Source organism: Phyllobates terribilis, unplaced genomic scaffold, assembly GCF_046119375.1.
Source record: "Phyllobates terribilis strain yellow unplaced genomic scaffold, ASM4611937v1 Scaffold_2__4_contigs__length_985480577, whole genome shotgun sequence".
In the NCBI taxonomy this organism is placed as follows: Eukaryota; Metazoa; Chordata; class Amphibia; order Anura; family Dendrobatidae; genus Phyllobates; species Phyllobates terribilis.
In genome coordinates this window covers 731678540-731750628 of record NW_027362762.1, presented here as the reverse complement: position 1 = coordinate 731750628, position 72089 = coordinate 731678540, and positions in this window count along the sequence as shown.

The following is a 72089-nucleotide window of genomic DNA, read 5'->3' as shown; positions in this document are numbered from 1 at the left end:
TAGTGTCTCCCTGATTGTTCAGACACAAATATATCTGTTTGAAAGATTCTGGTGTAGGCCAGAAAAATATAACTGTGGTTTTGCAGTTCCACGAGTCAAATCTCTGTATTATCCAGCTTTTGGTATTTTTTCCATAAAGAAAAACAATAATAGTGTCTCCCTGATTGTCCACACACAAATATATCTGTTTGAAAGATTCTGGTGTAGGCCAGAAAAATATAACTGTGGTTTTGCAGTTCCATGGTTCAAATCTCTGTATTAACCAGCTTTTGGTATTTTTTCCGTAAAGAAAAACAGTAATAGTGTCTCCCTGATTGTTCAGACACAAATATATCTGTTTGAAAGATTCTGGTGTAGGCCATAAAACTATAACTGTGGTTTTGCAGTTACACTGGTCAAATCTCTGTATTATCCAGCTTTTGGTATTTTTTCCGTAAAGAAAAACAGTAATAGTGTCTCCCTGATTGTTCAGACACAAATATATCTGTTTGAAAGATTCTGGTGTAGGCCAGAAAAATATAACTGTGGTTTGGCAGTTCCACGGGTCAAATCTCTGTATTTTCCAAGGTTTTGGTATTTTTTCCATAAAGAAAAACAGTAATAGTGTCTCCCTGATTGTTCAGACACAAATATATCTGTTTAAAAGAGTCTGGTGTAGGCCAGAAAAATATAACTGTGGCTTTGCAATGCCACGGGTGAAATCTCTGTATTATCCTTTTTTTGTCATTTTTTAGCTGTAAAAAAAAGCGAATAGTGTCTCCCTGATTGTTCAGACACAAATATATCTGTTTGAAAGATTCTGGTGTAGGCCAGAAAAATGTAACTGTGGTTTTGCAGTTCCACGAGTCAAATCTCTGTATTATCCAGCTTTTGGTATTTTTTCCATAAAGAAAAACAATAATAGTGTCTCCCTGATTGTCCACACACAAATATATCTGTTTGAAAGATTCTGGTGTAGGCCAGAAAAATATAACTGTGGTTTTGCAGTTCCATGGTTCAAATCTCTGTATTAACCAGCTTTTGGTATTTTTTCCATAAAGAAAAACAGTAATAGTGTCTCTCTGATTGTTCATACACAAATATATATGTTTGTGAAATATTCTGGTGTAGGCCAGATAAATATAACTGTACCGTCCCAATTTAGGGTCACCTTGCCGCTGGTGGGACGGCTTGTATACTTTTTTTGATCAAAAATAGTTCACTAAGTACCCTATATTTATTATGCAACTTTGCTTTACATTTATATATAATGATGGTACGGTATGAGATATATTTTTGTCTTTTGTCTTTTGTAGGTTTTGCTTCTTTTTGCTAGTGTGAACATGCTCCTATTTCTTGCATGTCTACCATCTTAGACCTCAGTTCACATTGCTTGGTTTTTTGTCTTGTTTGCATTCTGTGCAATTTAAGGGTGTGGCATCCCCTTTGTTGAGCTGACTGGTATATATGTAGCTTACCACGGGCCTGGGTGGTCTGGAGTTGGGACCCGGTCCTATTTGTCTACCCTTTTATATGCATTACTTCAACTTTGATATACAGTAAGGTTTTTAATATAGGCAGTATAGGTACCGTCCCAATTTAGGGTCACCTTGCCGCTCGTGGGACGGCTTGTATACTTTTTTTGATCAAAAATAGTTCACTAAGTACCCTATATTTATTATGCAACTTTGCTTTACATTTATATATAATGATGGTAGGGTATGAGATATATTTTTGTCTTTTGTCTTTTGTGGGTTTTGCTTCTTTTTGCTAATGTGAACATGCTCCTATTTCTTGCATGTCTACCATCTTAGACCTCAGTTCACATTGCTTGGTTTTTTGTCTTGTTTGCATTCTGTGCAATTTAAGGGTGTGGCATCCCCTTTGTTGAGCTGACTGGTATATATGTAGCTTACCACGGCCCTGGGTGGTCTGGAGTTGGGACCCGGTCCTATTTGTCTACCCTTTTATATGCATTACTTCAACTTTGATATACAGTAAGGTTTTTAATATAGGCAGTATAGGTACCGTCCCAATTTAGGGTCACCTTGCCGCTGGTGGGACGGCTTATATACTTTTTTTGATCAAAAATAGTTCACTAAGTACCCTATATTTATTATGCAACTTTGCTTTACATTTATATATAATGATGGTAGGGTATGAGATATATTTTTGTCTTTTGTCTTTTGTAGGTTTTGCTTCTTTTTGCTAGTGTGAACATGCTCCTATTTCTTGCATGTCTACCATCTTAGACCTCAGTTCACATTGCTTGGTTTTTTGTCTTGTTTGCATTCTGTGCAATTTAAGGGTGTGGCATCCCCTTTGTTGAGCTGACTGGTATATATGTAGCTTACCACGGCCCTGGGTGGTCTGGAGTTGGGACCCGGTCCTATTTGTCTACCCTTTTATATGCATTACTTCAACTTTGATATACAGTAAGGTTTTTAATATAGGCAGTATAGGTACCGTCCCAATTTAGGGTCACCTTGCAGCTGGGGGGACGGCTTGTATACTTTTTTTGATCAAAAATAGTTCACTAAGTACCCTATATTTATTATGCAACTTTGCTTTACATTTATATATAATGATGGTAGGGTATGAGATATATTTTTGTCTTTTGTCTTTTGTAGGTTTTGCTTCTTTTTGCTAGTGTGAACATGCTCCTATTTCTTGCATGTCTACCATCTTAGACCTCAGTTCACATTGCTTGGTTTTTTGTCTTGTTTGCATTCTGTGCAATTTAAGGGTGTGGCATCCCCTTTGTTGAGCTGACTGGTATATATGTAGCTTACCACGGGCCTGGGTGGTCTGGAGTTGGGACCCGGTCCTATTTGTCTACCCTTTTATATGCATTACTTCAACTTTGATATACAGTAAGGTTTTTAATATAGGCAGTATAGGTACCGTCCCAATTTAGGGTCACCTTGCCGCTGGTGGGACGGCTTGTATACTTTTTTTGATCAAAAATAGTTCACTAAGTACCCTATATTTATTATGCAACTTTGCTTTACATTTATATATAATGATGGTAGGGTATGAGATATATTTTTGTCTTTTATCTTTTGTAGGTTTTGCTTCTTTTTGCTAGTGTGAACTTGCTCCTATTTCTTGCATGTCTACCATCTTAGACCTCAGTTCACATTGCTTGGTTTTTTGTCTTGTTTGCATTCTGTGCAATTTAAGGGTGTGGCATCCCCTTTGTTGAGCTGACTGGTATATATGTAGCTTACCACGGGCCTGGGTGGTCTGGAGTTGGGACCCGGTCCTATTTGTCTACCCTTTTATATGCATTACTTCAACTTTGATATAGAGTAAGGTTTTTAATATAGGCAGTATAGGTACCGTCCCAATTTAGGGTCACCTTGCCGCTGGTGGGATGGCTTGTATACTTTTTTTGATCAAAAATAGTTCACTAAGTACCCTATATTTATTATGCAACTTTGCTTTACATTTATATATAATGATGGTAGGGTATGAGATATATTTTTGTCTTTTGTCTTTTGTAGGTTTTGCTTCTTTTTGCTAGTGTGAACATGCTCCTATTTCTTGCATGTCTACCATCTTAGACCTCAGTTCACATTGCTTGGTTTTTTGTCTTGTTTGCATTCTGTGCAATTTAAGGGTGTGGCATCCCCTTTGTTGAGCTGACTGGTATATATGTAGCTTACCACGGGCCTGGGTGGTCTGGAGTTGGGACCCGGTCCTATTTGTCTACCCTTTTATATGCATTACTTCAACTTTGATATACAGTAAGGTTTTTAATATAGGCAGTATAGGTACCGTCCCAATTTAGGGTCACCTTGCCGCTGGTGGGACGGCTTGTATGCTTTTTTTGATCAAAAATAGTTCACTAAGTACCCTATATTTATTATGCAACTTTGCTTTACATTTATATATAATGATGGTAGGGTATGAGATATATTTTTGTCTTTTGTCTTTTGTAGGTTTTGCTTCTTTTTGCTAGTGTGAACATGCTCCTATTTCTTGCATGTCTACCATCTTAGACCTCAGTTCACATTGCTTGGTTTTTTGTCTTGTTTGCATTCTGTGCAATTTAAGGGTGTGGCATCCCCTTTGTTTAGCTGACTGGTATATATGTAGCTTACCACGGGCCTGGGTGGTCTGGAGTTGGGACCCGGTCCTATTTGTCTACCCTTTTATATGCATTACTTCAACTTTGATATACAGTAAGGTTTTTAATATAGGCAGTATAGGTACCGTCCCAATTTAGGGTCACCTTGCCGCTGGTGGGACGGCTTGTATACTTTTTTTGATCAAAAATAGTTCACTAAGTACCCTATATTTATTATGCAACTTTGCTTTACATTTATATATAATGATGGTAGGGTATGAGATATATTTTTGTCTTTTGTCTTTTGTAGGTTTTGCTTCTTTTTGCTAGTGTGAACATGCTCCTATTTCTTGCATGTCTACCATCTTAGACCTCAGTTCACATTGCTTGGTTTTTTGTCTTGTTTGCATTCTGTGCATTTTAAGGGTGTGGCATCCCCTTTGTTGAGCTGACTGGTATATATGTAGCTTACCACGGGCCTGGGTGGTCTGGAGTTGGGACCCGGTCCTATTTGTCTACCCTTTTATATGCATTACTTCAACTTTGATATACAGTAAGGTTTTTAATATAGGCAGTATAGGTACCGTCCCAATTTAGGGTCACCTTGCCGCTGGTGGGACGGCTTGTATACTTTTTTTGATCAAAAATAGTTCACTAAGTACCCTATATTTATTATGCAACTTTGCTTTACATTTATATATAATGATGGTAGGGTATGAGATATATTTTTGTCTTTTGTCTTTTGTAGGTTTTGCTTCTTTTTGCTAGTGTGAACATGCTCCTATTTCTTGCATGTCTACCATCTTAGACCTCAGTTCACATTGCTTGGTTTTTTGTCTTGTTTGCATTCTGTGCAATTTAAGGGTGTGGCATCCCCTTTGTTGAGCTGACTGGTATATATATAGCTTACCACGGGCCTGGGTGGTCTGGAGTTGGGACTCGGTCCTATTTGTCTACCCTTTTATATGCATTACTTCAACTTTGATATACAGTAAGGTTTTTAATATAGGCAGTATAGGTACCGTCCCAATTTAGGGTCACCTTGCCGCTGGTGGGACGGCTTGTATACTTTTTTTGATCAAAAATAGTTCACTAAGTACCCTATATTTATTATGCAACTTTGCTTTACATTTATATATAATGATGGTAGGGTATGAGATATATTTTTGTCTTTTGTCTTTTGTAGGTTTTGCTTCTTTTTGCTAGTGTGAACATGCTCCTATTTCTTGCATGTCTACCATCTTAGACCTCAGTTCACATTGCTTGGTTTTTTGTCTTGTTTGCATTCTGTGCAATTTAAGGGTGTGGCATCCCCTTTGTTGAGCTGACTGGTATATATGTAGCTTACCACGGGCCTGGGTGGTCTGGAGTTGGGACCCGGTCCTATTTGTCTACCCTTTTATATGCATTACTTCAACTTTGATATAGAGTAAGGTTTTTAATATAGGCAGTATAGGTACCGTCCCAATTTAGGGTCACCTTGCCGCTGGTGGGATGGCTTGTATACTTTTTTTGATCAAAAATAGTTCACTAAGTACCCTATATTTATTATGCAACTTTGCTTTACATTTATATATAATGATGGTAGGGTATGAGATATATTTTTGTCTTTTGTCTTTTGTAGGTTTTGCTTCTTTTTGCTAGTGTGAACATGCTCCTATTTCTTGCATGTCTACCATCTTAGACCTCAGTTCACATTGCTTGGTTTTTTGTCTTGTTTGCATTCTGTGCAATTTAAGGGTGTGGCATCCCCTTTGTTGAGCTGACTGGTATATATGTAGCTTACCACGGGCCTGGGTGGTCTGGAGTTGGGACCCGGTCCTATTTGTCTACCCTTTTATATGCATTACTTCAACTTTGATATACAGTAAGGTTTTTAATATAGGCAGTATAGGTACCGTCCCAATTTAGGGTCACCTTGCCGCTGGTGGGACGGCTTGTATGCTTTTTTTGATCAAAAATAGTTCACTAAGTACCCTATATTTATTATGCAACTTTGCTTTACATTTATATATAATGATGGTAGGGTATGAGATATATTTTTGTCTTTTGTCTTTTGTAGGTTTTGCTTCTTTTTGCTAGTGTGAACATGCTCCTATTTCTTGCATGTCTACCATCTTAGACCTCAGTTCACATTGCTTGGTTTTTTGTCTTGTTTGCATTCTGTGCAATTTAAGGGTGTGGCATCCCCTTTGTTGAGCTGACTGGTATATATGTAGCTTACCACGGGCCTGGGTGGTCTGGAGTTGGGACCCGGTCCTATTTGTCTACCCTTTTATATGCATTACTTCAACTTTGATATACAGTAAGGTTTTTAATATAGGCAGTATAGGTACCGTCCCAATTTAGGGTCACCTTGCCGCTGGTGGGACGGCTTGTATACTTTTTTTGATCAAAAATAGTTCACTAAGTACCCTATATTTATTATGCAACTTTGCTTTACATTTATATATAATGATGGTAGGGTATGAGATATATTTTTGTCTTTTGTCTTTTGTAGGTTTTGCTTCTTTTTGCTAGTGTGAACATGCTCCTATTTCTTGCATGTCTACCATCTTAGACCTCAGTTCACATTGCTTGGTTTTTTGTCTTGTTTGCATTCTGTGCAATTTAAGGGTGTGGCATCCCCTTTGTTGAGCTGACTGGTATATATGTAGCTTACCACGGGCCTGGGTGGTCTGGAGTTGGGACCCGGTCCTATTTGTCTACCCTTTTATATGCATTACTTCAACTTTGATATACAGTAAGGTTTTTAATATAGGCAGTATAGGTACCGTCCCAATTTAGGGTCACCTTGCCGCTGGTGGGACGGCTTGTATACTTTTTTTGATCAAAAATAGTTCACTAAGTACCCTATATTTATTATGCAACTTTGCTTTACATTTATATATAATGATGGTAGGGTATGAGATATATTTTTGTCTTTTGTCTTTTGTAGGTTTTGCTTCTTTTTGCTAGTGTGAACATGCTCCTATTTCTTGCATGTCTACCATCTTAGACCTCAGTTCACATTGCTTGGTTTTTTGTCTTGTTTGCATTCTGTGCAATTTAAGGGTGTGGCATCCCCTTTGTTGAGCTGACTGGTATATATATAGCTTACCACGGGCCTGGGTGGTCTGGAGTTGGGACTCGGTCCTATTTGTCTACCCTTTTATATGCATTACTTCAACTTTGATATACAGTAAGGTTTTTAATATAGGCAGTATAGGTACCGTCCCAATTTAGGGTCACCTTGCCGCTGGTGGGACGGCTTGTATACTTTTTTTGATCAAAAATAGTTCACTAAGTACCCTATATTTATTATGCAACTTTGCTTTACATTTATATATAATGATGGTAGGGTATGAGATATATTTTTGTCTTTTGTCTTTTGTAGGTTTTGCTTCTTTTTGCTAGTGTGAACATGCTCCTATTTCTTGCATGTCTACCATCTTAGACCTCAGTTCACATTGCTTGGTTTTTTGTCTTGTTTGCATTCTGTGCAATTTAAGGGTGTGGCATCCCCTTTGTTGAGCTGACTGGTATATATGTAGCTTACCACGGGCCTGGGTGGTCTGGAGTTGGGACCCGGTCCTATTTGTCTACCCTTTTATATGCATTACTTCAACTTTGATATACAGTAAGGTTTTTAATATAGGCAGTATAGGTACCGTCCCAATTTAGGGTCACCTTGCCGCTGGTGGGACGGCTTGTATACTTTTTTTGATCAAAAATAGTTCACTAAGTACCCTATATTTATTATGCAACTTTGCTTTACATTTATATATAATGATGGTAGGGTATGAGATATATTTTTGTCTTTTGTCTTTTGTAGGTTTTGCTTCTTTTTGCTAGTGTGAACATGCTCCTATTTCTTGCATGTCTACCATCTTAGACCTCAGTTCACATTGCTTGGTTTTTTGTCTTGTTTGCATTCTGTGCAATTTAAGGGTGTGGCATCCCCTTTGTTGAGCTGACTGGTATATATGTAGCTTACCACGGGCCTGGGTGGTCTGGAGTTGGGACCCGGTCCTATTTGTCTACCCTTTTATATGCATTACTTCAACTTTGATATACAGTAAGGTTTTTAATATAGGCAGTATAGGTACCGTCCCAATTTAGGGTCACCTTGCCGCTGGTGGGACGGCTTGTATACTTTTTTTGATCAAAAATAGTTCACTAAGTACCCTATATTTATTATGCAACTTTGCTTTACATTTATATATAATGATGGTAGGGTATGAGATATATTTTTGTCTTTTGTCTTTTGTAGGTTTTGCTTCTTTTTGCTAGTGTGAACATGCTCGTATTTCTTGCATGTCTACCATCTTAGACCTCAGTTCACATTGCTTGGTTTTTTGTCTTGTTTGCATTCTGTGCAATTTAAGGGTGTGGCATCCCCTTTGTTGAGCTGACTGGTATATATGTAGCTTACCACGGGCCTGGGTGGTCTGGAGTTGGGACCCGGTCCTTTTTGTCTACCCTTTTATATGCATTACTTCAACTTTGATATACAGTAAGGTTTTTAATATAGGCAGTATAGGTATCGTCCCAATTTAGGGTCACCTTGCCGCTGGTGGGACGGCTTGTATCCTTTTTTTGATCAAAAATAGTTCACTAAGTACCCTATATTTATTATGCAACTTTGCTTTACATTTATATATAATGATGGTAGGGTATGAGATATATTTTTGTCTTTTGTCTTTTGTAGGTTTTGCTTCTTTTTGCTAGTGTGAACATGCTCCTATTTCTTGCATGTCTACCATCTTAGACCTCAGTTCACATTGCTTGGTTTTTTGTCTTGTTTGCATTCTGTGCAATTTAAGGGTGTGGCATCCCCTTTGTTGAGCTGACTGGTATATATGTAGCTTACCACGGGCCTGGGTGGTCTGGAGTTGGGACCCGGTCCTATTTGTCTACCCTTTTATATGCATTACTTCAACTTTGATATACAGTAAGGTTTTTAATATAGGCAGTATAGGTACCGTCCCAATTTATGGTCACCTTGCCGCTGGTGGGACGGCTTGTATACTTTTTTTGATCAAAAATAGTTCACTAAGTACCCTATATTTATTATGCAACTTTGCTTTACATTTATATATAATGATGGTAGGGTATGAGATATATTTTTGTCTTTTGTCTTTTGTAGGTTTTGCTTCTTTTTGCTAGTGTGAACATGCTCCTATTTCTTGCATGTCTACCATCTTAGACCTCAGTTCACATTGCTTGGTTTTTTGTCTTGTTTGCATTCTGTGCAATTTAAGGGTGTGGCATCCCCTTTGTTGAGCTGACTGGTATATATGTAGCTTACCACGGGCCTGGGTGGTCTGGAGTTGGGACCCGGTCCTATTTGTCTACCCTTTTATATGCATTACTTCAACTTTGATATACAGTAAGGTTTTTAATATAGGCAGTATAGGTACCGTCCCAATTTAGGGTCACCTTGCCGCTGGTGGGACGGCTTGTATACTTTTTTTGATCAAAAATAGTTCACTAAGTTCCCTATATTTATTATGCAACTTTGCTTTACATTTATATATAATGATGGTAGGGTATGAGATATATTTTTGTCTTTTGTCTTTTGTAGGTTTTGCTTCTTTTTGCTAGTGTGAACATGCTCCTATTTCTTGCATGTCTACCATCTTAGACCTCAGTTCACATTGCTTGGTTTTTTGTCTTGTTTGCATTCTGTGCAATTTAAGGGTGTGGCATCCCCTTTGTTGAGCTGACTGGTATATATGTAGCTTACCACGGGCCTGGGTGGTCTGGAGTTGGGACCCGGTCCTTTTTGTCTACCCTTTTATATGCATTACTTCAACTTTGATATACAGTAAGGTTTTTAATATAGGCAGTATAGGTATCGTCCCAATTTAGGGTCACCTTGCCGCTGGTGGGACGGCTTGTATCCTTTTTTTGATCAAAAATAGTTCACTAAGTACCCTATATTTATTATGCAACTTTGCTTTACATTTATATATAATGATGGTAGGGTATGAGATATATTTTTGTCTTTTGTCTTTTGTAGGTTTTGCTTCTTTTTGCTAGTGTGAACATGCTCCTATTTCTTGCATGTCTACCATCTTAGACCTCAGTTCACATTGCTTGGTTTTTTGTCTTGTTTGCATTCTGTGCAATTTAAGGGTGTGGCATCCCCTTTGTTGAGCTGACTGGTATATATGTAGCTTACCACGGGCCTGGGTGGTCTGGAGTTGGGACCCGGTCCTATTTGTCTACCCTTTTATATGCATTACTTCAACTTTGATATACAGTAAGGTTTTTAATATAGGCAGTATAGGTACCGTCCCAATTTATGGTCACCTTGCCGCTGGTGGGACGGCTTGTATACTTTTTTTGATCAAAAATAGTTCACTAAGTACCCTATATTTATTATGCAACTTTGCTTTACATTTACATATAATGATGGTAGGGTATGAGATATATTTTTGTCTTTTGTCTTTTGTAGGTTTTGCTTCTTTTTGCTAGTGTGAACATGCTCCTATTTCTTGCATGTCTACCATCTTAGACCTCAGTTCACATTGCTTGGTTTTTTGTCTTGTTTGCATTCTGTGCAATTTAAGGGTGTGGCATCCCCTTTGTTGAGCTGACTGGTATATATGTAGCTTACCACGGGCCTGGGTGGTCTGGAGTTGGGACCCGGTCCTATTTGTCTACCCTTTTATATGCATTACTTCAACTTTGATATACAGTAAGGTTTTTAATATAGGCAGTATAGGTACCGTCCCAATTTAGGGTCACCTTGCCGCTGGTGGGACGGCTTGTATACTTTTTTTGATCAAAAATAGTTCACTAAGTACCCTATATTTATTATGCAACTTTGCTTTACATTTATATATAATGATGGTAGGGTATGAGATATATTTTTGTCTTTTGTCTTTTGTAGGTTTTGCTTCTTTTTGCTAGTGTGAACATGCTCCTATTTCTTGCATGTCTACCATCTTAGACCTCAGTTCACATTGCTTGGTTTTTTGTCTTGTTTGCATTCTGTGCAATTTAAGGGTGTGGCATCCCCTTTGTTGAGCTGACTGGTATATATGTAGCTTACCACGGGCCTGGGTGGTCTGGAGTTGGGACCCGGTCCTATTTGTCTACCCTTTTATATGCATTACTTCAACTTTGATATACAGTAAGGTTTTTAATATAGGCAGTATAGGTACCGTCCCAATTTAGGGTCACCTTGCCGCTGGTGGGACGGCTTGTATACTTTTTTTGATCAAAAATAGTTCACTAAGTACCCTATATTTATTATGCAACTTTGCTTTACATTTATATATAATGATGGTAGGGTATGAGATATATTTTTGTCTTTTGTCTTTTGTAGGTTTTGCTTCTTTTTGCTAGTGTGAACATGCTCCTATTTCTTGCATGTCTACCATCTTAGACCTCAGTTCACATTGCTTGGTTTTTTGTCTTGTTTGCATTCTGTGCAATTTAAGGGTGTGGCATCCCCTTTGTTGAGCTGACTGGTATATATGTAGCTTACCACGGGCCTGGGTGGTCTGGAGTTGGGACCCGGTCCTATTTGTCTACCCTTTTATATGCATTACTTCAACTTTGATATACAGTAAGGTTTTTAATATAGGCAGTATAGGTACCGTCCCAATTTAGGGTCACCTTGCCGCTGGTGGGACGGCTTGTATACTTTTTTTGATCAAAAATAGTTCACTAAGTACCCTATATTTATTATGCAACTTTGCTTTACATTTATATATAATGATGGTAGGGTATGAGATATATTTTTGTCTTTTGTCTTTTGTAGGTTTTGCTTCTTTTTGCTAGTGTGAACATGCTCCTATTTCTTGCATGTCTACCATCTTAGACCTCAGTTCACATTGCTTGGTTTTTTGTCTTGTTTGCATTCTGTGCAATTTAAGGGTGTGGCATCCCCTTTGTTGAGCTGACTGGTATATATGTAGCTTACCACGGGCCTGGGTGGTCTGGAGTTGGGACCCGGTCCTATTTGTCTACCCTTTTATATGCATTACTTCAACTTTGATATACAGTAAGGTTTTTAATATAGGCAGTATAGGTACCGTCCCAATTTAGGGTCACCTTGCCGCTGGTGGGACGGCTTGTATACTTTTTTTGATCAAAAATAGTTCACTAAGTACCCTATATTTATTATGCAACTTTGCTTTACATTTATATATAATGATGGTAGGGTATGAGATATATTTTTGTCTTTTGTCTTTTGTAGGTTTTGCTTCTTTTTGCTAGTGTGAACATGCTCCTATTTCTTGCATGTCTACCATCTTAGACCTCAGTTCACATTGCTTGGTTTTTTGTCTTGTTTGCATTCTGTGCAATTTAAGGGTGTGGCATCCCCTTTGTTGAGCTGACTGGTATATATGTAGCTTACCACGGGCCTGGGTGGTCTGGAGTTGGGACCCGGTCCTATTTGTCTACCCTTTTATATGCATTACTTCAACTTTGATATACAGTAAGGTTTTTAATATAGGCAGTATAGGTACCGTCCCAATTTAGGGTCACCTTGCCGCTGGTGGGACGGCTTGTATACTTTTTTTGATCAAAAATAGTTCACTAAGTACCCTATATTTATTATGCAACTTTGCTTTACATTTATATATAATGATGGTAGGGTATGAGATATATTTTTGTCTTTTGTCTTTTGTAGGTTTTGCTTCTTTTTGCTAGTGTGAACAAGCTCGTATTTCTTGCATGTCTACCATCTTAGACCTCAGTTCACATTGCTTGGTTTTTTGTCTTGTTTGCATTCTGTGCAATTTAAGGGTGTGGCATCCCCTTTGTTGAGCTGACTGGTATATATGTAGCTTACCACGGGCCTGGGTGGTCTGGAGTTGGGACCCGGTCCTTTTTGTCTACCCTTTTATATGCATTACTTCAACTTTGATATACAGTAAGGTTTTTAATATAGGCAGTATAGGTATCGTCCCAATTTAGGGTCACCTTGCCGCTGGTGGGACGGCTTGTATACTTTTTTTGATCAAAAATAGTTCACTAAGTACCCTATATTTATTATGCAACTTTGCTTTACATTTATATATAATGATGGTAGGGTATGAGATATATTTTTGTCTTTTGTAGGTTTTGCTTCTTTTTGCTAGTGTGAACATGCTCCTATTTCTTGCATGTCTACCATCTTAGACCTCAGTTCACATTGCTTGGTTTTTTGTCTTGTTTGCATTCTGTGCAATTTAAGGGTGTGGCATCCCCTTTGTTGAGCTGACTGGTATATATGTAGCTTACCACGGGCCTGGGTGGTCTGGAGTTGGGACCCGGTCCTATTTGTCTACCCTTTTATATGCATTACTTCAACTTTGATATACAGTAAGGTTTTTAATATAGGCAGTATAGGTACCGTCCCAATTTATGGTCACCTTGCCGCTGGTGGGACGGCTTGTATACTTTTTTTGATCAAAAATAGTTCACTAAGTACCCTATATTTATTATGCAACTTTGCTTTACATTTATATATAATGATGGTAGGGTATGAGATATATTTTTGTCTTTTGTCTTTTGTAGGTTTTGCTTCTTTTTGCTAGTGTGAACATGCTCCTATTTCTTGCATGTCTACCATCTTAGACCTCAGTTCACATTGCTTGGTTTTTTGTCTTGTTTGCATTCTGTGCAATTTAAGGGTGTGGCATCCCCTTTGTTGAGCTGACTGGTATATATGTAGCTTACCACGGGCCTGGGTGGTCTGGAGTTGGGACCCGGTCCTATTTGTCTACCCTTTTATATGCATTACTTCAACTTTGATATACAGTAAGGTTTTTAATATAGGCAGTATAGGTACCGTCCCAATTTAGGGTCACCTTGCCGCTGGTGGGACGGCTTGTATACTTTTTTTGATCAAAAATAGTTCACTAAGTACCCTATATTTATTATGCAACTTTGCTTTACATTTATATATAATGATGGTAGGGTATGAGATATATTTTTGTCTTTTGTCTTTTGTAGGTTTTGCTTCTTTTTGCTAGTGTGAACATGCTCCTATTTCTTGCATGTCTACCATCTTAGACCTCAGTTCACATTGCTTGGTTTTTTGTCTTGTTTGCATTCTGTGCAATTTAAGGGTGTGGCATCCCCTTTGTTGAGCTGACTGGTATATATGTAGCTTACCACGGGCCTGGGTGGTCTGGAGTTGGGACCCGGTCCTATTTGTCTACCCTTTTATATGCATTACTTCAACTTTGATATAGAGTAAGGTTTTTAATATAGGCAGTATAGGTACCGTCCCAATTTAGGGTCACCTTGCCGCTGGTGGGATGGCTTGTATACTTTTTTTGATAAAAAATAGTTCACTAAGTACACTATATTTATTATGCAACTTTGCTTTACATTTATATATAATGATGGTAGGGTATGAGATATATTTTTGTCTTTTGTCTTTTGTAGGTTTTGCTTCTTTTTGCTAGTGTGAACATGCTCCTATTTCTTGCATGTCTACCATCTTAGACCTCAGTTCACATTGCTTGGTTTTTTGTCTTGTTTGCATTCTGTGCAATTTAAGGGTGTGGCATCCCCTTTGTTGAGCTGACTGGTATATATGTAGCTTACCACGGGCCTGGGTGGTCTGGAGTTGGGACCCGGTCCTATTTGTCTACCCTTTTATATGCATTACTTCAACTTTGATATACAGTAAGGTTTTTAATATAGGCAGTATAGGTACCGTCCCAATTTAGGGTCACCTTGCCGCTGGTGGGACGGCTTGTATACTTTTTTTGATCAAAAATAGTTCACTAAGTACCCTATATTTATTATGCAACTTTGCTTTACATTTATATATAATGATGGTAGGGTATGAGATATATTTTTGTCTTTTGTCTTTTGTAGGTTTTGCTTCTTTTTGCTAGTGTGAACATGCTCCTATTTCTTGCATGTCTACCATCTTAGACCTCAGTTCACATTGCTTGGTTTTTTGTCTTGTTTGCATTCTGTGCAATTTAAGGGTGTGGCATCCCCTTTGTTGAGCTGACTGGTATATATGTAGCTTACCACGGGCCTGGGTGGTCTGGAGTTGGGACCCGGTCCTATTTGTCTACCCTTTTATATGCATTACTTCAACTTTGATATAGAGTAAGGTTTTTAATATAGGCAGTATAGGTACCGTCCCAATTTAGGGTCACCTTGCCGCTGGTGGGATGGCTTGTATACTTTTTTTGATCAAAAATAGTTCACTAAGTACCCTATATTTATTATGCAACTTTGCTTTACATTTATATATAATGATGGTAGGGTATGAGATATATTTTTGTCTTTTGTCTTTTGTAGGTTTTGCTTCTTTTTGCTAGTGTGAACATGCTCCTATTTCTTGCATGTCTACCATCTTAGACCTCAGTTCACATTGCTTGGTTTTTTGTCTTGTTTGCATTCTGTGCAATTTAAGGGTGTGGCATCCCCTTTGTTGAGCTGACTGGTATATATGTAGCTTACCACGGGCCTGGGTGGTCTGGAGTTGGGACCCGGTCCTATTTGTCTACCCTTTTATATGCAATACTTCAACTTTGATATACAGTAAGGTTTTTAATATAGGCAGTATAGGTACCGTCCCAATTTAGGGTCACCTTGCCGCTGGTGGGACGGCTTGTATACTTTTTTTGATCAAAAATAGTTCACTAAGTACCCTATATTTATTATGCAACTTTGCTTTACATTTATATATAATGATGGTAGGGTATGAGATATATTTTTGTCTTTTGTCTTTTGTAGGTTTTGCTTCTTTTTGCTAGTGTGAACATGCTCCTATTTCTTGCATGTCTACCATCTTAGACCTCAGTTCACATTGCTTGGTTTTTTGTCTTGTTTGCATTCTGTGCAATTTAAGGGTGTGGCATCCCCTTTGTTGAGCTGACTGGTATATATGTAGCTTACCACGGGCCTGGGTGGTCTGGAGTTGGGACCCGGTCCTATTTGTCTACCCTTTTATATGCATTACTTCAACTTTGATATACAGTAAGGTTTTTAATATAGGCAGTATAGGTATCGTCCCAATTTAGGGTCACCTTGCCGCTGGTGGGACGGCTTGTATACTTTTTTTGATCAAAAATAGTTCACTAAGTACCCTATATTTATTATGCAACTTTGCTTTACATTTATATATAATGATGGTAGGGTATGAGATATATTTTTGTCTTTTGTCTTTTGTAGGTTTTGCTTCTTTTTGCTAGTGTGAACATGCTCCTATTTCTTGCATGTCTACCATCTTAGACCTCAGTTCACATTGCTTGGTTTTTTGTCTTGTTTGCATTCTGTGCAATTTAAGGGTGTGGCATCCCCTTTGTTGAGCTGACTGGTATATATGTAGCTTACCACGGGCCTGGGTGGTCTGGAGTTGGGACCCGGTCCTATTTGTCTACCCTTTTATATGCACTACTTCAACTTTGATATACAGTAAGGTTTTTAATATAGGCAGTATAGGTACCGTCCCAATTTATGGTCACCTTGCCGCTGGTGGGACGGCTTGTATACTTTTTTTGATCAAAAATAGTTCACTAAGTTCCCTATATTTATTATGCAACTTTGCTTTACATTTATATATAATGATGGTAGGGTATGAGATATATTTTTGTCTTTTGTCTTTTGTAGGTTTTGCTTCTTTTTGCTAGTGTGAACATGCTCCTATTTCTTGCATGTCTACCATCTTAGACCTCAGTTCACATTGCTTGGTTTTTTGTCTTGTTTGCATTCTGTGCAATTTAAGGGTGTGGCATCCCCTTTGTTGAGCTGACTGGTATATATGTAGCTTACCACGGGCCTGGGTGGTCTGGAGTTGGGACCCGGTCCTATTTGTCTACCCTTTTATATGCATTACTTCAACTTTGATATACAGTAAGGTTTTTAATATGGGCAGTATAGGTACCGTCCCAATTTAGGGTCACCTTGCCGCTGGTGGGACGGCTTGTATACTTTTTTTTAATCAAAAATAGATCACTAAGTACCCTATATTTATTATGCAACTTTGCTTTACATTTATATATAATGATGGTAGGGTATGAGATATATTTTTGTCTTTTGTCTTTTGTAGGTTTTGCTTCTTTTTGCTAGTGTGAACATGCTCCTATTTCTTGCATGTCTACCATCTTAGACCTCAGTTCACATTGCTTGGTTTTTTGTCTTGTTTGCATTCTGTGCAATTTAAGGGTGTGGCATCCCCTTTGTTGAGCTGACTGGTATATATGTAGCTTACCACGGGCCTGGGTGGTCTGGAGTTGGGACCCGGTCCTATTTGTCTACCCTTTTATATGCATTACTTCAACTTTGATATACAGTAAGGTTTTTAATATAGGCAGTATAGGTACCGTCCCAATTTAGGGTCACCTTGCCGCTGGTGGGACGGCTTGTATACTTTTTTTGATCAAAAATAGTTCACTAAGTACCCTATATTTATTATGCAACTTTGCTTTACATTTATATATAATGATGGTAGGGTATGAGATATATTTTTGTCTTTTGTCTTTTGTAGGTTTTGCTTCTTTTTGCTAGTGTGAACATGCTCCTATTTCTTGCATGTCTACCATCTTAGACCTCAGTTCACATTGCTTGGTTTTTTGTCTTGTTTGCATTCTGTGCAATTTAAGGGTGTGGCATCCCCTTTGTTTAGCTGACTGGTATATATGTAGCTTACCACGGGCCTGGGTGGTCTGGAGTTGGGACCCGGTCCTATTTGTCTACCCTTTTATATGCATTACTTCAACTTTGATATAGAGTAAGGTTTTTAATATAGGCAGTATAGGTACCGTCCCAATTTAGGGTCACCTTGCCGCTGGTGGGATGGCTTGTATACTTTTTTTGATCAAAAATAGTTCACTAAGTACCCTATATTTATTATGCAACTTTGCTTTACATTTATATATAATGATGGTAGGGTATGAGATATATTTTTGTCTTTTGTCTTTTGTAGGTTTTGCTTCTTTTTGCTAGTGTGAACATGCTCCTATTTGTTGCATGTCTACCATCTTAGACCTCAGTTCACATTGCTTGGTTTTTTGTCTTGTTTGCATTCTGTGCAATTTAAGGGTGTGGCATCCCCTTTGTTGAGCTGACTGGTATATATGTAGCTTACCACGGGCCTGGGTGGTCTGGAGTTGGGACCCGGTCCTATTTGTCTACCCTTTTATATGCATTACTTCAACTTTGATATACAGTAAGGTTTTTAATATAGGCAGTATAGGTACCGTCCCAATTTAGGGTCACCTTGCCGCTGGTGGGACGGCTTGTATACTTTTTTTGATCAAAAATAGTTCACTAAGTACCCTATATTTATTATGCAACTTTGCTTTACATTTATATATAATGATGGTAGGGTATGAGATATATTTTTGTCTTTTGTCTTTTGTAGGTTTTGCTTCTTTTTGCTAGTGTGAACATGCTCGTATTTCTTGCATGTCTACCATCTTAGACCTCAGTTCACATTGCTTGGTTTTTTGTCTTGTTTGCATTCTGTGCAATTTAAGGGTGTGGCATCCCCTTTGTTGAGCTGACTGGTATATATGTAGCTTACCACGGGCCTGGGTGGTCTGGAGTTGGGACCCGGTCCTATTTGTCTACCCTTTTATATGCATTACTTCAACTTTGATATACAGTAAGGTTTTTAATATAGGCAGTATAGGTACCGTCCCAATTTAGGGTCACCTTGCCGCTGGTGGGACGGCTTGTATACTTTTTTTGATCAAAAATAGTTCACTAAGTACCCTATATTTATTATGCAACTTTGCTTTACATTTATATATAATGATGGTAGGGTATGAGATATATTTTTGTCTTTTGTCTTTTGTAGGTTTTGCTTATTTTTGCTAGTGTGAACATGCTCCTATTTCTTGCATGTCTACCATCTTAGACCTCAGTTCACATTGCTTGGTTTTTTGTCTTGTTTGCATTCTGTGCAATTTAAGGGTGTGGCATCCCCTTTGTTGAGCTGACTGCTATATATGTAGCTTACCAAGGGCCTGGGTGGTCTGGAGTTGGGACCCGGTCCTATTTGTCTACCCTTTTATATGCATTACTTCAACTTTGATATACAGTAAGGTTTTTAATATAGGCAGTATAGGTACCGTCCCAATTTAGGGTCACCTTGCCGCTGGTGGGACGGCTTGTATACTTTTTTTGATCAAAAATAGTTCACTAAGTACCCTATATTTATTATGCAACTTTGCTTTACATTTATATATAATGATGGTAGGGTATGAGATATATTTTTGTCTTTTGTCTTTTGTAGGTTTTGCTTCTTTTTGCTATTGTGAACATGCTCCTATTTCTTGCATGTCTACCATCTTAGACCTCAGTTCACATTGCTTGGTTTTTTGTCTTGTTTGCATTCTGTGCAATTTAAGGGTGTGGCATCCCCTTTGTTGAGCTGACTGGTATATATGTAGCTTACCACGGGCCTGGGTGGTCTGGAGTTGGGACCCGGTCCTATTTGTCTACCCTTTTATATGCATTACTTCAACTTTGATATACAGTAAGGTTTTTAATATAGGCAGTATAGGTACCGTCCCAATTTAGGGTCACCTTGCCGCTGGTGGGACGGCTTGTATACTTTTTTTAATCAAAAATAGATCACTAAGTACCCTATATTTATTATGCAACTTTGCTTTACATTTATATATAATGATGGTAGGGTATGAGATATATTTTTGTCTTTTGTCTTTTGTAGGTTTTGCTTCTTTTTGCTAGTGTGAACATGCTCCTATTTCTTGCATGTCTACCATCTTAGACCTCAGTTCACATTGCTTGGTTTTTTGTCTTGTTTGCATTCTGTGCAATTTAAGGGTGTGGCATCCCCTTTGTTGAGCTGACTGGTATATATGTAGCTTACCACGGGCCTGGGTGGTCTGGAGTTGGGACCCGGTCCTATTTGTCTACCCTTTTATATGCATTACTTCAACTTTGATATACAGTAAGGTTTTTAATATAGGCAGTATAGGTACCGTCCCAATTTAGGGTCACCTTGCCGCTGGTGGGACGGCTTGTATACTTTTTTTGATCAAAAATAGTTCACTAAGTACCCTATATTTATTATGCAACTTTGCTTTACATTTATATATAATGATGGTAGGGTATGAGATATATTTTTGTCTTTTGTCTTTTGTAGGTTTTGCTTCTTTTTGCTAGTGTGAACATGCTCCTATTTCTTGCATGTCTACCATCTTAGACCTCAGTTCACATTGCTTGGTTTTTTGTCTTGTTTGCATTCTGTGCAATTTAAGGGTGTGGCATCCCCTTTGTTTAGCTGACTGGTATATATGTAGCTTACCACGGGCCTGGGTGGTCTGGAGTTGGGACCCGGTCCTATTTGTCTACCCTTTTATATGCATTACTTCAACTTTGATATAGAGTAAGGTTTTTAATATAGGCAGTATAGGTACCGTCCCAATTTAGGGTCACCTTGCCGCTGGTGGGATGGCTTGTATACTTTTTTTGATCAAAAATAGTTCACTAAGTACCCTATATTTATTATGCAACTTTGCTTTACATTTATATATAATGATGGTAGGGTATGAGATATATTTTTGTCTTTTGTCTTTTGTAGGTTTTGCTTCTTTTTGCTAGTGTGAACATGCTCCTATTTGTTGCATGTCTACCATCTTAGACCTCAGTTCACATTGCTTGGTTTTTTGTCTTGTTTGCATTCTGTGCAATTTAAGGGTGTGGCATCCCCTTTGTTGAGCTGACTGGTATATATGTAGCTTACCACGGGCCTGGGTGGTCTGGAGTTGGGACCCGGTCCTATTTGTCTACCCTTTTATATGCATTACTTCAACTTTGATATACAGTAAGGTTTTTAATATAGGCAGTATAGGTACCGTCCCAATTTAGGGTCACCTTGCCGCTGGTGGGACGGCTTGTATACTTTTTTTGATCAAAAATAGTTCACTAAGTACCCTATATTTATTATGCAACTTTGCTTTACATTTATATATAATGATGGTAGGGTATGAGATATATTTTTGTCTTTTGTCTTTTGTAGGTTTTGCTTCTTTTTGCTAGTGTGAACATGCTCGTATTTCTTGCATGTCTACCATCTTAGACCTCAGTTCACATTGCTTGGTTTTTTGTCTTGTTTGCATTCTGTGCAATTTAAGGGTGTGGCATCCCCTTTGTTGAGCTGACTGGTATATATGTAGCTTACCACGGGCCTGGGTGGTCTGGAGTTGGGACCCGGTCCTATTTGTCTACCCTTTTATATGCATTACTTCAACTTTGATATACAGTAAGGTTTTTAATATAGGCAGTATAGGTACCGTCCCAATTTAGGGTCACCTTGCCGCTGGTGGGACGGCTTGTATACTTTTTTTGATCAAAAATAGTTCACTAAGTACCCTATATTTATTATGCAACTTTGCTTTACATTTATATATAATGATGGTAGGGTATGAGATATATTTTTGTCTTTTGTCTTTTGTAGGTTTTGCTTATTTTTGCTAGTGTGAACATGCTCCTATTTCTTGCATGTCTACCATCTTAGACCTCAGTTCACATTGCTTGGTTTTTTGTCTTGTTTGCATTCTGTGCAATTTAAGGGTGTGGCATCCCCTTTGTTGAGCTGACTGCTATATATGTAGCTTACCAAGGGCCTGGGTGGTCTGGAGTTGGGACCCGGTCCTATTTGTCTACCCTTTTATATGCATTACTTCAACTTTGATATACAGTAAGGTTTTTAATATAGGCAGTATAGGTACCGTCCCAATTTAGGGTCACCTTGCCGCTGGTGGGACGGCTTGTATACTTTTTTTGATCAAAAATAGTTCACTAAGTACCCTATATTTATTATGCAACTTTGCTTTACATTTATATATAATGATGGTAGGGTATGAGATATATTTTTGTCTTTTGTCTTTTGTAGGTTTTGCTTCTTTTTGCTATTGTGAACATGCTCCTATTTCTTGCATGTCTACCATCTTAGACCTCAGTTCACATTGCTTGGTTTTTTGTCTTGTTTGCATTCTGTGCAATTTAAGGGTGTGGCATCCCCTTTGTTGAGCTGACTGGTATATATGTAGCTTACCACGGGCCTGGGTGGTCTGGAGTTGGGACCCGGTCCTATTTGTCTACCCTTTTATATGCATTACTTCAACTTTGATATACAGTAAGGTTTTTAATATAGGCAGTATAGGTACCGTCCCAATTTAGGGTCACCTTGCCGCTGGTGGGACGACTTGTATACTTTTTTTGATCAAAAATAGTTCACTAAGTACCCTATATTTATTATGCAACTTTGCTTTACATTTATATATAATGATGGTAGGGTATGAGATATATTTTTGTCTTTTGTCTTTTGTAGGTTTTGCTTATTTTTGCTAGTGTGAACATGCTCCTATTTCTTGCATGTCTACCATCTTAGACCTCAGTTCACATTGCTTGGTTTTTTGTCTTGTTTGCATTCTGTGCAATTTAAGGGTGTGGCATCCCCTTTGTTGAGCTGACTGCTATATATGTAGCTTACCAAGGGCCTGGGTGGTCTGGAGTTGGGACCCGGTCCTATTTGTCTACCCTTTTATATGCATTACTTCAACTTTGATATACAGGAAGGTTTTTAATATAGGCAGTATAGGTACCGTCCCAATTTAGGGTCACCTTGCCGCTGGTGGGACGGCTTGTATACTTTTTTTGATCAAAAATAGTTCACTAAGTACCCTATATTTATTATGCAACTTTGCTTTACATTTATATATAATGATGGTAGGGTATGAGATATATTTTTGTCTTTTGTCTTTTGTAGGTTTTGCTTCTTTTTGCTAGTGTGAACATGCTCCTATTTCTTGCATGTCTACCATCTTAGACCTCAGTTCACATTGCTTGGTTTTTTGTCTTGTTTGCATTCTGTGCAATTTAAGGGTGTGGCATCCCCTTTGTTGAGCTGACTGGTATATATGTAGCTTACCACGGGCCTGGGTGGTCTGGAGTTGGGACCCGGTCCTATTTGTCTACCCTTTTATATGCATTACCTCAACTTTGATATACAGTAAGGTTTTTAATATAGGCAGTATAGGTACCGTCCCAATTTAGGGTCACCTTGCCGCTGGTGGGACGGCTTGTATACTTTTTTTGATCAAAAATAGTTCACTAAGTACCCTATATTTATTATGCAACTTTGCTTTACATTTATATATAATGATGGTAGGGTATGAGATATATTTTTGTCTTTTGTCTTTTGTAGGTTTTGCTTCTTTTTGCTAGTGTGAACATGCTCCTATTTCTTGCATGTCTACCATCTTAGACCTCAGTTCACATTGCTTGGTTTTTTGTCTTGTTTGCATTCTGTGCAATTTAAGGGTGTGGCATCCCCTTTGTTGAGCTGACTGGTATATATGTAGCTTACCACGGGCCTGGGTGGTCTGAAGTTGGGACCCGGTCCTATTTGTCTACCCTTTTATATGCATTACTTCAACTTTGATATACAGTAAGGTTTTTAATATAGGCAGTATAGGTACCGTCCCAATTTATGGTCACCTTGCCGCTGGTGGGACGGCTTGTATACTTTTTTTGATCAAAAATAGTTCACTAAGTACCCTATATTTATTATGCAACTTTGCTTTACATTTATATATAATGATGGTAGGGTATGAGATATATTTTTGTCTTTTGTCTTTTGTAGGTTTTGCTTCTTTTTGCTAGTGTGAACATGCTCCTATTTCTTGCATGTCTACCATCTTAGACCTCAGTTCACATTGCTTGGTTTTTTGTCTTGTTTGCATTCTGTGCAATTTAAGGGTGTGGCATCCCCTTTGTTGAGCTGACTGGTATATATGTAGCTTACCACGGGCCTGGGTGGTCTGGAGTTGGGACCCGGTCCTATTTGTCTACCCTTTTATATGCATTACTTCAACTTTGATATACAGTAAGGTTTTTAATATAGGCAGTATAGGTACCGTCCCAATTTAGGGTCACCTTGCCGCTGGTGGGACGGCTTGTATACTTTTTTTGATCAAAAATAGTTCACTAAGTACCCTATATTTATTATGCAACTTTGCTTTACATTTATATATAATGATGGTAGGGTATGAGATATATTTTTGTCTTTTGTCTTTTGTAGGTTTTGCTTCTTTTTGCTAGTGTGAACATGCTCCTATTTCTTGCATGTCTACCATCTTAGACCTCAGTTCACATTGCTTGGTTTTTTGTCTTGTTTGCATTCTGTGCAATTTAAGGGTGTGGCATCCCCTTTGTTGAGCTGACTGGTATATATGTAGCTTACCACGGGCCTGGGTGGTCTGGAGTTGGGACCCGGTCCTATTTGTCTACCCTTTTATATGCATTACTTCAACTTTGATATACAGTAAGGTTTTTAATATAGGCAGTATAGGTACCGTCCCAATTTAGGGTCACCTTGCCGCTGGTGGGACGGCTTGTATACTTTTTTTGATCAAAAATAGTTCACTAAGTACCCTATATTTATTATGCAACTTTGCTTTACATTTATATATAATGATGGTAGGGTATGAGATATATTTTTGTCTTTTGTCTTTTGTAGGTTTTGCTTCTTTTTGCTAGTGTGAACATGCTCCTATTTCTTGCATGTCTACCATCTTAGACCTCAGTTCACATTGCTTGGTTTTTTGTCTTGTTTGCATTCTGTGCAATTTAAGGGTGTGGCATCCCCTTTGTTGAGCTGACTGGTATATATGTAGCTTACCACGGGCCTGGGTGGTCTGGAGTTGGGACCCGGTCCTATTTGTCTACCCTTTTATATGCATTACTTCAACTTTGATATACAGTAAGGTTTTTAATATAGGCAGTATAGGTACCGTCCCAATTTAGGGTCACCTTGCCGCTGGTGGGACGGCTTGTATACTTTTTTTGATCAAAAATAGTTCACTAAGTACCCTATATTTATTATGCAACTTTGCTTTACATTTATATATAATGATGGTAGGGTATGAGATATATTTTTGTCTTTTGTCTTTTGTAGGTTTTGCTTCTTTTTGCTAGTGTGAACATGCTCCTATTTCTTGCATGTCTACCATCTTAGACCTCAGTTCACATTGCTTGGTTTTTTGTCTTGTTTGCATTCTGTGCAATTTAAGGGTGTGGCATCCCCTTTGTTGAGCTGACTGGTATATATGTAGCTTACCACGGGCCTGGGTGGTCTGGAGTTGGGACCCGGTCCTATTTGTCTACCCTTTTATATGCATTACTTCAACTTTGATATACAGTAAGGTTTTTAATATAGGCAGTATAGGTACCGTCCCAATTTAGGGTCACCTTGCCGCTGGTGGGACGGCTTGTATACTTTTTTTGATCAAAAATAGTTCACTAAGTACCCTATATTTATTATGCAACTTTGCTTTACATTTATATATAATGATGGTAGGGTATGAGATATATTTTTGTCTTTTGTCTTTTGTAGGTTTTGCTTCTTTTTGCTAGTGTGAACATGCTCCTATTTCTTGCATGTCTACCATCTTAGACCTCAGTTCACATTGCTTGGTTTTTTGTCTTGTTTGCATTCTGTGCAATTTAAGGGTGTGGCATCCCCTTTGTTGAGCTGACTGGTATATATGTAGCTTACCACGGGCCTGGGTGGTCTGGAGTTGGGACCCGGTCCTATTTGTCTACCCTTTTATATGCATTACTTCAACTTTGATATACAGTAAGGTTTTTAATATAGGCAGTATAGGTACCGTCCCAATTTAGGGTCACCTTGCCGCTGGTGGGACGGCTTGTATACTTTTTTTGATCAAAAATAGTTCACTAAGTACCCTATATTTATTATGCAACTTTGCTTTACATTTATATATAATGATGGTAGGGTATGAGATATATTTTTGTCTTTTGTCTTTTGTAGGTTTTGCTTCTTTTTGCTAGTGTGAACATGCTCCTATTTCTTGCATGTCTACCATCTTAGACCTCAGTTCACATTGCTTGGTTTTTTGTCTTGTTTGCATTCTGTGCAATTTAAGGGTGTGGCATCCCCTTTGTTGAGCTGACTGGTATATATGTAGCTTACCACGGGCCTGGGTGGTCTGGAGTTGGGACCCGGTCCTATTTGTCTACCCTTTTATATGCATTACTTCAACTTTGATATACAGTAAGGTTTTTAATATAGGCAGTATAGGTACCGTCCCAATTTAGGGTCACCTTGCCGCTGGTGGGACGGCTTGTATACTTTTTTTGATCAAAAATAGTTCACTAAGTACCCTATATTTATTATGCAACTTTGCTTTACATTTATATATAATGATGGTAGGGTATGAGATATATTTTTGTCTTTTGTCTTTTGTAGGTTTTGCTTCTTTTTGCTAGTGTGAACATGCTCCTATTTCTTGCATGTCTACCATCTTAGACCTCAGTTCACATTGCTTGGTTTTTTGTCTTGTTTGCATTCTGTGCAATTTAAGGGTGTGGCATCCCCTTTGTTGAGCTGACTGGTATATATGTAGCTTACCACGGGCCTGGGTGGTCTGGAGTTGGGACCCGGTCCTATTTGTCTACCCTTTTATATGCATTACTTCAACTTTGATATACAGTAAGGTTTTTAATATAGGCAGTATAGGTACCGTCCCAATTTAGGGTCACCTTGCCGCTGGTGGGACGGCTTGTATACTTTTTTTGATCAAAAATAGTTCACTAAGTACCCTATATTTATTATGCAACTTTGCTTTACATTTATATATAATGATGGTAGGGTATGAGATATATTTTTGTCTTTTGTCTTTTGTAGGTTTTGCTTCTTTTTGCTAGTGTGAACATGCTCCTATTTCTTGCATGTCTACCATCTTAGACCTCAGTTCACATTGCTTGGTTTTTTGTCTTGTTTGCATTCTGTGCAATTTAAGGGTGTGGCATCCCCTTTGTTGAGCTGACTGGTATATATGTAGCTTACCACGGGCCTGGGTGGTCTGGAGTTGGGACCCGGTCCTATTTGTCTACCCTTTTATATGCATTACTTCAACTTTGATATACAGTAAGGTTTTTAATATAGGCAGTATAGGTACCGTCCCAATTTAGGGTCACCTTGCCGCTGGTGGGACGGCTTGTATACTTTTTTTGATCAAAAATAGTTCACTAAGTACCCTATATTTATTATGCAACTTTGCTTTACATTTATATATAATGATGGTAGGGTATGAGATATATTTTTGTCTTTTGTCTTTTGTAGGTTTTGCTTCTTTTTGCTAGTTTGTACATGCTCCTATTTCTTGCATGTCTACCATCTTAGACCTCAGTTCACATTGCTTGGTTTTTTGTCTTGTTTGCATTCTGTGCAATTTAAGGGTGTGGCATCCCCTTTGTTGAGCTGACTGGTATATATGTAGCTTACCACGGGCCTGGGTGGTCTGGAGTTGGGACCCGGTCCTATTTGTCTACCCTTTTATATGCGTTACTTCAACTTTGATATACAGTAAGGTTTTTAATATAGGCAGTATAGGTACCGTCCCAATTTAGGGTCACCTTGCCGCTGGTGGGACGGCTTGTATACTTTTTTTGATCAAAAATAGTTCACTAAGTACCCTATATTTATTATGCAACTTTGCTTTACATTTATATATAATGATGGTAGGGTATGAGATATATTTTTGTCTTTTGTCTTTTGTAGGTTTTGCTTCTTTTTGCTAGTGTGAACATGCTCCTATTTCTTGCATGTCTACCATCTTAGACCTCAGTTCACATTGCTTGGTTTTTTGTCTTGTTTGCATTCTGTGCAATTTAAGGGTGTGGCATCCCCTTTGTTGAGCTGACTGGTATATATGTAGCTTACCACGGGCCTGGGTGGTCTGGAGTTGGGACCCGGTCCTATTTGTCTACCCTTTTATATGCATTACTTCAACTTTGATATACAGTAAGGTTTTTAATATAGGCAGTATAGGTACCGTCCCAATTTAGGGTCACCTTGCCGCTGGTGGGACGGCTTGTATACTTTTTTTGATCAAAAATAGTTCACTAAGTACCCTATATTTATTATGCAACTTTGCTTTACATTTATATATAATGATGGTAGGGTATGAGATATATTTTTGTCTTTTGTCTTTTTTAGGTTTTGCTTCTTTTTGCTAGTGTGAACATGCTCCTATTTCTTGCATGTCTACCATCTTAGACCTCAGTTCACATTGCTTGGTTTTTTGTCTTGTTTGCATTCTGTGCAATTTAAGGGTGTGGCATCCCCTTTGTTGAGCTGACTGGTATATATGTAGCTTACCACGGGCCTGGGTGGTCTGGAGTTGGGACCCGGTCCTATTTGTCTACCCTTTTATATGCATTACTTCAACTTTGATATACAGTAAGGTTTTTAATATAGGCAGTATAGGTACCGTCCCAATTTAGGGTCACCTTGCCGCTGGTGGGACGGCTTGTATACTTTTTTTGATCAAAAATAGTTCACTAAGTACCCTATATTTATTATGCAACTTTGCTTTACATTTATATATAATGATGGTAGGGTATGAGATATATTTTTGTCTTTTGTCTTTTGTAGGTTTTGCTTCTTTTTGCTAGTGTGAACATGCTCCTATTTCTTGCATGTCTACCATCTTAGACCTCAGTTCACATTGCTTGGTTTTTTGTCTTGTTTGCATTCTGTGCAATTTAAGGGTGTGGCATCCCCTTTGTTGAGCTGACTGGTATATATGTAGCTTACCACGGGCCTGGGTCATCTGGAGTTGGGACCCGGTCCTATTTGTCTACCCTTTTATATGCATTACTTCAACTTTGATATACAGTAAGGTTTTTAATATAGGCAGTATAGGTACCGTCCCAATTTAGGGTCACCTTGCCGCTGGTGGGACGGCTTGTATACTTTTTTTGATCAAAAATAGTTCACTAAGTACCCTATATTTATTATGCAACTTTGCTTTAAATTTATATATAATGATGGTAGGGTATGAGATATATTTTTGTCTTTTGTCTTTTTTAGGTTTTGCTTCTTTTTGCTAGTGTGAACATGCTCCTATTTCTTGCATGTCTACCATCTTAGACCTCAGTTCACATTGCTTGGTTTTTTGTCTTGTTTGCATTCTGTGCAATTTAAGGGTGTGGCATCCCCTTTGTTGAGCTGACTGGTATATATGTAGCTTACCACGGGCCTGGGTCGTCTGGAGTTGGGACCCGGTCCTATTTGTCTACCCTTTTATATGCATTACTTCAACTTTGATATACAGTAAGGTTTTTAATATAGGCAGTATAGGTACCGTCCCAATTTAGGGTCACCTTGCCGCTGGTGGGACGGCTTGTATACTTTTTTTGATCAAAAATAGTTCACTAAGTACCCTATATTTATTATGCAACTTTGCTTTACATTTATATATAATGATGGTAGGGTATGAGATATATTTTTGTCTTTTGTCTTTTGTAGGTTTTGCTTCTTTTTGCTAGTGTGAACATGCTCCTATTTCTTGCATGTCTACCATCTTAGACCTCAGTTCACATTGCTTGGTTTTTTGTCTTGTTTGCATTCTGTGCAATTTAAGGGTGTGGCATCCCCTTTGTTGAGCTGACTGGTATATATGTAGCTTTCCACGGGCCTGGGTGGTCTGGAGTTGGGACCCGGTCCTATTTGTCTACCCTTTTATATGCATTACTTCAACTTTGATATACAGTAAGGTTTTTAATATAGGCAGTATAGGTACCGTCCCAATTTAGGGTCACCTTGCCGCTGGTGGGACGGCTTGTATACTTTTTTTGATCAAAAATAGTTCACTAAGTACCCTATATTTATTATGCAACTTTGCTTTACATTTATATATAATGATGGTAGGGTATGAGATATATTTTTGTCTTTTGTAGGTTTTGCTTCTTTTTGCTAGTGTGAACATGCTCCTATTTCTTGCATGTCTACCATCTTAGACCTCAGTTCACATTGCTTGGTTTTTTGTCTTGTTTGCATTCTGTGCAATTTAAGGGTGTGGCATCCCCTTTGTTGAGCTGACTGGTATATATGTAGCTTACCACGGGCCTGGGTGGTCTGGAGTTGGGACCCGGTCCTATTTGTCTACCCTTTTATATGCATTACTTCAACTTTGATATACAGTAAGGTTTTTAATATAGGCAGTATAGGTACCATCCCAATTTAGGGTCACCTTGCCGCTGGTGGGATGGCTTGTATACTTTTTTTGATCAAAAATAGTTCACTAAGTACCCTATATTTATTATGCAACTTTGCTTTACATTTATATATAATGATGGTAGGGTATGAGATATATTTTTGTCTTTTGTCTTTTGTAGGTTTTGCTTCTTTTTGCTAGTGTGAACATGCTCCTATTTCTTGCATGTCTACCATCTTAGACCTCAGTTCACATTGCTTGGTTTTTTGTCTTGTTTGCATTCTGTGCAATTTAAGGGTGTGGCATCCCCTTTGTTGAGCTGACTGGTATATATGTAGCTTACCACGGGCCTGGGTGGTCTGGAGTTGGGACCCGGTCCTATTTGTCTACCCTTTTATATGCATTACTTCAACTTTGATATACAGTAAGGTTTTTAATATAGGCAGTATAGGTACCGTCCCAATTTAGGGTCACCTTGCCGCTGGTGGGACGGCTTGTATACTTTTTTTGATCAAAAATAGTTCACTAAGTACCCTATATTTATTATGCAACTTTGCTTTACATTTATATATAATGATGGTAGGGTATGAGATATATTTTTGTCTTTTGTCTTTTGTAGGTTTTGCTTCTTTTTGCTAGTGTGAACATGCTCCTATTTCTTGCATGTCTACCATCTTAGACCTCAGTTCACATTGCTTGGTTTTTTGTCTTGTTTGCATTCTGTGCAATTTAAGGGTGTGGCATCCCCTTTGTTGAGCTGACTGGTATATATGTAGCTTACCAAGGGCCTGGGTGGTCTGGAGTTGGGACCCGGTCCTATTTGTCTACCCTTTTATATGCATTACTTCAACTTCGATATACAGTAAGGTTTTTAATATAGGCAGTATAGGTACCGTCCCAATTTAGGGTCACCTTGCCGCTGGTGGGACGGCTTGTATACTTTTTTTGATCAAAAATAGTTCACTAAGTACCCTATATTTATTATGCAACTTTGCTTTACATTTATATATAATGATGGTAGGGTATGAGATATATTTTTGTCTTTTGTCTTTTGTAGGTTTTGCTTCTTTTTGCTAGTGTGAACATGCTCCTATTTCTTGCATGTCTACCATCTTAGACCTCAGTTCACATTGCTTGGTTTTTTGTCTTGTTTGCATTCTGTGCAATTTAAGGGTGTGGCATCCCCTTTGTTGAGCTGACTGGTATATATGTAGCTTACCACGGGCCTGGGTGGTCTGGAGTTGGGACCCGGTCCTATTTGTCTACCCTTTTATATGCATTACTTCAACTTTGATATACAGTAAGGTTTTTAATATAGGCAGTATAGGTACCGTCCCAATTTAGGGTCACCTTGCCGCTGGTGGGACGACTTGTATACTTTTTTTGATCAAAAATAGTTCACTAAGTACCCTATATTTATTATGCAACTTTGCTTTACATTTATATATAATGATGGTAGGGTATGAGATATATTTTTGTCTTTTGTCTTTTGTAGGTTTTGCTTCTTTTTGCTAGTGTGAACATGCTCCTATTTCTTGCATGTCTACCATCTTAGACCTCAGTTCACATTGCTTGGTTTTTTGTCTTGTTTGCATTCTGTGCAATTTAAGGGTGTGGCATCCCCTTTGTTGAGCTGACTGGTATATATGTAGCTTACCACGGGCCTGGGTGGTCTGGAGTTGGGACCCGGTCCTATTTGTCTACCCTTTTATATGCATTACTTCAACTTTGATATACAGTAAGGTTTTTAATATAGGCAGTATAGGTACCGTCCCAATTTAGGGTCACCTTGCCGCTGGTGGGACGGCTTGTATACTTTTTTTGATCAAAAATAGTTCACTAAGTACCCTATATTTATTATGCAACTTTGCTTTACATTTATATATAATGATGGTAGGGTATGAGATATATTTTTGTCTTTTGTCTTTTGTAGGTTTTGCTTCTTTTTGCTAGTGTGAACATGCTCCTATTTCTTGCATGTCTACCATCTTAGACCTCAGTTCACATTGCTTGGTTTTTTGTCTTGTTTGCATTCTGTGCAATTTAAGGGTGTGGCATCCCCTTTGTTGAGCTGACTGGTATATATGTAGCTTACCACGGGCCTGGGTGGTCTGGAGTTGGGACCCGGTCCTATTTGTCTACCCTTTTATATGCATTACTTCAACTTTGATATACAGTAAGGTTTTTAATATAGGCAGTATAGGTACCGTCCCAATTTAGGGTCACCTTGCCGCTGGTGGGACGGCTTGTATACTTTTTTTGATCAAAAATAGTTCACTAAGTACCCTATATTTATTATGCAACTTTGCTTTACATTTATATATAATGATGGTAGGGTATGAGATATATTTTTGTCTTTTGTCTTTTGTAGGTTTTGCTTCTTTTTGCTAGTGTGAACATGCTCCTATTTCTTGCATGTCTACCATCTTAGACCTCAGTTCACATTGCTTGGTTTTTTGTCTTGTTTGCATTCTGTGCAATTTAAGGGTGTGGCATCCCCTTTGTTGAGCTGACTGGTATATATGTAGCTTACCACGGGCCTGGGTGGTCTGGAGTTGGGACCCGGTCCTATTTGTCTACCCTTTTATATGCATTACTTCAACTTTGATATACAGTAAGGTTTTTAATATAGGCAGTATAGGTACCGTCCCAATTTAGGGTCACCTTGCCGCTGGTGGGACGACTTGTATACTTTTTTTGATCAAAAATAGTTCACTAAGTACCCTATATTTATTATGCAACTTTGCTTTACATTTATATATAATGATGGTAGGGTATGAGATATATTTTTGTCTTTTGTCTTTTGTAGGTTTTGCTTCTTTTTGCTAGTGTGAACATGCTCCTATTTCTTGCATGTCTACCATCTTAGACCTCAGTTCACATTGCTTGGTTTTTTGTCTTGTTTGCATTCTGTGCAATTTAAGGGTGTGGCATCCCCTTTGTTGAGCTGACTGGTATATATGTAGCTTACCACGGGCCTGGGTGGTCTGGAGTTGGGACCCGGTCCTATTTGTCTACCCTTTTATATGCATTACTTCAACTTTGATATACAGTAAGGTTTTTAATATAGGCAGTATAGGTACCGTCCCAATTTAGGGTCACCTTGCCGCTGGTGGGACGGCTTGTATACTTTTTTTGATCAAAAATAGTTCACTAAGTACCCTATATTTATTATGCAACTTTGCTTTACATTTATATATAATGATGGTAGGGTATGAGATATATTTTTGTCTTTTGTCTTTTGTAGGTTTTGCTTCTTTTTGCTAGTGTGAACATGCTCCTATTTCTTGCATGTCTACCATCTTAGACCTCAGTTCACATTGCTTGGTTTTTTGTCTTGTTTGCATTCTGTGCAATTTAAGGGTGTGGCATCCCCTTTGTTGAGCTGACTGGTATATATGTAGCTTACCAAGGGCCTGGGTGGTCTGGAGTTGGGACCCGGTCCTATTTGTCTACCCTTTTATATGCATTACTTCAACTTTGATATACAGTAAGGTTTTTAATATAGGCAGTATAGGTACCGTCCCAATTTAGGGTCACCTTGCCGCTGGTGGGACGGCTTGTATACTTTTTTTGATCAAAAATAGTTCACTAAGTACCCTATATTTATTATGCAACTTTGCTTTACATTTATATATAATGATGGTAGGGTATGAGATATATTTTTGTCTTTTGTCTTTTGTAGGTTTTGCTTCTTTTTGCTAGTGTGAACATGCTCCTATTTCTTGCATGTCTACCATCTTAGACCTCAGTTCACATTGCTTGGTTTTTTGTCTTGTTTGCATTCTGTGCAATTTAAGGGTGTGGCATCCCCTTTGTTGAGCTGACTGGTATATATGTAGCTTACCACGGGCCTGGGTGGTCTGGAGTTGGGACCCGGTCCTATTTGTCTACCCTTTTATATGCATTACTTCAACTTTGATATACAGTAAGGTTTTTAATATAGGCAGTATAGGTACCGTCCCAATTTAGGGTCACCTTGCCGCTGGTGGGACGGCTTGTATACTTTTTTTGATCAAAAATAGTTCACTAAGTACCCTATATTTATTATGCAACTTTGCTTTACATTTATATATAATGATGGTAGGGTATGAGATATATTTTTGTCTTTTGTCTTTTGTAGGTTTTGCTTCTTTTTGCTAGTGTGAACATGCTCCTATTTCTTGCATGTCTACCATCTTAGACCTCAGTTCACATTGCTTGGTTTTTTGTCTTGTTTGCATTCTGTGCAATTTAAGGGTGTGGCATCCCCTTTGTTGAGCTGACTGGTATATATGTAGCTTACCACGGGCCTGGGTGGTCTGGAGTTGGGACCCGGTCCTATTTGTCTACCCTTTTATATGCATTACTTCAACTTTGATATACAGTAAGGTTTTTAATATAGGCAGTGTAGGTACCGTCCCAATTTAGGGTCACCTTGCCGCTGGTGGGACGGCTTGTATACTTTTTTTGATCAAAAATAGTTCACTAAGTACCCTATATTTATTATGCAACTTTGCTTTACATTTATATATAATGATGGTAGGGTATGAGATATATTTTTGTCTTTTGTCTTTTGTAGGTTTTGCTTCTTTTTGCTAGTGTGAACATGCTCCTATTTCTTGCATGTCTACCATCTTAGACCTCAGTTCACATTGCTTGGTTTTTTGTCTTGTTTGCATTCTGTGCAATTTAAGGGTGTGGCATCCCCTTTGTTGAGCTGACTGGTATATATGTAGCTTACCACGGGCCTGGGTGGTCTGGAGTTGGGACCCGGTCCTATTTGTCTACCCTTTTATATGCATTACTTCAACTTTGATATACAGTAAGGTTTTTAATATAGGCAGTATAGGTACCGTCCCAATTTAGGGTCACCTTGCCGCTGGTGGGACGGCTTGTATACTTTTTTTGATCAAAAATAGTTCACTAAGTACCCTATATTTATTATGCAACTTTGCTTTACATTTATATATAATGATGGTAGGGTATGAGATATATTTTTGTCTTTTGTCTTTTGTAGGTTTTGCTTCTTTTTGCTAGTGTGAACATGCTCCTATTTCTTGCATGTCTACCATCTTAGACCTCAGTTCACATTGCTTGGTTTTTTGTCTTGTTTGCATTCTGTGCAATTTAAGGGTGTGGCATCCCCTTTGTTGAGCTGACTGGTATATATGTAGCTTACCAAGGGCCTGGGTGGTCTGGAGTTGGGACCCGGTCCTATTTGTCTACCCTTTTATATGCATTACTTCAACTTTGATATACAGTAAGGTTTTTAATATAGGCAGTATAGGTACCGTCCCAATTTAGGGTCACCTTGCCGCTGGTGGGACGGCTTGTATACTTTTTTTGATCAAAAATAGTTCACTAAGTACCCTATATTTATTATGCAACTTTGCTTTACATTTATATATAATGATGGTAGGGTATGAGATATATTTTTGTCTTTTGTCTTTTGTAGGTTTTGCTTCTTTTTGCTAGTGTGAACATGCTCCTATTTCTTGCATGTCTACCATCTTAGACCTCAGTTCACATTGCTTGTTTTTTTGTCTTGTTTGCATTCTGTGCAATTTAAGGGTGTGGCATCCCCTTTGTTGAGCTGACTGGTATATATGTAGCTTACCACGGGCCTGGGTGGTCTGGAGTTGGGACCCGGTCCTATTTGTCTACCCTTTTATATGCATTACTTCAACTTTGATATACAGTAAGGTTTTTAATATAGGCAGTATAGGTACCATCCCAATTTAGGGTCACCTTGCCGCTGGTGGGACGGCTTGTATACTTTTTTTGATCAAAAATAGTTCACTAAGTACCCTATATTTATTATGCAACTTTGCTTTACATTTATATATAATGATGGTAGGGTATGAGATATATTTTTGTCTTTTGTCTTTTGTAGGTTTTGCTTCTTTTTGCTAGTGTGAACATGCTCCTATTTCTTGCATGTCTACCATCTTAGACCTCAGTTCACATTGCTTGGTTTTTTGTCTTGTTTGCATTCTGTGCAATTTAAGGGTGTGGCATCCCCTTTGTTGAGCTGACTGGTATATATGTAGCTTACCACGGGCCTGGGTGGTCTGGAGTTGGGACCCGGTCCTATTTGTCTACCCTCTTATATGCATTACTTCAACTTTGATATACAGTAAGGTTTTTAATATAAGCAGTATAGGTACCGTCCCAATTTAGGGTCACCTTGCCGCTGGTGGGACGGCTTGTATACTTTTTTTGATCAAAAATAGTTCACTAAGTACCCTATATTTATTATGCAACTTTGCTTTACATTTATATATAATGATGGTAGGGTATGAGATATATTTTTGTCTTTTGTAGGTTTTGCTTCTTTTTGCTAGTGTGAACATGCTCCTATTTCTTGCATGTCTACCATCTTAGACCTCAGTTCACATTGCTTGGTTTTTTGTCTTGTTTGCATTCTGTGCAATTTAAGGGTGTGGCATCCCCTTTGTTGAGCTGACTGGTATATATGTAGCTTACCACGGGCCTGGGTGGTCTGGAGTTGGGACCCGGTCCTATTTGTCTACCCTTTTATATGCATTACTTCAACTTTGATATACAGTAAGGTTTTTAATATAGGCAGTATAGGTACCGTCCCAATTTAGGGTCACCTTGCCGCTGGTGGGACGGCTTGTATACTTTTTTTGATCAAAAATAGTTCACTAAGTACCCTATATTTATTATGCAACTTTGCTTTACATTTATATATAATGATGGTAGGGTATGAGATATATTTTTGTCTTTTGTCTTTTGTAGGTTTTGCTTCTTTTTGCTAGTGTGAACATGCTCCTATTTCTTGCATGTCTACCATCTTAGACCTCAGTTCACATTGCTCAGATAAATATAACTGTGGTTTTGCAGTTCCACGGTTCAAATCTCTGTATTATCCAGCTTTTGGTATTTTTTCCGTAAAGAAAAACAGTAATAGTGTCTCCCTGATTGTTTAGACACAAATATATCTGTTTGAAAGATTCTGGTGTAGACCAGAAAAATATAATTGTGGTTTTGCAGTTCCACGGGTCACATCTCTGTATTATCCTTTTTTTGGCATTTTTTGCTGTAAAATAAATGAATAATGTCTCCCTGATAGTTCAGACACAAATGTATCTGTTTGAAAGATTCTGGTGTAGGCCAGAAAAATATAATTGTGGTTTTGCAGTTCCACGGGTCAAATCTCTGTATTATCCTTTTTTTTTGGCATTTTTTGCCGTAAAAAAAACTGTAATAGTGTCTCCCTGTCTGTTCAGACACCATTATATCTGTTTAAAAGAGTCTGGTGTAGGCCAGAGAAATAGAACTGTGGTTTTCCACTTCCACTGTTCTAATCTCCCTTATATTACCCTTTTTCCATTGATAGTGCGAGTGTAAGCTATTTTACTTAATTTACAATGGGCAAGGTGCGTGGCAAGGGACGTGGAACTGGACGTTCTGGTCATGGTGAGTGTAGAGGACGGGGCTGTGGCCAAGGTGAAAATATGCCACAACCAACAGCCACATCTTATCGCTCCCACTTCTTGACCAAATTGCTAGGGAACCACACTACAACACCAGTATTGCGAACTGATCAGTGTGAACAGGTTATTAATTGGATAGCAGATAATAGTTCAAGTTTCCTGGGCACCACCACCTCCGGTCTGTCTTCCACATGGTCAAGTTTTAGTAGCCGTGAGTCTCGACCGCATACTCCTCCTCACACTGATGCTCATTTCTCCCACCATGCCGAGTGTCGTCAGACAGCAACTGATCCCACACTTGGACACTCTGAAGAGCTGTTCACTGGTCCATATTTGTGCCCCTCGCATGCTCCGCTTGAAGTGGTGGAAGAGGAGATCCCATGTAGCGATGCCCAAATATTTGAACAGACACGGCCACAGGAAGTCGACACTGGCAATTTGTCACAAGAGGTGGACAATGACGAGTCACAATTGCCAGGAAGTGAGGAGGAGGATCGTGGTGCGCAAGTGGAAGAGGAGGAGGTGGTGGATGATCTAGTAACTGACCCAACATGGCAGGAGGACACGCAGAGCAAGGCCAGCAGCACACAGGGGGAGGCAGAGTACCCCAACAGGCAGGAAGAAGCAGTGTGGCGGCTGCACACAGAAGGCGGGCAACAGTTCCCCAGAACACCAACACAAGGGACGTTGCCAGTACAACCGGTAGGTCTTTCAGAGTCTGGAATTTTTTTAAAGACTGCTGATAACCCCAAAAAGGCCATTTGTACCACCTGCCATGCTAGCATCAGCAGGGGTGACAACGCTACCAGCCTGACCACCACTAGCATGATTAGGCACATGGCAGCTAAGCACACGACTTTGTGGGGCGAACCCCAGGGTCCACGACCAGTGTCAGCGGGTGTCACCACTGCTTCTTCCGCTGTTGTGCGTGTAATAGAAACCCCTCTTGTGCGTGCAAGGCAATCCCCTGTCCATACTGCATGCAAAGATGCCCCCTCCTCTCAGTCTTCACTTGTTATGGCAGTTTCTCAAGAAACAGCATCAATGTCCACGTCCACGTCCCACCGCAGCGTTCAATTGTCCATATCCCAGAGCTTAGAAAGAAAGCGCAAATTCGCAGCCAACTCCCCACAGGCCTCAGTCCTAAATTCGCACATTTCACGACTGCTTGCGTTGGAAATGCTGCCTTTTAGGCAGGTGGAGACAGAATCCTTGCGCAACCTTATGGCGGTGGCCGTCCCGCGGTACTCGGTCCCCAGCCGACACTATTTTGCCCGGTGTGCCATCCCCGCACTACACAAGCACGTGTCCCAAAACATCTGCTGTGCCCTCAACAACGCTGTTACTGGGAGAGTCCACCAGACAACGAACATGTGGACAAGTGCTTGTGGCCAGGGACGGTACATTTCCCTCACGGCACACTTTGTAAACATAGTGGAAGCCAGGACCCAGTCGGACCTTGGGACGGAACACATCCTCCCCACACCGAGGATTGCGGACCCTATGTCAGTCAGAGTTTCCCCCACAGTGTACAGCTCCTGCGCATCATCCTCCTCCTCATGTTCAGCCTCCATCTCAAATATCACCACATCAGTTACAAGCTGGAAGCACTGCAGTACTGCCTCAGCCAAGCGGCAACAGGCTGTGCTGAAACTCATAAGCTTAGGTGATAAACCTCACACTGCTTGTGAGATGTGGACAGCTGTGAAAGAGCAGGCAGATTTGTGACTGAGACCGCTGAACCTATATCCAGGCATGGTCGTGTGTGACAATGGCCGTTACCTGGTGGCGGCTCTGAGGCGAGGCGAGATCACACACGTACCATGCCTGGCTCATGTGCATAACCTCGTGGTTCAGCGGTTTCTTAAATCGTACCCCGAGTTGCCAGATCTGCTCGTCAAAATACGCCGCCTGTCAGCTCATTTTCGCAAGTCGGCTACAGCTTCCGCCGCCCCTGCTGTGTTGCAGCAGCGTTTGCAGCTTCCGGCACACCGACTGGTGTGTGATGTCCCCACACATTGGAACTCTACCCTACACATATTGCAAAGGATTTGTGAGCAGAAGAGAGCAGTTGTGGAATACCAGCGGCATCAAGGCCGTCGATATTCGGGTCAGACTCCACATATAAGACTTCAGGAGTGGACCTGAATGTCTGACATGTGTACCATCCCCATAAACTTTGAGGAGTCCACCAAGATGGTGAGTGGCGATGACGCCATCATTAGCATCAGCATCCCACTTGTCTGTCTTTTGCAACGTTCTCTGCAGAGAATTAAAGAGGAGGCATTGCAGCCACAGTATGATGAGATGAATCAAGAAGCCGTAGCAGGCGATTACACACAGCTCAGCCTCATCTCATCCCAACGTGCATTGGGGGAAAATGAGGGAGAGGAGGAGGAGGAGGAGGAAGAACTGGAGCTGGTATCATACGCTGTAGATGGTAGTACCTGTACAACTCTCATACCGTCGGTTCAGCTTGGGTGGCCTGAGGACAGGGGGGAGAAGGGGGGGGTAGGAGGAGGAGGAGGAGAGCATGGTCAGTCGTCATCTTGGTGAGGACACGGAAGTCTTGCCCGTTACCAGTCTGGCACGCATGGCTGACTTTATGTTACACTGCCCTAACCGTGACCCTCGCATTGTCAAAATGTTGGGTGACAGTCATTACTGGTTGGTGACACTTTTAGACCCCCGCTACAAGGAGAACTTTCACTCTCTTATTCCTGAGGTGGAGAGGTCTACAAAAATGGGGCAGTACAAGAAGGTCCTTGCAGCAGAACTGTTAAAAAAATTCCCATCTGAACAAGCTAGCGGCAGAGGTCACAGTTTGTTGCCCAACCAAGGCGTACAGGCGACAGAGACACAACTAAAATCCAGCAGAGGCAGGGGAACACTGTCAACGTTCTGGGACAGTTTTCTGAGACCCGCCCAGCTTACAGGCCCTGAGGCATGGGGTACTCTCACAAGGAGTGGAAAGTTTCAAAAGATGGTGAGGGAGTACCTTGCCGATCGTACCAGCGTCCTCCGTGATTCATCTGTGCCTTTTAATTATTGGGTATGCAAGCTGGACACTTGGAATGAACTCGCTCTGTACGCCTTGGAGGTCCAAGCCTGCCCTGCCGCTAACGTCTTATCGGAGCGTGTTTTTAGTGCCACTGGGGGAATTATAACAGATAAGCGCACTCGCCTGTCAACTGACAATGCTGACAAGCTGACCCTTATCAAAATGAACAAGGGCTGGATTGGGCCAGACTTCTCTTCACCACCAAATGACAGCAGAGTAACATAAAGTCAAATCCACTGTGTTATTTTGGGAGGTGTATTCTAGTGTTGAGCCACCCCCGTAGTGTTCGAGTTCGGTTCGGTTCGTCGAACACCCGTGTGTTCGCCGAACTGTTCGTCGAACTGTTCGTCAAACACCTTCGAACACCGTTAAAACTAATGGCAGGCAAACAAAAACACATAGAAACACATAGAAAACACCTTCAAAGGTGTCCAAAAGCTGACAAACTGCTCAGAAGACATAACTAACACATGGAAAAGTGACAAGTACATATAGTCATGCGAAAATAAAAGAGGTGGAGGAGTAAAAGGAGGGGGAGACACAGATATAGGCATGTCATGCCCTTCTAAAATCCAAAAAGTGAGAAGCCGACACGGCCAGTCCGCTCCTGCCCGTGCCACCTCCGTGTCGCCGGGTTTGTGCCAGAGCCGCGGTGAACCCTGATGGCCAGCCCCCCTCTCCCAATACTGGTGCCTGTCCGCTGGTGGGTCAAGCAAGCCCCCCTGTGGTGGAGGCAGCTCTAAGCTTTTTAATTTAAATTGTCTCTCTAATTTGAATGAATACACTTTAAATCCATTTACAAGGATCTATTGGAGGGCAAGTCTCATGCCAGCAGCCACGTAATTCCAGCTCCAGTAGCGTCCACTAAAGCTGCTGCAGTTAAAAAGCTTTTATTAGGATCGAGCTCGGCTGTCCACCGCAAGGCATCCTACTGACAGTCCCAGCCCCTATGCCTTGGGGTGCCTCCTGATGCTCTTCACTAAGTATCCCATGGTCCCGAAGCATTTCCTTTGAAAAAATTAAGTGTCTAAACTACAGGTGGTGTAGCTTGCTTAACAGCCGGGATAATCCGCTGACTAGCAGACACTGCTACTAGGCACAAAGTATTTCCTGGGCTAGATGCAGTTAAAAATTTGTAATTAGATACTCTCGTTGGATGCTGAGAAAGCATTCCATAGAGTCTCCTGGCACGCCATATATGATTCTCTTAAAAAGCTTGGGGTAGGGGTCTAGGGGACCCTTTTATAGCCAAAATCACGGCCCTGTATCACAATACGTCACCTAGGCTGAAGATAAATGGAACTGTAGCACCCTGAGGGCTCGGTTGCTACAGACGTATTGCACCTCACCTAGAGGTGTGATATCTCACTCTCAGGTAAGGATGGAGTGTGGATCAGGACCCGACACCTGCATGCATTACACCACATTGCCGTGGGGCAGGGCGACCAATATGCCCCTGAGATGGGCACGACAGTCCCTGTCCCTGGCTGGAGTGGGGGGAGGGAACACTGAGGAAGGGGAACCCTGTAGTGCAGGAGCAGGGAGGAAGCAGTTCCTGGGTGCATTGAGAAGGGAGTATAAAAGGTGGGCACCATCTAAGTTCAGTGCAGAGAAGTCTGAGCAGAAGTGGCAGGGAGCAGGGGCTCTGCATGAGCTCTGCTCCGGAGGCGGGCCTAGTAACAGAGGCCCAGGCCTGGAAGAGGGAGAAGGAAGGAAGAGGAGCGGAGAAGGCTCCAGGAACGAGGAATGAAGGGATCCCAGGGGTGCGGACGGGCGAGTCGCCACCGCACGCCCGAATCCACCTGCGTGGATGGGACAGGCCAAAGGGGGAGACCGGTCCCCGAACTAGTGGAGGCAGGAAACGACCCTCAGCTAGAAACCGGAGGCTCTGACATTTTATGTGGCGCAGCCCCTCGCTACACCCGCTAGGAAGGCACCACATAGGGTCAGGGAAACTGGCGCCAAGTTTACCAAGAGGAGGCCCGAGGCAGCCGGAAAGAAGTGTTGGTAAGAAAGGCCAGACAAAGGACACACAAAGGGGGTCCTGTGAAGTGCTCCAAAGTAATTTGGGAGTTGTCTGAGCCCCTCACCTTGTGAGCGCAGTACGACGTGGGCAGCCGTTACCTGCAGACGTGGTCTGGATAATAAGAACTGTGAGTAAAGGCCCTGAACTGCATCACTGACTCCGTGTCGTTACTGCTGCTGCCCTGCACCATCACCCCCATCCTCCGCATACACTGCCCTGAGGCTATACTCCTCCCGTGGGGAGTTATGCTACGCTCTGCTGCACCCACAACACCAGCCTCAGCGGTCTGCCCTGTAGCGGCAGTTCACTCTGACCGCAATCCACGGGTGGCGTAGTCGTACATTTAAACATCAAAACCACATAAATAGTTCCGCCACTGGTTTGACCGCCCTGAGCCACGGAACCGGGTCGCCGCCACGAAGACTACAACCACCAGCATCCACCAAAAAGGGTCCGGCTCCGGGTGTCCCAAGGCCCAGGGGGTGCATCAGAACATTTTCATCACCTTTCACAATCACCAATGGGACAAGGCAGGGATGTCCTCTGTCCCCTCTCTTATACATCCTAGTGACGGAGCACCTGCTCTCATCAATTCGCCATAACCCCAATATTAGGTGGATTGAGGTGGGAGGCACCGAGTACAAGTGCTCTCTATTTGCTGATGATGTCCTAGTATATATCACTCAATCACATATATCCATCCATGCTGTTATGGCTGAAATAGATCACTTTGTTACATGGTCAAATTTTAAAATCAATGCAGCGAAGTCTGAGGCCCTCGATGTCTCCCTCCCCAAATCCATATAGGATTCCATCCAGTCCAACTTTCCCTTTGCCTGGCCCTCACAGGGTATCAAATACTTAGGAATTCCTATTCATAGAGACCTCTCCCATCTATGTTATCTTAATTTTGGGCCCTTTATTGAACAACTCCATACAGACCACGGTTGGCAAGTTAGAACTGTAAGATTCACTACGTGAACCGCTGGTGTTTTGTGGAAAAGCACATGTACACTGCGTTCCAAATTATTATGCAAAAAGTGTTTAGGAGTGATAAGGGAAGAATTTGTTTGTTTGTCAGTTAAACTCATTGATGGTGATGTGTGTCAGGGCTCTTTATATCACTGTAAGCAATTGCAGACACCTGTGCTAATTAGTTTGGCAGGTGTGTCCAATGAAAGGCAAGACTACTTAAGAAGGCTCTCTCACATTATTAAGCAGCCTACATTTTCTGCCAAAATGGGAAAGAAAAAGGATGTGTCGGCTGCTGAGAAGCAACAAATTGTGGAGTGTTTAGGTCAAGGCATGACTACAATCAACATTGTGCGATGATCAGGATGAAGTGTCTTGGCAATCAAGAAGTATGTAGCTGATTCACAGTACACACGTGTGCGTGCTGATAAGGGCAAATTGCGGACTCTTTCCTACAGGCAATTACGTCAGGTTGAAAGAGCAGCGGCAAAAAAGCCTTGTCATAGCAGCAGACAAGTTTTTGAAGCTGCTTGTGCCTCCAACGTCCCCCGAACAACAAGATGCAGGGTCCTTCAGAGGTTTGCAGCTGTGCATACGCCATCCTGTCGACCTCCTCTATCCACTTCACACAAGCAGAAACGGCTCCAGTGGGCCAAACATTACATGAAGACTGATTTCAAAACAGTTTTGTTCACGGATGAGTGCCGTGCAGCGCTCGATGGTCCAGATGGATGGAGTGGAGGATGGCTGGTTGATGGACACCCCACGCAAACACGGCTACAGCGCCAACAAGGAGGAGGTGGAGTAATGTTTTGGGCTGGAATCATGGGGAGAGAGATTGTCGGCCCCTTTAGGATCCCTGAAGGCGCTAAAGATGAACTCCATAATGTATGTGGATTTTCTCAAACAGCACTTCCTGCCATGGTTCAAGAAGAAGAACCGTGTATTTCACAGCAAGATCATTTTTCTGCATGATAATGCACCATCTCATGCTGCACATAAAACATCTGCATCTCTGGCTGATATGGGCATAAAAGGGGACAAACTTATGGTGTGACCCCCATGCTCCCCTGACCTCTACCCCATTCAGAACCTTTGGAGCATCATTAAAAGGAGTGTCTATGATGGCGGGAGGCAGTTCACATCTAAGCAACAGCTCTGGGAGGGTATTCTGTCCTCATGCAAAACAATTGAAGCAGAAACCATCCAAAACCTGACAAATTCAATGGACGAGAGAGTTCAGAAGCTCCTTTCGAACAAGGGGTCCTATGTGAAAATGTAACATCACCTAGAATAAAGTTTTGAGTTGAAAACTGTTTGATTTCAGTTTCTAACAACCTGCTAATGCTTATAATTTCAAAAATGACCATTTTTTTGGTCTTTATTAAAATGAAAAGGTTGATCGAAAAGTTTGGGGGATCTAAGAGTGTGGCAACCCAGTAGTCATGATTACTTCGAATTCTGACAATATGAGGGTCATGCTGCAGGTAGTGCAGCAAGAAGGCACTTATGTGTCTTGCGCATCTCGGAGCCTCAAAATTATTTTCCGGGCTAGATGCAGCTAAAAATTATTTTTAATTTTAAATCTGGTGAAGCTTTAGTATAGATGGCCTAATAAGATCAGTGCTGCACACTGCTACAAAGCCCAAATTATTTTCCAGTCAAGATACAGATAAACATGATTAGTAATTTGAAAGCTTAAAATGGTTGGTAGGGTGATTTTAACCAATCATCAAGCTTTTACTCTCCCCAGGATGACACAGGGGTAGAAAAGTCATTTCGGATCCATGATTTGTTCATCTTTATGAACGTGAGTCTGTCTACATTATCAGTGGAGAGCCGCGTGCGCTTATCTGTCAGCACACCACCAGCAGTGCTGAACACACGTTCAGACAGAACGCTGGCTGCGGGGCATGACAAGATCTCCAAGGCGTAAGTGGCTAGCTCCGACCATTTATCCAGATTGGAAGCCCAAAAAGAGCAAGGGTCCAGTGACACAGTCGTGGCTTCAATGTTTACTTGGAGATACTCCTGTACCATCGTCTCTAGGCGTTGACTATGTGTCAGACTTCTTGTCTCCTGTGGCCTTGCAAAGGATGGGCTAAAAAAGTGGTGAAATGATTCCGCAAAATTGATGTTACCAGCAGATACTGTGGTTCTGTTACGGTTTGAGTGCTGAACACTTGACGGTCCCACGGTTGGCAAGTTGGAACTGTGAGATTCACTACGTGCACCACTGGTATTTTGTGGAAAAGCACATGTAAGATTCTGCAACAGTCTCTGCTGATACTCCTGCATGCGTGCATCCCTTTCTATGGCAGGAATAATTTCTGCAAATTTACTTTTGTACCGGGGATCTAACAGTGTGGCAACCCAGTAGTCAGGATTATTTCTAATTCTCACAATTCGAGGGTCATGTTGCAGGTAGTGCAGCAAGAAGGCACTCATGTGTGTTGCGCATCCAGGAGCACCAAGTCCCTGTTGTGTTGGTGGCGAGGTAACAATCATGCTTCCTTCCTCTGTCCTCTCCCCCCAACCTCGCACAACAGAAATGTGATCAAGGTCTCCCTCATCTGATGAGTCTTCCATCAGTTCGTCCTCCACTTCTTCCTGGGCTCCTGCACCTTCCTCACTAGTTTGGCTGCTACCATGCGCCCTGGTAAAACCATCTCCCCCACCCTCACATGCCTGCCGCCTTGGTGCTGCCGACCGTCTGGACCTTGCAGATGTTAGCCCTTCCGCATACAACTCCTCCTCCTCTACTTCCTCCACCTCCTCTTGTGCCACCACCTGACTCCGAATTCTGTTTAACATGTGCTCCAGCATGTAAATCACCGGAATAGTCATGCTGATAATGGCATCGTCAGCACTAAACATCTTCGTCGCCATTTCAAAACTGTGCAGAAGGGTGCATAGGTCCCTGATCTGAGACCACTCCTCCAGCGTGATTTGCCCCACCTCTGAATCTCGTTGGCCCAGGCTATACGTCAGAACGTATTGCACCAGGGCTTGTCGGTGCTGCCACAGTCACTGCAACATGTGCAGAGTTGAATTCCACCGGGTAGGCACATCGCATTTTAGCCGGTGAAGTGGCAGGCCCAACGACTTCTGTAGAGATGTAAGTCGCTGAGCTGCGGGATGCGAACGGCGGAAGTGAGCACACAGCGACCGTGCCCTCTGCAGAAGGCCATCTAGTCTGGGATAGTGGGCTAAAAATTGCTGGACAACCAGGTTCAACACGTGAGCCATACAAGGCACGTGTGTGACATTGCCCCGGCGAAGGGCCGCACCCAGGTTTGCAGCATTGTCGCACACGGCCTTCCCTGGTTTCAGGTCCAGTGGAGACAACCATTCATGAAATTGGTTCTCCAGAGCTGACCACAACTCCTCAGCTGTGTGACTCACATTTCCCAGACATTTCAATGTAAAAACCGCCTGATGACGTTGAGCGCTACTGCCAGCATAGTAAGGAGGTGTGCAGGATCCCTTCTGCGCAGTTAGAAAGCTTGTGGCATGACCAGACAGGCTTTGGGTGCAGGTGGAAGACCGAGAGGAGGTTGAGGAGGCAGAAGCAGTGGAGGAACTTTGACATAAAGAGGATTGACGCACAACTCGTGGGGACGGCAAGACTTGGACAGCAGCCCCTTGTCCTGCTGTCACCATAGTTACCCAGTGCCCAGTCAGCGACATGTAACGCCCCTGTCCATGCCTACTCGTCCAAGTGTCTGTGGTGAAATGCACCCTGTCACACATAGAGTTTCTCAAAGAAGCGGTGATGTTGTGTGCTACATGCTGGTGGAGCGCAGGCACACCTTTCTTTGAGAAGTAGTGCCGACTGGGCATCTGGTACTGGGGCACTGCGACGGACATAAGGTCTCGAAAATCCTCTGTGTCCACCAGGCGGAAAGGCAGCATTTCTGTAGCCAAGAGCTTGCAGATGGTGAAATTCAACCTCTTAGCTTTCTCATGGCTAGGAGGAAATGGTCTTTTACTTGTCCACATCTGAGGGACCGATGGCTGGCTATTGTGCTTAGACGGGGTTGATAAGGGTGTCCCCGGCAAACTGCCGGTCTGTGAGGAAGATGCAGGCGGACATGTTAGGTTGCCTTGATCCAAAGGTGGTGCTATCGATGTCGGACAGCGCTCAACACCAGCTGGTGTTCCCACCTCCAAAGAAAATGATGACCTGCCAATCACGCTGGCTGTTGCGGGTAAAGAGGTGGCAGGTCTGCGCCCCAAAACAGGTGTGACTGCTGTCCCCCCAGTCACAGAGGATGAAGAGGCCGCGGATGCACAAGATATGGCAGACGGTGGTTGGCTCGGCCGGCTAGGCCGCATTGTAGCACACTGAGCTTCCCACTGCAACTTATGCTTCATGTCCATGTGCCGGTTCATGCTTGAAGTACTCAAACTATGTATTTTTTGGCCTCTACTTAGCTTTTGCTGACAAATGTTACAGATAACACGAGTTGGGTCATCTTTATCGATCTGAAAAAATGCCCAGGCTATGCAAGGCTTAGCACCCATGCGACCTGAAGAGCCACCACGACTTGTGGTGAGAGGCAGAGTTGTGTTTGAGGATGCAGTTGTTGACGTGCTTCCAGTACTACGTCTCTGTCCAGGAAGGCGCAACCTGACCTCGTTGTCACTAGCATCTTCCTCCACCTCCTCTGCTGACCTCATCTCTTGGCTGACTGTGGGTTGACAGTAAGTGGGATCTCCAACCTCATCATCATCACCCTGTGCGTTATCACACCCGTCGTCCTCAGAGCCAACCTGTTCCTGCCCTGACAAAAAACTAAAGTTGTCGCTCCAATCAGGTATTTGAGTCTTATCATCGTCTTCCTCATTGTCTCCACCAACAGGAGTTACAGTTTGGGAATGAGGGTCTACATTATGGTCAGAACCTTCTGCGTCTGGTCCTGGATCCGACTCATAAAGATTCTGGGCATCAGTGCAGATCATTTCCTCGTCTCGATTCACAGAAGCGCTGGAGTCGACCTCTGATTCCCAGGCTATAATATGAGTAAACAGCTCTGCAGACTCAACCATCTGTTCTACCTCATACTCAGACGGGCAGCTGGAGATTTGGGAGCTGTGAGGAAGCAAGTGCGATTGGGGTGACACCTTTGAGGACTGGAGTATTTGTGATGTTGAAGTTGATGTGGAGGAGAGCCCACTTAAAGGAGCACTTGATATCCGGTGAAGCACCTGCTGTTTTTGTGCCTCATCTGGAATTTGTAGCGATTGGCGTGGCTGTAAGAAAGGGATCTTATCACATTGTCCGCTAAAAGAAGTAGACATTTTAGTTTGGCTGGAAGATGGTCTTTCTTCTGCAGATGTTACTGTTGCTTTAACACCTACCCCACGGACACAACCTTTTTTCCCCTTCCCAACACGCCTATTCCCCTTTCCACCAGCAGCAGGCCTTTTTCCACTCATTTTGGTGGTTAACTAATTCACAACTCTGGAGTTGTTTGCACAAAAAAACAATGGATGGTAACCGAGCAGAGCTGAGTGGCCAAACTGTGGTATTAGGCCAAAACTATTGGCTGGGTTAGATGCAGAAAAAAATTATATTCAATTTGCAACCTGATGGAGGTCAGTATAGATGGACTACTACAACAAGTCCCACACACAGCTAGAAGCCCAATATTTTTTCAGAGGTAGATGCAGAAAAAAATATATTCAGTTTGCAACCTGATGGAGGTCAGTATAGATGGACTAATACAACAAGTCCCACACACAGCTAGAAGCCCAAATATTTTTTCAGAGGTACTGTAGATGCAGATAAAAATTATTTTTAATTTGCAACCTGATGGAGGTCAGTATAGATGGACTAACAGAGAAAGTCCCACACACTGCTAGAAGGCCAAATATTTTTTCAGAGCTAGATGCATACAAAAAATTATTTTGAATTTGCAACCTGATGGAGGTCAGTATAGGTGGACTAATAGAACAAGTCCCACACACTGCTAGAAGGCCAAATATTTTTTCAGAGCTAGATGCAGAAAAAAATTATATTCAGTTTGCAACCTGATGGAGGTCTGTATAGATGGATTAATAGAACAAGACCCACACACAGCTAGAAGCCCAATATTTTTTCAGAGGTAGATGCAGAAAAAAATATATTCAGTTTGCAACCTGATTGAGGTCAGTATAGATGGACTAATACAACAAGTCCCACACACAGCTAGAAGCCCAATATTTTTTCAGAGGTAGATGCAGAAAAAAATATATTCAGTTTGCAACCTGATGGAGGTCAGTATAGATGGACTAATACAACAAGTCCCACACACAGCTAGAAGCCCAATATTTTTTCAGAGGTAGATGCAGAAAAAAATATATTCAGTTTGCAACCTGATGGAGGTCAGTATAGATGGACTAATACAACAAGTCCCACACACAGCTAGAAGCCCAAATATTTTTTCAGAGGTACTGTAGATGCAGATAAAAATTATTTTTAATTTGCAACCTGATGGAGGTCAGTATAGATGGACTAATAGAGAAAGTCCGACACACTGCTAGAAGGCCAAATATTTTTTCAGAGCTAGATGCAGAAAAAAATCATATTCAGTTTGCAACCTGATGGAGGTCAGTATAGATGGACTAATAGAATGATGCTATGCCCAAAAGATTTTACTTCACTAGGTGCAGTAAAAAAATTGGTATTCTATACACAGGTGGTATATCTTGCAACACAGATAGGCTACTCCACTGTCTAACACACTCTGCAATAGGCCAAAAAGGATTAGCTTTGCTAGATTCAGCCAAATGCTGTGAAAAAAACTTGCACAGCACTGGCACAGACCTGCCTGGCAAAAACTGATAGGAACTGATGTAACCTAGTCCTGAAAAGGACTCCAATTACAATTAGTCTTTACTCCCACAATCTATCTATTTAAGAGCACAGACCTCCCTGATAAAAGTCGTAGGAAATGCTGTAATCTAGTCCTTAAAAGGACTGCAATCACAACTATTCCCTACTCCCAAGCTATCTGTATATTTGTGCGAAAATTGGCTTGAAATTAACAAGGTATAGCGCACACAGCAACAGCGGTGCCGTCTAACACGCAGCTGCAGCAGTGAGAAAATGGTGGCGACGGGGAAAATGGCTTGGTCTTATAGGGCAAGGACATGTGACATACACTGCCAATGACACATGCCCTTGCTTGTGTGAAAAAAAGCACTTCGCTCCGTGTGTGCGCTGCTGATAGGCTGACAGATTACACCTACCCACTGCAAATGCGGGAAAGAGAAAAAAAAATGGAGATCTTCATTGTTCCTGCAGAGATCCATCCCCTGCCCCTCACCCCACCCCTCTGTACACTCAAACTGCGTATTAACATTAATTTTCATCATTACTGAGAAAAAATCCAGTTATGATTTTGGTGCACGAACAGTTATCGAACATAACCTCGAACAGCCGAATTTTTCTCAAATTGTTCGTGTTCGCCGAACGGCTCGAACACCGCCCAAAACAGCTCGAATTTGAGATTGGCGAACAGTTCGAGTAGAACAACGCTCATCTCTAGTGTATTCCTGTACACACCCACACATGGGTATGCGCTTCCTCATTTCGGCTGTATTTTGCTCTTCTCCTTATTCTCAGCCTCCACCACCACTATACCACCAGGATGACCTTGGTCCATGTTGCCAGCATTGCAAGTTCCTCCGTCCTAAGCTTTTGGCAGCTTTTGCTTGGGAGGCATAGGCCAAGACTATGGGTGACCCACTCCCCAATAATGGGAATAATGTTTTTAAGATGCTGTACTGCATGGCTCTTCCAAGGGGCAATTAAACCGTCTTGTTTAGCTACTGCGACCTTCACCGCTCTTCCAAGGGGCATTAAAACCGTCTTTTTAAGCTACTGTGACCTTCACCACTCTTCCAAGGGGCATTAAAACAGTCTTTTTAAGCTACTGTAACCTCCACCACACTTCCAAGGGGCATTAAAACCGTCTTGTTAAGCTACTGCGACCTCCAACACATTTTCAAGGGGCATTGATATTGTCTTTTTATTCCACTGCGACCTCCACGTCTCTTGCAAGGCGCATTAAAACGATCTTGTTAAGCTACTGCGACCTCCACCACATTTTCAAGGGAAATTGATATTGTCTTTTTATTCCACTGCGACCTCCACGTCTCTTCCAAGGGGTATTAAAACCGTCTTGTTAAGCTACTGCATCCTCCACCACTTTTCCAAGTGGCATTAAAACCGTCTTGTTAAGCTTCTGCGACCTCCAGCACTCTTCCAAGGGGCATTAAAACCATCTTTCTAAGCTACTGTGACCTGCACCACTGTTCCAAGGGGCATTAAAACAGTCTTTTTAAGCTACTGTGACCACCACCGCTCTTCCAAGGGGCATTAAAACCATCTTGTTAAGCTACTACGATCTCAACGTCTATTCCAAGGAGCATTAAAACCATCTTGTTAAGCTACTGCGACCTCCACGTCTCTTTCAAGGGGCTTTAAAAGTGTCTTGCTAAGTTACTGTGACCTCCACCACATTTTCAAGGAGCATTATTATTGACTTTTTATTCCACTGAGACCTCCACGTCTCTTCCAAGGGGCATTAAAACCATCTTGTTAAGCTACTGCGACCTCCACCACTTCTACAAGGGGCATTAAAACTGTGTTGTTAAGCTACTGTGACCTCCATCACTATTCCAAGGGGCATTAAAACCATCTTGTTAAGCTACTGCGACCTCCACCACTCTTCCAACGGGCATTAAAACCGTCTTGTTAAGCTACTGCGACCTCCACCACTTCTACAAGGGGCATTAAAACCGTCTTGTTAAGCTACTGCGACCTCCACCGCTCTTCCAAGGGGCATTAAAACCATCATTTTAAGCTACTGTGACCTCCACCACTCTTCCAAGGGGCATTCAAACTGTCTTGTTAAGCTACTGCGACCTCCACCGCTCTTCCAAGGGGCATTAAAACGATCTTGTTAAGCTACTGTGACCTCCACCACTCTTCCAAGGGGCATTAAAACCATCCTGTTAAGCTACTGTGACATTCACGTCTATTCCAAGGGGCATTAAAACGGTCTTTTTAAGCTACTGCAATCTCCAAGTCTTTTCGAAGGGGCATTAAAACTGTCTTCTTAAGCTACTGCGACCCCCATCGCTCATCCAAGGGTCATTAAAACCGTCTTGTTAAGCTACTGCGACCTCCACCACTTTTCCAAGGGGCATTAAAACTGTCTTGTTAAGCTACTGCGACCTCCACCGCTCTTCCAAGGGGCATTAAAACCGTCTATTTAAGCTATTGCGACCTCCACCACTCTTCCAAGGGGCATTAAAACCATTTTGTTTAGCTACTGTGACCTCCACATCTCCTCCAAGGGGCATTAAAACTGTCTTGTTAAGCTACTGCAACCTCCACCACTTCTCCAAGGGGCATTAAAACCATCTTTTTAGCTACTGTGACCACCACCGCTCTTCCAAGGGGCATTAAAACCATCTTGTTAATCTACTATGACCTCAACGTCTATTCCAAGGAGCATTAAAACCTTCTTGTATAGCTACTGTGACCTCCACGTCTCTTTCAAGGGGCATTAAAAGAGTCTTGTTAAGTTAATGCGACCTCCACCACATTTTCAAGGGGCATTATTATTGTCTTTTTATTCCACTGCGACCTCCACGTCTCTTCCAAGGGGCATTAAAACCATCTTGTTAAGTTACTGCGAACTCCACCACTTCTACAAGGGGCATTAAAACCGTCTTGTTAAGCTACTGCGACCTCCATCACTTTTCCAAGGGGCATTAAAACCGTCTTGTTAAGCTACTGCGACCTCCACCACTCTTACAACAGGCATTAAAACCGTCCTGTTAAGCTTCTGCGACCTCCACCACTTCTACAAGGGGCATTAAAACCGTCTTGTTAAGCTACTGCGACCTCCACCGCTCTTCCAAGGGGCATTAAAACTGTCATTTTAAGCTACTGTGACCTCCACCACTCTTCCAAGGGGCATTCAAACTGTCTTGTTAAGCTACTGCGACCTCTACCGCTCTTCCAAGGGGCATTAAAACCATCTTGTTAAGCTACTGTGACCTCCACCGCTCTTACAAGGGGCATTAAAACTGTCATTTTAAGCTACTGTGACCTCCACCACTCTTCCAAGGGGCATTCAAACTGTCTTGTTAAGCTACTGCGACCTCCACCGCTCTTCCAAGGGGCATTAAAACTGTCATTTTAAGCTACTGTGACCTCCACCACTCTTCCAAGGGGCATTCAAACTGTCTTGTTAAGCTACTGCGACCTCCACCGCTCTTCCAAGGGGCATTAAAACCATCTTGTTAAGCTACTGTGACATTCACGTCTATTCCAAGGGGCATTAAAACGGTCTTTTTAAGCTACTGCAACCTCCAAGTCTTTTCCAAGGGGCATTAAAACCGACTTGTTAAGCTACTGCGACCTCCATCGCTCATCCAATGGTCATTAAAACCGTCTTGTTAAGCTACTGCCACCTCCACCACTTTTCCAAGGGGCATTAAAACCGTCTTGTTAAGCTACTGCGACCTCCACCGCTCTTCCAAGGGGCAATAAAGCAGTCTATTTAAGCTACTGCGACCTCCACCACTCTTCCAAGGGGCATTAAAACCATTTTGTTTAGCTACTGTGACCTCCACGTCTCTTCCAAGGGGCATTAAAACTGTCTTGTTAAGCTACTGCGACCTCCACCACTTCTCCAAGGGGCATTAAAACCGTCTTGTTAAGCTACTGTGACCTCCACCACTCTTCCAAGGAGCATTAAATCTGTCTTGTTAAGCTACTGCGACCTCCACCACTTTTCCAAGGGGCATTAAAACCTTATTGTTAAGCTACTGCGACCTCCACCGCTCTTCGAAGGGGCATTAAAACCGTCTTTTAAAGCTACTGTGACCTCCACCACTCTTCCAAGGGGCATTAAAACCATCTTGTTAAGCTACTGCGACCTCCACCACTTCTCAAAGGGGCATTAAAACCATCTTGTTAAGCTACTGCGACCTCCACTACTCCTCCAAGGGGCATTAAAACCGTCTTGTTAAGCTACTGTGACCTCCACCATCTTTTCCAAGGGGCATTAAATCCGTCTTGTTAAGCTACTGCTCCCTCCACCACTTCTCCAAGGGGCATTAAAACCATCTTCTTAAGCTACTGTGATCTCTACGTCTCTTCCAAGGGGCAATAAAACCGTCTTGTTAAACCACTCTGAACTCCACAGCTCTTCCAAGGGGCATTGAAATGTTGTTTTTAATTAACTCTAACCTCCACGACTCTTCCAACGGGCATTGCATTTCCTCCTAATATTAGTCAGCTTTTGCTTTCCAATGAATAGGCGAACACTAAGGGAGACCCACTCCCCAATAATGGGTAGAAGGTTTTTAGTATGCTGTAATCCACGTCTGTTTCAAGGGGCATTGCAGTTCCTCATAATTTTTGGAAAGATTTCCATCCACTGCTTAGGCCAACAATGTACAGGAGACCGAGATGCTATAAATGGAAAAAACAGTTTAGCTAAGGCCCTCTGACCTCCATGTCACTTCTAAGGGGCATTGGAGTGCCTCAAAATTTTTGGTAGGCATTGCAGTCACTGCATGCCCTATAAATGTGCTTCGGCAGCGAGGTATCCATACTCAGTCCCCAGCCGCCCGGCGGCCGGGTATCCACACTCAGTTCCCAGCCGCCAGGGGGCGGCCAGGTGTCTATACTCGGTCCCCAGCCGCCCCGCGGCCGGGTGTCCACACACGGTCCCCAGCCACTTGGGGGTGGCCGGGTGTCAATGAACGGTCCCCAGCCGTCAATATTTCTCCTTGAAATTTCCCCCACACTTTTCTAAGCCTGGCCTAATTTAGGGCAGCATTGGACAAACCCACCAGAGAACCAGACTCCTCCGGTAGGCCATGGCTTCTCCATCAGGGGAGTTGAGAGTGCCAAGGTGAGAAATATGATGATGATGATAGAAGTTAGCGTCTGCTTTGTTTTCTCCTCTGAGGATTGCTGGATGTTTTCCTGCTACTATCCCTGTTCTATGACTCACGTTTAAACAAAGCTTCAGGTGATGAATGATGGATTAGGTGGTGGCAAAGGATAAAGAGCAGGAGGAACAGGGACCATTCACATCAATATCAGGCCAGTCAAGCACACATGTCTTGTAGGATATGTTTCTGTACCAAAAGGAGCGGTTCGGCTACACAGTTATAGGGCATACAGTGAGTGCAATGCCTAACAAAAATTTGGAGGCTCTCCAATGCCCTTTGGAAGTGACATGGAAGTCAGAGGACCTTAACTAAACCGTTTTTTCCATTTAAAGCTACTGGGTCTCCTGTGCACTGTTGGCCTTAGCAGTGAATGGAAGGCTTTCCAAAAATTATGAGGAACTGCAATGCCCCGTGAGACAGACGTGGATTACAGCATACTAAAAAACATCTACCCATTATTGGGGAGTGGGTCTCCCTTAGTGTTCGCCTATGCATTGAAAAGCAAAAGCTGACTACAATTGGGAGGAAATGCAATGGCCGTTGGAAGACTGGTGGAGGTTGCAGTGGAATAAAAAAACAATATAAATTCACCCTTGGAAAAGTGGTGGAGGTCGCAGTAGCTTAACAAGATGAATTTAATGCCCCTTGGAAGAATGGTGGAGGTCGCAGTGGAATAAAAAGACAATATCAATGCCCCTGGGAAAAGTGGTGGAGTTCGCAGTAGCTTAACAAGACGGTTTTAATGTGCCTTGGAAGAGACGTGGAGGTTGAAGTAGCTTAACAAGACGGTTTTAATGCCCCTTGGAAGAGCAGTGGGGGTCGCAATAGCTTAACATGATGGTTTTAATGCCCCTTGGAAGAGACGTGGAGGTCGCAGTAGCTTGACAAGACGGTTTTAATGCCCCTTGGAAGAGACGTGGAGGTTGCAGTAGCTTAACAAGACGGTTTTAATGCCCCTTGGAAGAGACGTGGAGGTCGCAGTGGAATATAAAGACAATATCAATGCCCCTGGGAAAAGTGGTGGAGGTCACAGTAGTTTAACAAGTCGGTTTTGATGCCACATGACAGAATGGAGGCGCTCGCAGTGGAATAAAAAGACAATTTCAATGCCCCTGGGAAAAGAGGTGGAGGTCGCAGTATTTAACAAGACGATTTTAAAGCCCATTGGAAGAGACGTGGAGGTCGCAGTGGAATAAAAAGACAATATCAATACCCCTGGAAAAAGTGGTGGAGGTCGCAGTAGCATAACAAGATGGTTTTAATGCCCCTTGGAAGAATGGCGGAGTTCGCAGTGTAATAAAAAGACAATATCAATGCCCCTGGGAAAAATGGTGAAGGTCGCAGTAGCTTAAGTAGACGGCTTTAATGCCTCTTGGATCAGACGGGGAGGTTGCAGTAGCTTAACAAGACGGTTTTAATGCCCCTTGGAAGAGACCTGGAGGTTGCAGTATCTTAACAAAACGGTTTTAATGCCCCTAGGGAAAGTGGTGGAGTTTGCAGTAGCTGAACAAGACGGTTTTAATGCCGCTTGGAAGAGACATGGAGGTCGCAGTGAAATAAAAAGACAATACCAATGCCCTTGGGAATAGTGATGGAGGTCGCAGTAGCTTAACAAGACGGTTTTAATGCCCCTTGGAAGAGACGTGGAGGTCGTAGTAGCTAAACAAAACGGTTTTATTGCCCCTTGGAAGAAACGTGGAGGTTGCAGTAGCTTAACTAGACGGTTTTGATGCTCCTGGGGAATGTGGTGGAGGTCGCAGTAGCTTAACAAGATGGTTTTAATGCCCCTTGGAAGTTAAGTGGAGGTTTCAGTAGCTTAACAAGATGGTTTTAATGCCCTTTGGAAGAGACGCGGAGGTCGCAATGGAATAAAAAGACAATATCAGTGCACATGGGAAGAGTGGTGGAGGTCACAGTAGCTTAACAAGATCATTTAAATGCCCCTTGGAAGAGACGTGGAGGTCGCAGTGGAATATAAAGACAATATCAATGCCCCTGGGAAAAGTGGTGGAGGTCACAGTAGTTTAACAAGTCGGTTTTGATGCCACATGACAGAATGGAGGCGCTCGCAGTGGAATAAAAAGACAATTTCAATGCCCCTGGGAAAAGAGGTGGAGGTCGCAGTATTTAACAAGACGATTTTAAAGCCCATTGGAAGAGACGTGGAGGTCGCAGTGGAATAAAAAGACAATATCAATACCCCTGGAAAAAGTGGTGGAGGTCGCAGTAGCATAACAAGATGGTTTTAATGCCCCTTGGAAGAATGGCGGAGTTCGCAGTGTAATAAAAAGACAATATCAATGCCCCTGGGAAAAATGGTGAAGGTCGCAGTAGCTTAAGTAGACGGCTTTAATGCCTCTTGGATCAGACGGGGAGGTTGCAGTAGCTTAACAAGACGGTTTTAATGCCCCTTGGAAGAGACCTGGAGGTTGCAGTATCTTAACAAAACGGTTTTAATGCCCCTAGGGAAAGTGGTGGAGTTTGCAGTAGCTGAACAAGACGGTTTTAATGCCGCTTGGAAGAGACATGGAGGTCGCAGTGAAATAAAAAGACAATACCAATGCCCTTGGGAATAGTGATGGAGGTCGCAGTAGCTTAACAAGACGGTTTTAATGCCCCTTGGAAGAGACGTGGAGGTCGTAGTAGCTAAACAAAACGGTTTTATTGCCCCTTGGAAGAGACGTGGAGGTTGCAGTAGCTTAACTAGACGGTTTTGATGCTCCTGGGGAATGTGGTGGAGGTCGCAGTAGCTTAACAAGATGGTTTTAATGCCCCTTGGAAGTTAAGTGGAGGTTTCAGTAGCTTAACAAGATGGTTTTAATGCCCTTTGGAAGAGACGCGGAGGTCGCAATGGAATAAAAAGACAATATCAGTGCACATGGGAAGAGTGGTGGAGGTCACAGTAGCTTAACAAGATCATTTAAATGCCCCTTGGAAGAGACGTGGAGGTCGCAGTAGCTTAACAAGATCGTTTTAATGCCCCTTGGAAGATAGATGGAGGTCGCAGTAGCTTAACAAGACGGTTTTAATGCCCCTTGGAAGAGACGTGGAGGTTGCAGCAGCTTAACAAGATGGTTTTAATGCCCCTGTGGAAAGTGGTGGAGGTCACAGCAGCTTAACAGGACGGTTTCAATGCCCCTTGGAAGAGATGTGGAGGTTGCAGTATCTTATCAAGACGGTTTTAATGCCCCATGGAAGAGACGTGGAGGTTGCATTACCTTAACAATACGTTTTAATGCCCCTTGGAAGAGACGTGGAGGTTGCAGTAGCTTAACAAGACGGTTTTAATGCCCCTTGGAAGAGACGTGGAGGTTGCAGCACCTTAACAATACGTTTTAATGCCCCTTGGAAGAGACGTGGAGGTTGCAGTAGCTTAACAAGACGGTTTTAATGCCCCTTGGAAGAGACGTGGAGGTTGCATCACCTTAACAATACGTTTTAATGCCCCTTGGAAGAGACGTGGAGGTTGCAGTAGCTTAACAAGACGGTTTTAATGCCCCTCGGAAGAGACGTGGAGGTTGCAGCACCTTAACAATACATTTTAATGCCCCTTGGAAGAGACGTGGAGGTTGCAGTAGCTTAACAAGACGATTTCAATGCCCCTTGGAAGAGACATGGAGGCCGCAGTGGAATAAAAAGACAATATCAATGCCCTTGGAAAAAGTGGTGGAGGTCGCAGTAGCTTAACAAGATGGTTTTAATGCGCCTCGGAAGAGACGTGGAGGTTGCGGTAGCTTAAAAAGATGGTTTTAATGACCTTTGGAAGAGTCGTGAAGGTTGCAGTAGCTTAACAAGACGGTTTTAATGCCCCTTGGAAGAGACGTGAAGGTCGCAGTGGAATAAAAAAACAATATCAATGCCCGTGGGAAAAGTGGTGGAGGTAGCAGTAGCTTAACAAGACGGTTTTAATGCCCCATGGAAGAATGATGGAGGTCGCAGTGGAATAAAAAGACAATATCAATGCCCATGAGAAAAGTGGTGGAGGTCGCAGTATATAACAAGACGGTTTTAATGCCCCTTGGACGAGACGTGGAGGTCGCAGTGGAATAAAAAGTCAATATCAATGCCCCTGGGAAAAGTGGTGGAGGTCGCAGTAGCTTAACAAGATGGTTTTAATGCCCCTTGGAAGAGACGTGGAGGTTGCAATAGCTTAACAAGACGGTTGCAATGCCCCTTGGAAGAAAAGAGGAGGTTGCAGTAGCTTAACAAATCGGTTTTAATGCCCCTAGGGAAAGTGGTGGTGTTTGCAGTAGCTTAACAAGACTATTTTAATGCCCCTTGGAAGAGACGTGGAGGTTGCAGTAGCTTAACAAGACGGTTTTATTGCCCCTTGGAAGAGACATGGAGGTCGCAGTGTAATAAAGAGACATTATTAATGCCCTTGGGAAAAGTGGTGGAGGTCGCAGTAGCTTAACAAAACAGTTTTAATGCCCCTTGGTAGAGACGTAGAGGTTGCAGTACCTTAAGAAGACGGTTTTAATGCCGCTTGGAAGAGACGGGGAGATTGCAGTATCTTAACAAGACGGTTTTAATGTCCCTGGGGAAAGTGGTGGAGGTCGCAGTAGCTTAACAAGACAGTTTTAATGCCCCTCGGAAGAGACGTGGAGGTTGCAATAGCTTAAAAAGACGGTTTTAATGCCCCTTGAAGGAGACGTGGAGGTTGCAGTAGCTTAACAAGACAGTTTTAATGCCCATTGGAAGAGACGTGGAGGTCGCAGTGTAATAAAAAGAATAAATCAATGCCCTTGCAAAAGTCTTGGAGGTCACAGTAGCTTAACAAGACGGATTTAGGGTTCCTTGGAAGAGACGTGGAGGTTGCAGTATCTTAACAAGACATTTTTAATGCCCCTTGGAAGAGACATGGAGGTCGCAGTGGAATAAAAAGACAATATCAATGCCCTTAGGAAAAGTGGTGGAGGTCGCAGTAGCTTAACAAGACGGTTTTAGAGCCCCTTGGTAGAGACGTGGATGTCGTAGTAGCTTAACAATATGGTTTTAATGCACCTTGGAAGAGACGTGGAGGTAGCAGTAGCTAAACAAGATGGTTTTAATGCCCCTTGGAAGAGACGAGGATGTTGCAGTAGCTAAACAAGACGGTTTTAATGCCCCTTGGAAGAGCCGTGGAGGTTGCATTAGTTAAACTAGACTGTTTTAATGCTCCTGGGGAATGGGGTGGAGGTCGCAGTAGCTTAACAAGATGGTTTTAATGCCCCTTGGAAGTTACGTGGAGGTTGCAGTAGCTTAACAAGACGGTTTTAATGCCTCTTGGAAGAGACGTGGAGGTCGCAGTGGAATAAAAAGACAATATCAGTGACCTTGGGAAGAGTGGTGGAGGTCACAGTAGCTTAACAAGATGATTTACATGCCCATTGGAAGAGACGTGGAGGTCGCAGTAGCTTAACAAGACGGTTTTAATGCCCCTTGGAAGAGAGATGGAGGTCGCAGTAGCTTAACAAGACGGTTTTAATGCCCCTTCGAAGAGACGTGGAGGTTGCAGTAGCTTAACAAGATGGTTTTAATGCACCTGGGGAAAGTGGTGGAGATGTCAGTAGCTTAACAGGATGGTTTTAATGCCCCTTGGAAGAGACGTGGAGGTTGCAGTAGCTTAACAAGAAGGTTTTAATGCCCCTTGGAAGAGACGTGGAGGTCGCAGTGGAATAAAAAGACAATATTACTGCCCTTGGGAAAAGTGGTTGAGGTCGCAGTAGCTTAACAAGACAGTTTTAATGCCTGTTGGAAGAGATGTGGAGGTTGCAGTACCTTAACAAGACGGTTTTAATGCGCCTTGGAAGAGACGTGGAGGTTGCAGCACCTTAACAATACGTTTTAATGCCCCTTGGAAGAGACGTGGAGGTTGCACTAGCTTAACAAGACGGTTTTAATGCCCCTTGGAAGAGACGTGGAGGTTGCAGTAGCTTAACAAGACGGTTTTAATGCCCCTTGGAAGAGTCGTGAAGGTTGCAGTAGCTTAACAATGCAGTTTTAATGCCCCTTGGAAGAGACGTGAAGGTCTCAGTGGAATAAAAAAACAATATCAATGCCCCTGGGAAAAGTGGTGTAGGTAGCAGTAGCTTAGCAAGATGGTTTTAATGCCCCATGGAAGAATGGTGGAGGTCGCAGTGGAATAAAAAGACAATATCAATGCCCCTGGGAAAAGTGGTGGAGGTCGCAGTAGCTTAACAAAATGGTTTTAATGCCCCTTGGAAGAGACGTATAGGTTGCAGTAGCTTAGCAAATTGGTTTTAATGCCCCTAGGGAAAGTGTTGGAGGTCGCAGTAGCTTTACAAGATGGTTTTAATGCCCCTTGGAAGAGACGTGGAGGTTGCATTAGCTTAACAAGACGATTTTAATGCCCCTTGGAAGAGACGTGGAGGTCGGAGTGGAATAAAGAGACATTATTAATGCCCTTGGGAAAAGTGGTGGATGTCGCAGTAGCTTAACAAGATGTTTTTTTTGCCCCTTGGAAGAGACGTGGAGGTTGCAGTATCTTAACAAGACGGTTTTAATGCCCCTTGGAAGAGACGTAGAGGTTGCAGTGCCTTAACAAGACGGTTTTATTGCCCCTTGGAAGAGACGTGGAGATTGCAGTTTCTTAAAAAGACGGTTTTAATGTCCCTGGGGAAAGTGGTGGAGGTCGCAGTAGCTTAAGAAGACAGTTTTAATGCCCCTTGGAAGAGACATGGAGGTTGCAGTAGCTTAAAAAGACGGTTTTAATACCCCTTGGATGAGACGTGGAGGTTGCAGTAGCTTAACAAGACGGTTTTAATGCCCCTTGGAAGAGACGTGGAGGTTGTAGTAGCTTAACAAGACGGTTTTAATGCCCCTTGGAAGAGACGTGGACGTTGCAGTAGCTAAACAAGACTGTTTTAAAGCCCCTTGGAAGACACGTAGAGGTCGCAGTAGCTTAACTATACGGTTTTATTGCTCCTGGGGAATGTCGTGGAGGTCGCAGTAGCTTAACAAGACGGTTTTAATGCCCCTTGGAAGAGACGTGGATGTTGCAGTACCTAAACAATACAGTTTTAATGCCCCTTGGAAGAGACGTGGAGGTCGCAGTAGCTTAACTAGACAGTTTTATTGCTCCTGGGGAATGTGGTGGAGGTCGCAGTAGATTAACAAGACGGTTTTAATATCCCTTGGAAGTTACTTGGAGGTTGCAGTAGCTTAACAAGACGGATTTAATGCCCCTTGTAAGAGACATGGAGGTCGCAGTGGAATAAAAAGACAATATCAATGCCCTTGGGAAGAGTGGTGAAGGTCGCAGTAGATTAACAAGACGGTGTAATTGCCCCTTGGAAGAGACGTGGAGGTCGCAGTAGCTTAACAAGAGGGTTTTAATGCCCCTTGGAATAGAGATGGAGGTCGCAGAAGCTTAACAAGACAGTTTTATTGCCCCTTCGAAGAGACGTGGAGGTTGCAGTAGCTTAACAAGATGGTTTTAATGCCTCTGGTGAAAGTGGTGGAGGTCGCAATAGCTTAACAAGACAGTTTTAATGCCCCTTGGAAGAGACGTGGAGGTTGCAGTAGCTTAACAAGACGGTTTCAATGCCCCTTGGAAGTGAGGTGTAGGTCGCAGTGGAGTAAAAAGACATTATTAATGCCCTTGTATAAAGTGGTTGAGGTCGCAGTAGCTTAACAAGATGGTTTTAATGCCCCTTGGAAGAGACGTGGAGGTTGCAGTACCTTAACAATACGTTTTAATGCCTTTTGGAAGAGACGTTGAGGTTGCAGTAGCTTAACAAGACGGTTTTAATGCCCCTTGGAAGAGACATGGAGGTCGCATTGGAATAAAAAGACAATATCAATGCCCTTGGTAAAAGTGATGGAGGTCGCAGTAGCTTAACAAGACGGTTTTAATGCCCCTTGGAAGAGACGTGGAGGTTGCAGTAGCTTAACAAGACGATTTTAATGCCCCTTGGAAGAGTCGTGAAGATTGCAGTAGCTTAACAATACGGTTTTAATGCCCCTTGGAAGAGACGTGAAGGACGCAGTGGAATAAAAAAACAATATCAATGCCCCTGGGAAAAGTGATGGAGGTAGCAGTAGCTTAACAAGATGGTTTTAATGCCCCTGGGGAAAGTCATGGAGGTCGCAGTAGCTTAAGTAAATGGTTTTAATGCCCCTTGGAAGAGACGAGGAGGTTGCAGTAGCTTAACAAGACGGTTTTAATGCCCCTTTGAAGAGACTTGGAGGTCGCAGTGGAATAAAGAGACATTATTAATGCCCTTGGGAAAAGTGGTGGAGGTCGCAGTAGCTTAATAGTATGGTTTTGATGCCGCTTGGAAGAGACGTGGAGGTTGCAGTATCTTAACAAGACGGTTTTAGTGTCCCTTGGAAGAGACGTAGAGGTTGCAGTACCTTAACAAGATGGTTTTAATGCCCCTTGGAAGAGACGTGGAGATAGCAGTATCTTAACAAGATGGTTTTCATGTCCCTGTGGAAAGTGGTAGAGGTCGCAGTAGCTTAACAAGACGGTTTTAATGCCCCTTCGAAGAGACGTGGAGGTTGCAGTAGCTTAAAAAGATGGTTTAATGCCCCTTGGAAGAGACGTGGAGGTTGCAGTAGCTTAACAAGACAGTTTTAATGCCCCTTGGAAGAGACGTGGAGGTCGCAGTGGAATAAAAAGACAATATCAATGTCCCTTGGAAAAGTGGTGGAGATCGCAGTAGCTTAACAAGACAGTTTTAATGACCCTTGCAAGAATGGTGGAGGTCGCAGTGGAATAAAAAGACAATATCAATGCCCCTGGGAAAAGTGGTTGAGGTCGCAGTAGCTTAACAAGGCGGTTTTAATGCCCCTTGGAATCGACGTGGAGGTCGCAGTGGGATAAAAAGACAATATCAATGTCCCTTGGAAAAGTGGTGAAGATCGCAGTAGCTTAACAAGACAGTTTTAATGACCCTTGTAAGAATGGTGGAGGTCGCAGTGGACTAAAAAGACAATAACAATGCCCCTGGGAAAAGTGGTGGAGGTCGCAGTAGCTAAACAAGACGGTTTTAATGCCCCTTGGAAGAGACGTTGAGGTCGCAGTGGAATAAAAAGACAATATCAATGCCCCTGGGAAAAAGGGTGGAGATCGCAGTAGCTTAACAAGATGGTTTTAATGCCCCTTGGAAGAATGGTGGAGGTCGCAGTGAAATAAAAAGACAATATCAATGCCCCTGGGAAAAGTGGTGGAGGTCGCAGTAGCTTAACAAACGGTTTTAATTGCCCTTGGAAGAGACGTGTAGGTTGCAGTAGCTTAACAAGACGGTTTAAATGCCCCTTGGAAGAGCCATGCAGTACAGCATCTTAAAAACATTATTCCCATTATTGGGGAGTGGGTCTCCCATAGTCTTTGCCAAGCGAAAGCTGCCAAAAATTAGGACGGAGGAACTTGCAATGCTGGCAACACGGACCATGGTCACCCTGGTGGTATAGTGGTGGTGGAGGCTGAGGATAAGGATAAGAACAAAATACTGCCGAAATGAGGAAGTGTATACCCATGTGTGGGTGTGAAGTGGTGCATGGGAATACACCTCCCGAAATAGCATAGTGGATTTGACTTTATGTTACTCTGCTGTCATTTAGTGGTGATGAGAAGTCTGGCCCAATCCAGCCCTTGTTCATTTTGATAAAGGTTAGCTTGTAAGTATTGTCAGTTGACAGGCGAGTGTGCTTATCTGTTATAATTCCCCCAGCGGCCCTAAAAACACGCTCCGATAACACGCTAGCAGCAGGGCAGGCCAGGACCTCCAAGGCATACAGAGCAAGTTCATTCCAATTGTCCTGCTTGGATACCAAATAATTAAAAGGCACAGAGGAATCACGGAGGATGCTGGCACGGTCAGCAAGGTACTCCCTCACCATCTTTTGAAACTTTCCACTCCTTGTGAGAGTACCCCACGCCTCAGGGCCTGTAAGCTGGGCGGGTCTCAGAAAACTGTCCCAGAACGTTGACAGTGTTCCCCTGCCTCTGCTGGATTGCAGTTGTGTCTCTCTCGCCTGTACGCCTTGGTTGGGGAACGAACTGTGACCTCTGCCGCTAGCGTGTTCAGATGGGAATTTTTTTAACAGTTCTGCAGCAAGGGTCTTCTGGTACTGCCCCATTTTTGAAGACCTCTCCACCTCAGGAATAAGAGAGTGAAAGTTCTCCTTGTAGCGAGGGTCTACAAGTGTCACCAACCAGTAATGACTGTCACCCAACATTTTGACAACGTGAGGGTCACGGTTAAGGCAGCGTAACATAAAGTCAGCCATGTGTGCCAGACTGGTAACGGGCAAGACTTCCATGTCCTCACCAAGATGACGACTGACCATGCTCTCCTCCTCCTCCTCCATCCCCCTTTACTCAGGCCACCCACGCTGAACCGACGGTATGACAGTTATACAGGTACTACCGTCTACAGCGCATGATACCAGCTCCTGTTTTTACTCCTCCTCCTCCTCATTTCCCTCATTGTCCCCCAATGCACATTGGGTTGAGATGAGGCTGGGCTGTGTGTAATCGCCCGCTACGGCTTCTTGATCCATCTCATCATACTCTGGCTGCAATGCCTCCTCTTTAATTCTCTGCATAGAGCTTGGAAAAGACAGACAAGTGTGTCACGCTGTCTCAGTATACTGGAGGTAGGGGGCCTAAGCTGACCCTAAGCTGGGGCCCTGACTAATCCCTCAACCTGGAGGTACTGTTAAAGGTACAGAGGTCCAGGCCGCCAGCGTAACCCCTACCTCCTGAGGATCCCTGCACCTAAGTAATCTAGTCCTGAGAAGGACCCCGATCACAACAAAAGGGGACAAGAAATAATACACAACTACAACAGAGGGAACACCAACGGGAAAGGTGATAAATGATAAAGCGAGGAAGGGAAAATACACTCCAAGTACACTTATCTCAGAAACTCCAAACACCACGATCCGCTCTGTAAGTCTGAATGAAAAGCTTTCACCGACACTTCCCAAACAGACCAGCAGGCATTTGAAGGAGTCTCACAAAAGAAGTATTGATTGCAGCTGGGCGAGGCTGGACCTCGTCTAGCACAGAGAGAGAGAGAATTAACACCCTCACTGCCGAAAAACACAAAGCACAAACAAGTCAGCTACGAGAAGTCAGGCTGTGTACTCGTGACGATCTTCGTGGCGACACACCCGTGACAAAGTGGGATGCTTACGCTAATGATGGCGTCATCGCCACTCACCATCTTGGTGGACTCCTCAAAGTTTGTCAGGATGGCACATATGTCAAACATCCAGGTCCACTCCAGAAGTCTTGTGTGTGGAGTCTTACCTGAATATCGACGTCCTTGTTGCAGCTGGTACTCCAAAACTGCTCTCTTCTGCTCACAAATCCTTTGCAACATGTGGAGGGTAGAGTTCCAACGTGTGGGGACATCACACACCAGTCGGTGTGCCGGAAGCTGCAAATGCTGCTACAGCATAGCAAGGGCGGCGGAAGCTGTAGCCGACTTGCGAAAATGAGCTGACAGGCGGCGTACTTTGATGAGCAGATCAGGCAACTCGGGGTATGATTTAAGAAACCGCAGAACCACGAGGTTAAACACATAAGGCAGGCATGGTACGTGTGTGATCTCGCCTCGCCTCAGAGCCACCACGAGGTTATGGCCACTGTCACACACGACCATGCCTGGATGTAGGTTCAGCGGTCTCAGCCACAGATCTGCCTGCTCTTTCACAGCTGTCCACAACTCACAAGCAGTGTGAGGTTTATGACCTAAGCTTTTGAGTTTCATCACAGCCTGTTGCCGCTTGGCTGAGGGAGTACTGCAGTGCTTCCAGCTTGTAACTGATGTTGTGATATCTGAGATGTAGGCTGAACAAGAGGAGGAGGAGGAGAATTATGCGCAGGAGCTGCACACTGTGGGGGCAACTCTGACTGACATAGTGCTCGCAATCCTCGGTGTGGGGAGGATGTATCCCGTCCCAAGGTCCTACTGGGTCCCGGCTTCCACTATGTTTACCCAGTGTGCCGTCAGGGAGATGTACCGTCCCTGGCCACAAGCACTTCTCCACATGTCCATTGTCAGGGGGACTCTCCCAGTAACTGCGTTGTTGAGCGCACGGCAGATGTTTTGGGACACGTGCTTGTGTAGTGCGGGGATGGCACACCGGGCAAAATAGTGTAGTCTGGGGACCAAGTGCCGAGGGATGGCCACCGCCATAAGGTTGCGGAAGAATTCTGTCTCCACCAGCCTAAAAGGCAGCATTTCCAATGCAAGCAGTCGTGAAATGTGCGAATTTAGGAATGTGGCCTGTGGGGCGTTGGCTGCGAATTTGCGCTTTCGTTCAAAGCTCTGGGATATGGACAATTGAATGCTGCGGTGGGACGTGGACGTGGACATTGATGCTGTTTCTTGAGAAACTGCCATAACAAGTGAAGACTGAGAGGAGGGGGCATCTTTGCATGCAGTATGGACAGGGGATTGCCTTGCACCCACAACAGGGGGTTCTATCACATGCACAACAGCGGAAGGAGCAGTGGTGACACCCGCTGACACTGGTCGTGGACCCTTGGGTTCGCCCCACAAAGTCTGGTGCTTTGCTGCCATGTGCCTGATTATGCTGGTGGTGGTCAGGCTTGTAATTTTGTCACCCCTGCTGATGCTGGCATGGCAGCCATCTAGTCCGGGATAGTGGGCTAAAAATTGCTGGACAACCAGGTTCAACACATGAGCCATACAAGGCACGTGTGTGACATTGCCCCGGCTAAGGGCCACACCCAGGTTTGCAGCATTGTCGCACACGGCCTTCCCTGGTTTCAGGTCCAGTGGAGACAACCCTTCATGAAACTGGTTCTCCAGAGCTGACCACAACTCCTCAGCTGTGTGACTCACATTTCCCAGACATTTCAAAGTAAAAACCGGCTGATGACTTTGAGCCCTGCTGCCAGCATAGTAAGGAGGTGTGCAGGATCCATTCTGCGCAGTTAGAAAGCTTGTGGCATGACCAGACAGGCTTTGGATGCAGGTGGAGGACTGAGAGGAGGTTGAGGAGGCAGAAGCCGTGGAAGAACTTTGAGATAAAGAGGATTGACGCACAACTCGTGGGGACGGCAAGACTTGGACAGAAGCCCCTTGTCCTGCTTTCACCATAGTTACCCAGTGCCCAGTCAGCAACATGTAACGCCCCTGTCCATGCCTACTCGTCCAAGTGTCTGTGGTGAAATGCACCCTGTCACACATAGATTTTCTCAAAGAAGCGGTGATCTTGTGTGCGACATGCTGGTGGAGCGCAGGCACACCTTTCTTTGAGAAGTAGTGCCGACTGGGCATCTGGTACTGGGGCACTGTGACGGACATAAGGTCTCGAAAATCCTCTGTGTCCACCAGGCGGAAAGGCAGCATTTCTGTAGCCAAGAGCTTGCAGATGGTGAAATTCAACCTCTTAGCTTTCTCATGGCTAGGAGGAAATGGTCAGAACCTTCTGCGTCTGGTCCTGGATCCGACTCATAAAGATTCTGGGCATCAGTGCAGATCATTTCCTCGTCTGGATTCACAGAAGCTCTGGAGCCGACCTCTGATTCCCAGGCTATAGTATGAGTAAACAGCTCTGCAGACTCAACAATCTGTTCTACCCCATACTCAGACGGGCAGCTGGAGACTTGGGAGCTGTGAGGAAGCAAGTGAGATTGGGGTGACACCTCTGAGGACTGGAGTATTTGTGATGTTGAAGTTGAGGTGGAGGAGAGTCCACTTAAAGGAGCAATTGATATCCGTTGAAGCACCTGCTGTTTTTGTGCCTCATCTGGAATTTGTAGTGATTGGCGTGGCCGTAAGAAAGGGATCTTATCACATTGTCCGCTAAAAGAAGTAGACATCTTAATTTGGCTGGAAGATGGTCTTTCTTCTGCAGATGTTACTGTTGCTTTAACACCTACCCCATGGACACAACCTTTTTTTCCTTTCCCAACACGCCTATTCCCCTTTCCACCAGCAGCAGACCTTTCTCCACTCATTTTGGTGATTAACTAATTGACAACTCTGGAGTTGTTTGCACAAAAAACAATGGATGGGAACCGAGCAGAGCTGAGTGGCCAAACTGTGGTATTAGCCCAAAAGTATTGGCTGGGTTAGATGCAGAAAAAAATTATATTGAATTTGCAACCTGATGGAGGTTAGTATAGATGGACTAATAGAACAAGTCCCACACACTGCTAGAAGCCGAAATAATTTTTCACATCTAGATGCAGATAAAAATTATTTTGAATTTGCAACCTGCTGGAGGTTAGTATAGATGGACTAATAGAACAAGTCCCATGCACTGCTAGAAGCCGAAATATTTTTTCAGAGCTAGATGCAGAAACAAATTATATTGAATTTGCAACCTGCTGGAGGTTAGTATAGATGGACTAATAGAACAAGTCCCACACACTGCTACAAGCCGAAATGTTTTTTCAGAGCTAGACGCAGAAAAAAATTAGATTGAATTTGCAACCTGGTGGAGGTTAGTATAGATGGACTAATAGAACAAGTCTCACACACTGCTAGAAGCCAAAATATTTTTTCAGAGCTAGATGCAGAAACAAATTATATTGAATTTGCAACCTGGTGGAGGTTTGTATAGATGGACTAATAGAACAAGTCCCACACACTGCTACAAGCTGAAGCCCAAAGATTTTTTCAGAGCTAGATGCAGATGAAAATTATTTTGAATTTGCAACCTGCTGGAAGTTAATATAGATGGTCTAATAGAACAAGTCCCACACACTGCTAGAAGCCAAAATAGTTTTTCAGAGCTAGATGCAGAAAAAAATTATATTGAATTTGCAACCTGATGGAGGTTAGTAAAGATGGACTAATAGAACAAGTCCCACACACTGCTACAAGCTGAAGCCCAAAGATTTTTTCAGAGCTAGATGCAGAAAAAAATTATATTGAATTTGCAACCTGATGGAGGTTAGTTTCGATGCTGTAATAGAACAAATCCGACACACTGCTAGAAGCCGAAATATTTTTTCAGCGCTAGATGCAGAAAAAAATTATATTGAATTTGCAACCTGCTGGAGGTTAGTATAGATGGACTAATAGAACAAGTCCCACACACTGCTAGAAGCCGAAATATTTTTTCAGATCTAGACGCAGAAAAAAATTATATTGAATTTGCAACCTGCTGGAGGTTAGTATAGATGGACTAATAGAACAAGTCCCACCCACTGCTACAAGCCGAAATATTTTTTCAGAGCTAGATGCAGAAAAAAATTATATTGAATTTGCAACCTGGTGGATGTTAGTATAGATGGACTAATAGAACAAGTCCCACACACTGCTAGAAGCCGAAATAGTTTTTCAGAGCTAGATGCAGAAAAAAATTATATTGAATTTGCAACCTGATGGAGGTTAGTATAGATGGACTAATAGAACAAGTCCCACACACTGCTAGAAGCCGAAATATTTTTTCAGAGCTAGACGCAGAAAAAAATTATATTGAATTTGCAACCTGCTGGAGGTTAGTATAGATGGACTAATAGAACAAGTCCCACCCACTGCTACAAGCCGAAATATTTTTTCAGAGCTAGATGCAGAAAAAAATTATATTGAATTTGCAACCTGGTGGATGTTAGTATAGATGGACTAATAGAACAAGTCCCACACACTGCTAGAAGCCGAAATAGTTTTTCAGAGCTAGATGCAGAAAAAAATTATATTGAATTTGCAACCTGATGGAGGTTAGTATAGATGGGCTAATTGAACAAGTCCCACACACTGCTAGAAGCCGAAATAGTTTTTCAGAGCTAGATGCAGAAAAAAATTATATTGAATTTGCAACCTGATGGAGGTTAGTATAGATGGACTAATAGAATGATGCTATGCCCAAAAGGTTTTACTTCACTAGGTGCAGTAAAAAAATGTGTATTCTATACACAGGTGGTGTAGCTTGCAACACAGATAGGCTACTCCACTGACTAACACACACTGCAAGAGGACAAAAAGGATTAGCTTTGCTAAATTTAGCCAAATGCTGTGAAAAAAACTTGCACAGCACTGGCACAGACCTGCCTTGCAAAAAGTGATAGGAACTGATGTAACCTAGCCCTGAAAAGGACTGCAATTACAATTAGTCTTTACTCCCAACCTATCTATTTAAGAGCACAGACCTGCCTGATAAAAGTCGTAGGAAATGATGTAACCTAGTCCTTAAAAGGACTGCAATCACAACTATTCCCTACTCCCAAGCTATCTGTAGATTTGTGCGAAAATTGGCTTGAAATTAACAAAGTATAGCACACACAGCAACAGCGGTGCCATCTAGCACGCAGCTGCAGCAGTGAGAAAATGGTGACGACGGGGAAAATGGCTGGGTCATATAGGGCAAGGACATGTGACGTACACTGCCAATGACACATGCCCTTGCTTGTGTGAAAAAAGCAGTTCGCTCCGTGTGTGCGCTGCTGATAGGCTGACAGATTGCACCTCCCCACTGTAAATGCGGGAAAGAGAAAAAAAAATGGAGATCTTCATTATTTCTGCAGAGATCCATCCCCTGCCCCTCCCCCCGCCCCGCTGTACACTCAAACTGCGTATTTACATTAATTTTCAGCATTACTGAGAAAAAATCCAGTTATGATTTTGGTGCACGAACAGTTATCGAACATAACCTCGAACAGCCAAATTTT